General features: G+C 37.0%; 2 protein-coding genes and 1 long non-coding RNA gene across 3 annotated transcripts in view; all 3 read right to left on the minus strand.

The window, feature by feature from the left end:
- Positions 1 to 1,636: 1,636 nt before the first annotated feature.
- Positions 1,637 to 52,528, minus strand: grin2cb (glutamate receptor, ionotropic, N-methyl D-aspartate 2Cb). The gene is made up of 13 exons (XM_039665096.2): positions 51,445 to 52,528; positions 42,136 to 42,574; positions 35,323 to 35,918; positions 31,539 to 31,653; positions 25,172 to 25,383; positions 20,129 to 20,297; positions 17,722 to 17,875; positions 17,246 to 17,371; positions 15,771 to 16,000; positions 8,471 to 8,631; positions 7,865 to 8,052; positions 6,190 to 6,422; positions 1,637 to 5,866 (listed from the first exon to the last, which is right to left on the minus strand). The coding sequence occupies exons 2-13, from the start codon at positions 42,556 to 42,558 to the stop codon at positions 4,487 to 4,489; spliced, it is 3,987 nt and encodes a 1,328-aa protein (XP_039521030.2). The 5' UTR covers positions 42,559 to 42,574; positions 51,445 to 52,528; the 3' UTR covers positions 1,637 to 4,486.
- On the minus strand, positions 11,487 to 14,777 carry LOC120495142 (uncharacterized). Its single transcript, XR_005625989.2, has 4 exons — positions 14,547 to 14,777; positions 14,029 to 14,116; positions 13,789 to 13,883; positions 11,487 to 12,599 (listed from the first exon to the last, which is right to left on the minus strand). It is a non-coding gene; the product is annotated as an uncharacterized LOC120495142 (long non-coding RNA).
- A 9,807-nt stretch (positions 52,529 to 62,335) lies between the features above and the next one.
- The window catches only part of rab40b (RAB40B, member RAS oncogene family), a 16,018-nt gene continuing 6,264 nt past the window's right edge, over positions 62,336 to 72,089 (minus strand). The window contains exons 2-6 of the mRNA XM_039665097.2: positions 68,856 to 68,916; positions 68,133 to 68,193; positions 66,516 to 66,593; positions 65,859 to 66,081; positions 62,336 to 63,393 (exon numbers count right to left, since the gene is read on the minus strand). Of these exons, the coding sequence (XP_039521031.1) occupies positions 63,122 to 63,393; positions 65,859 to 66,081; positions 66,516 to 66,593; positions 68,133 to 68,193; positions 68,856 to 68,916 (695 nt within the window). The 3' untranslated portion in view covers positions 62,336 to 63,121. The remainder of the gene's footprint in view (positions 63,394 to 65,858; positions 66,082 to 66,515; positions 66,594 to 68,132; positions 68,194 to 68,855; positions 68,917 to 72,089) is intronic.

Consider the following 72,089-nt stretch of genomic DNA (forward strand, 5'->3'; position numbering starts at 1 on the left):
CGTCATAATTTTGAACATAATGTTTTTGTTTTGCTCTTTTTATTTAGCTGAATACTAAGGCTATATAGGCCTATATTACATTTCTTAGAACAAACACAAATGGCTTGAGTAATCTACTACTTTTTTACATGCATATTTAAAATGATATCTAAAATATTTAGATGTGTATAGGCCTACTTATAATTTAATTGAAGTGTATAATTTAATTATAAATCTGTAATTTAAATTGGGTCGGCATAATTTGTTACGAGTAGGCTAATAAAAAAAAATGTTCTTGTTAGTAACGTAACCTCGGTTCTCTCTAGAAGAGGGAATGAGTACTGCTTAATATCTTATGCTAGGGGAAAACCTCTTTTCCACGAGATATCGAAGCCAAAAATGATTCTTAATTTTGAAGGAATGTAGTTGCGGGAGCATGCAGACATAGGCAAGTCAGCTCGCGTGACTATTGGCTGTCCTGCGGCAACTGCAGCAGCCTATCGAGAGAGGCCCTTGGTGACGTCAGATGCAATGGGGGCGCTTTGCACGCACTACATCACTTTCCACCAAAGCGTTATAAATTTAACTCGATGGGCTGATATAATCTGGTTTTTCATCATCGAAACGAACCAGAGCATGTTGCATCCAATAATTGTAAAATGTATAAAGTTTAGAGGGAAAATGAAAAAAATGTCAGACTTTGCTGTTCATCCATATGTTCAATTCCATGTCTGGAGGCCAACACACAAGTAGGTTACATCCATTTCTTTCATCCTATGTTGCTTCATTTTCTGCTGCCCATACAACTGATGATCTATTGCTTGTATATGGCCCAAGTCAAGCCGTTCCTGGCACAAGGTGAAATTGTTGATCTCAAACACATTGTAACTCCATTTAAAGATAAAATCTCTGGCTATTGCAGAGTGGTTGCAAACAGTAGAACTGAAATATCTATTTACAGTTTTCACCGCTATCAACATTCTCATTTTAAACCATCCTTCTGTTGTGCAGGCCATATACTGTAGTTAAATGGGTCAATCTAAAGCTGAAACTTTTCTATTTTTCTGCGACATTAGATTACCTCCAAGTTTCTGTCATTTATGATCTGCCACAGCCTGTCTAATTATGGAGAGACAAAGAGGACCACTCTCCAATGACAAGAACATCCCTTTATTATCACAGAGCTGTCATTTGAAACAATGCTTTTAAATAATTAGACAGTGGCACGTGCCTTTGGTTCGACGGAGCCGTCTCAAATGGGATGGTTAACCAAAACTAATAACCCCTCAACCGCTCCCATGAGCAGGCTCGGTTGGGGTGAAAAGGCAGCGAATCAGTTCATTTAGAAATGAACGTTTGTGACCCGCTGTCGTATCACAGCATCCCTTTGAGTAGATGAGAGCTAGAACAGATGATAAGTACAAAGGTTGGGAACTATCAATTCACACAGCACAGACTTCCTTTAATTAAAACAGTGAGCACTAGGTCTCTCTCTCATGACAGTCAGAAGACAAAATCGTTGTAGAACTTAACCCAATGGACAGATGTAAACTTTTACAAAACAACAAAATATTCAGCAACCAGTTAAAAAAAAAACCCTATTGATTATACCATTGGAACCCATTTCCAAGTAGTGATTAAAATTAAAAACAATGTATTTTTTGGGGAATAATTGTCTTTAATGTGCACCGTTTAGTTACAGCTCTTTAATTATAGATTTGATAGATTAGGACAGACCCTGGATTCCTGATATCTCTGCTACTCTTCGATGAGATAAAACACACTGAACAGCATAGTACACATAATACTCATATAGGTTAATTAACATTGTGCTAGCAACTTGATAAAAATCACCTCATTTGATTTGGATAAGCTCAGTGCAGACAATGTACTTGTGATTGTGTGGTAACCTACATTAACTTACATCATTCATGTTGTAACCACATTCAATACCATACCGACAGAACCAACAGAACACAGAGTATAAAAAGAATACATTTCCAGTTGTTGTTTGCGGGCAGCGAGTCATTCTCGTTTATTAGCCTGATCGGTTGTTAATTGATGGAATTTCAGTCTGCCAGCCTCGCTGTGGTGTCTTTCTCCATCGCCTTTCCCCTCTCCTGCCAGGCTGTGAAGCCCTTGGCTCAAGGTGACCAGCAGCATCTGGGACAATTTTCAGCCCTGAAATGATGCTTCAGAGAAATGCAATGATATGAAGTGACAATGGACATGTGAGTAATTGTTGCATTGTGAGCGTGTCTGTAAATGCGTGCATTTCCTTTCCTCCTTACAGCCATTATGGAAAGAAAGAGAAAAGGAATGGACTGTGACAATAAAGAATTTACAGTAAATAACACAAAGTAGGTTTGCAAGAAAATACTATTTCATTCTGTCTACTTTGAAATTTCATGTTTGATCCAATGTTTCTTTGTAATTATTTGAGTGAAAAAGTTTTTTCTAAAAGCGCAAAAATACAGCTCTTTTCACCACTTGAGTGGAAATACAAGAAATTGCATGCAAATCTTTAAAACGATCAGACCGATTCAAATGAACCTGTGAATTATTAATATTCCCGAAAACACACGTCTGCCTCGTCATTCCATTGCATCTTTCTCAAAGCTGGATGAGACTATAGGGCCCCCTTGACTTTTAAATGCATTTCATTTTTCACCACAGCTACCTGTGGCGTTGATATATTGCTGCTTATTTCTTCCAGAGGACGATCCCCAGTCTCCCTGGATGTTTTTATATGCATGTATTGAATCATTTATCAACTCGCAAGATCATTCAATAATACGCTTTTCAGGAACACAGAGAAATAAGACTTTGCTGGGATGATGATGATGATGATGATGATGGTTTTAGCCTGCTTCTCCTCAGTCCTCGTGCTTGGTTTTTTATGAAAACAAAATGTGGGTCGTTCTGCAGCAGGCCTCTTTTTTTGATGTCAGTCACTGAACTGAGTGAAACATTATGAAAAAAGTACAATTATCCTGTGGTACATAAATCTATCTGTGCATGCTGGCGGTATTGGAGATTAAATCACTGCTGCAGTGCTATGAACTGTAATATGGCAATAACAAAGAAAAGCTTGTGATGAAAAAATGTAAAGTTTCTCGATGTTTAGATTCTAAAAATGCTCCTCACTCACTGCTGCAAAAGAGGGCTCCTTATCGGGAGATAACAAAAGCCTTACAGCATAATTACCCCAGCCTAGGTCACCTTGGGCTTCTCGAGAACAACGTGCGATGGAGACAGCCGAAATAATGAAATCCTAGAGTAAAGGACACTTTTTGGTAACACGTCCTCCTGTATAATCACTTCACAGAGTTCCTTTAATGAGACACTCATGACAACCTCAAATGAGCGTCATAAGCTCATAAACATTCAGATATTGCAGCTTAAATCCCAACTGAAGGAAGTGTGGCTTCTCATTTCCTAGTTTCTCTTCTTTTCCATTCGTTGCACCATCTTTCTCTTGCTTTTTCACACTCTGGAGCATCACAAGTTTATTTTGAGGCACAGACAGATTTCCTCGTGGGTATGTGAGGTTCAGTATGCAGGTCAAACAGACTCGGTAGCAGTCGTCCAATGGCAACAGCAAAACTCTATGCCAAACCTGATCTTATGGGTGTCAGCAGACTTATTTTTTTTTGTGGACATTATTAAGGTAATGCTTCTTTCTGTTGCGTTACAACTGCAAACAGCCAATCCCTGTTAAAACCGGTCTAAAATATGCTGTGGCTCTGCATATAAAAGGCAGTGTTCAAAGAGTTCTATCCGTCAGCCATCTAAAGAAGACAGCAGTTACAAAGGACTAACTGATGGTCCTTTGTAATTTATTAAAGTGTGAAGATCCTTGATGATGCTAATATTAGAGTACCATTCAATTTGCTCTTCTTCAAAAGCCCGCTCACAGCAGAGTGAGAAAGAGAGGAGATTGGACATTGAACGAGAGACAGAAAGGGAATGTAAGAGCCTGAAAATCCACTTAAATAGCCCTGCTGTTTAAAATAAAAAATATTGGACAATATGTCTTAAGTGTTTACAAAATTCAGTATCATAGAGAATTACAGTGTATAATACCAAATGTACTTCAAAACGAACACTTCGTATAGTTTAGTGTCTCAGTTTGACTTCTCTACTACAATCTTTGAAGAAAAATATCTTTCGTCCAGTCCAATACACATAGCAATATATTGCATTTTATGGACTACAGAGATAAGAACGGCTAATCATTTACAGTTCTACATATCATTAGATTCATTCATTCATAGTGTAGAATGGCATTTGACGGTTTCCCTATGTACTTCCCCCAATTATTACATTATTTTACTTTAATAAATAAATTAAAATAAAATATGAAATTAATTTTTTAATAAATTAACAATTAAAAAAATGAGTATCGTGGTTTGTGTTTCTGCTCGTGTTAAAGGCAAAGTAATTTTATTGGTCAGTAGTTGCTTGTGGGCCAAATAGTTCATAATTGGCACATTGAAGGACAAGTTCACACCTCTGATTCCAAACTGGAAATTCTGCCCCATGTCATGGGCACAATAGGGCTGCTATGAACCACCCTGCTGCCTGGAACAGGCACTAGATGGTCATCCTGTAGGTGTGTGGGTACCCTATACCCTCCATATACACTGTCACTAGGATGTCCCATACAGGGGAAGATGTTGCATAATTCAGCTGGTCCATATGACAGGGGACTCTGGTAGACTGGCAGCTCTGGATAGGAGTAGGGTCTATGCACCAAACTTGACGCTCTCCTGACAGCTGCCACATTGTGGAAAATCGCCTCCTTGTAGGTGGGAAGCCTCGTGGACTGGCTGTGTCTCAGCTTCTGACTTTTCCTGGTGTTTCGCCGGAAGGCGTGAAGATAGGTGTGATCCATCGGTTGGGCGTAACACATGGTGTTCCTCACCCGTCCGTGTACGTCCACACAAGGGAACAGGTCGGGTATAGCTCCTCGTGAGGAGGCTGCTGCAGTGGATCTGTCATTCTGGAACCGGACTCTGTCGGGGCCCCAAGTGGCTTTCAGGAACGACGGTCTGCGATGAAGCTTCCTTTTCCCTATCAACGGTATGTCATCGAACGCAGGCTCAAAGTACGTTTTGACACAGGAATTACAAGCTGTGTCCGCTGCTACAAAAGGATTTTCGCCGAAGGAAGAGGACAGGTGGTTTTCAGCAAAACTGTTTGCATCGCTATGACATGTTGATTGGTCTTTATAATCGTGAAGCCCCCTCAGATCCATGGACTCCACAATGAGATTTTGGGGTCTCTTTTTCCTCCTGACGGCATCTGACAAATCATTGTGACAAGACTTGTGGTGTTCGGTGTACATGTCTCTATATGGAACAAAGGAAGAACCAGGATGGGCCAGGTCGGAGGGAGGATCATGCATCGCTAGATGAGGTGTGCTTAGACTGGATACAGGAAGCATACCGTCGTAGAGACCCCTGGTCCTGGCGGGAAGTGTGTAGCGAAGAGGAGTGGGCCGGGTTAGAACTCTATGGTTTACCATCGGTGGTGGGCTAGTGGTTTTGGTGTGTTGCATGAAAGGTGGAGTTATGGAACGCTGCATGTGAGGTATGTGGTTCTCTGTGACATTAGAGATATATGAGAAGTGACCTGGGACTTTTTCAGTTGTTGTCACCAGTGGGATACGTGCTGGGAGGCTGCCGCCGTGTCTGCTCCAGTTCTCAATGGTCTTGGTGGCGTTATCCAATGAGTTCTCCACTTTGGCTGAGGAGACAATGTCCTTGGCTGTCTGCAGCATTTTCAGCATGTTGGCCTGGGCGTAATTGGCTGTGAGATCTGGATTCTGAATGCTGATAGATCTGCCAAAGTCTTCAACGCCATTAAAGCAGCTGTATATGCCCTGAAATGAAAAGTGAATAGTGACTGTGTATTCCTAATGTTATTTTGTGGGCGTTTCACTGGACTAATTTGTGTCACGGCAGTATTTTTCTCCATTATAATGATTAATGTACCAGATTGTGTTTTTGTAAGAGACAAAGATCAGTTCATTGTTTCATGTCAAAGTTTAATGTGCCTCCTTATGGTGAATCATTTGATTGATTGAATTTACCCAAATATCCCTTTTTAGTAAACAAGTAGCCTGTGCATTATGTAAAATCGTATTATGCCTAGCCTAGTCTGATTCTAAAAATGACTTAATGTAAATTTACAAGGCATTCTTACCCTGCTGATAGCCAGTAGAAAGTCTAAGTGATCAGACTTGTGGACAGAGTGCCTCAGTTTCCAGTAAAGTAGATGTTCCCAAGCAAAGACCAGCAGGCTGAGGCCCATGGCCACGAGCAACATGTAGAAAACACCTGCCATGTTGTCTATGTCTAGTTTAGAGCTCATGACCTCGTTTTTCTCATTCTGACATATTCCAGACAGCCATACTGTTTCCAGTCTCTGTGTGTCCCCTGCATGAAAGGAAACAGGGTCAGGAACAATGCCAGAAACAGCGGCAGTCAAAGACTACTCAACTATGACAGAAACAACCGGATACAAAAAATAAATAAACAAATAAGAATGTGCTCTGCTCCAAAACCTAGTAAACTTCCTACCTAGACAATATTTTAAGGCAAAATTTGTGCGCTCCTGAAATGAAGGCTTTTCGAAAAGTAGGTACTTAGTTTGGGCAATATTGCATGTATTCTTCAGGGTTAAGCAAACATTGTGTCAAGCATGAAAAAATGAAGAAAAAAAAACGATAAATAAAATGTAGGCAGCAAAATAGCTCACTAGTTTTAGAACATAGTCGGTGTCTACTGTCAGTGGAGGTTTTCTTAAAGGGATACTTCAGGATTTAGCATTGTATTAGTAGAAAACCTGTAGTATTTTCAAATTACCGTGCTTTCCATCCTCATATCCCCCTGAGACGAGATTTATGTATTTTTTTGTCTGGAAAAAATACTCAGATGACGCAAAAATCGTCATTGTTTTCATGTTTTCAACCCATCCATAGAGGGTGGGATCTCACTCACAGAATGTACCCATAGTGTCAGCCATCTTTTTTTGGAAGCTAAGCTAGCAGGCTCTTGTTCTGTGGATAAACTTTCGTGTACATGTCCGGCCACCGAGATCGTGCAAAATGTCCTGGATTCAGCTTTCTCTTTCTGCAGTCGCCATTCATTGTTTACATGCACACCTTTTGTTTCAATCTAACTGAATTCATTCTGATTGGTGAATCTGAAAGTAGCTTGTTTACATGAACGCTAAACAATAGATCGGTTGATGTGCGTTTTAACATTGCTAAGAAAATTCCCACTCCTCCGTGAGAGATATGAGACCGGTGCGTCTCACAGGTGTCGCTCATCGGTAATCACACCACCGGCCCCGCGCCGTCCTCCCGCGGGCCTTGCCTCGTCCTGCTCGCCACTATAAACATAATCATAGGCGACTGTAGAACGCAAAAGCCGAATCCAGGATATTTTGGGCAATCTCGAAATCCCGGGCAGACTCATCACAGAGACTCGCTTGTAGCCTAGACTTGTTTAACTACTGCGCTCTGTTACTGCTAGGCGTGGCCTCCTAGTGCAGAAAAGCAAGTGCATTCTGGGAGTTGTTGTCTTATATCCATATAAGCCAAAAATACATTTTCTGGCTTTTCTCAGTCTAGAAAGCTCAAAATTCAAAAATAATTTCACATATCTTCAACATAAATGACCCATTTTAAATATACATTCATCTTTCCAGAGGTAAAGTATCCCTTTAAGTCTGTAGTTTGCGCTGACATTTCATAACCTCTCAATTCTTAGCACATCAAGTTTTTTTTTTAACAGTATAGCTTAGGAATGTTATAGCTTTCATGCTGGGGCAGAGGATATTAAGTGTTGACCAGTTTCCCCCAAGTGCAATTTACCATCTCCCAGGAACTGGAGGAGAGCCAGGTCTATGGGGCGCTTCCACCGGGAGTCCTTCTGCAGAGCAATGCCGTAGCCTGTGGTAGCAAACACCTTCCCACTACCAATGGTGACCAGCTTGCAGCCCTCGTCCTTGCCAGCCATATAATTAAGAACTGCTGCATCATATATGAAGGCATCCAACTTCCTACACAGAGGACAGAAATGAGCCCAAGGCAAATGGCTTAGTAATTACACGTAATTATGTCAAGTAAATAATTAGCTCTTGTTAATTTATACTGCCCTTTTCTTAGATAAATGGTGGACGATACATTATTTATGGTTCCCACCAGTGTTTCACTGACCCTTAGATCTAACAAAATTGCTTTTAAATGATCTATATTATGAGTCGACCAATGGAGTAAATCTCAGTACAGATTATTAACAAAAGATTTCAATTACCGAAAAGTTGCGTGTTTTTGGAAATGTACTTTGGTAGTACTATGATATTCTTTGAAGCATCTTGAAAATACCATGTAAATGGTACCACAATAGTGCTGTTTTGTTAGCATTCAGAGTTCTTCCATATAACGACACACACATAAAATGTTATTGCTGAAACTCACCCTGTCTTAAGGCTGTTGAGAGCTTCTTCCACACCCTTCTGGTTGTATTTTACCATGTGGGTGTGCATGTCAGGGTAATTGCTTCGAATGTTCCTCTCTGTGCTGCCATTTGGGACTGTCCCGAACCGAAAAGGAGGATAATGTTCCTGGGGTTTTTGAAACTAAACCAAAAAAGGAAGAAATGACATTTCAATTGTTTAGTTGAGGCAGGTTGCGTCTTAAACTTAATAGTGTAGATCAACACAGATTACATGGACTTTACACAGAATCTTGTAACCTTGGAAAAGTATATCGAAGTACTGCTTTTTTATTTATATTCTCCTTTCTGATTCTTGCATTTGGACAGTTGGAAAGAGTTGACTCATTTTACACAATGCACATAGGGGATCACACATAGTGACCATATTAGACAAAGGGTGACTTCAACTGGGAGTCTGCAACCCCAGGTCCGATTCATGTTTGATTTGATTATAAAAAATGTTTTGTTAAAATTAAAACAGTCAAATGATAAGCACCCTCAAAGGGAGGCAAGAACACCGTCAGTTGATACTGTAATAATAACAACATATTGGCGAAACATATTTGGCTAACGCTCAAGAGCGTATTTGTGTTTGTTGACTTGTTTGTTGATCTCTTGAAGACAATGGCCAATAAGGTTTCATTTAGAATCCATTCATCGCTTAAAATGACAGCGATTTTGTTCAGTGCTGAGTTTGTTCAGTGCTTGATTATAACAGAACGTTGTGAGATTGCGATGAAACCTTTTTAGTGATTATAAACGAAGCGCTCTTTCGAGGTATATTTTTCATGCGGCTAAGAGGACCGAGGGCCAATTACATACTGCAAAATTAAGGAAGTGTAAAATCTACTAGTTTTTCAAAAGATTTAAAGTACCGATTTTGAAGAGTGCGCATGTGCGAACGTGCTCTACTATGTAAGAAAAAGCCAAATATTGAGTATGGTAATAAACCAAAATAACAGAAATATTAGAAATAGTCCTCACACTGTAAAAAGTAATAAGTTGACTTTACTAGGAAAAGCTGTGGAAACTGATTGCCTCAAAATTTTCAAGCAAATTAGGTCATCATTTTTGACTTGATACTACTCTCTACTTCTTTGTAGAGTTAACTTGTGTATTTGTAGAGGTTACCATAAAACTTGAGTACAGGTAACTTAATAATCTCAAGTTAAGGCAACTTACAGAGATTTGTAAACAGAACTTACACAAAATAGTTAATTTAACATGTCTGCTTGTTCTATTTACTAGAGGAATGTGTGGAAACTGATTGCCTTAAATTTCTCAAGCAAATTGTACTCAAAATTCTGAGTTGAGAATACAAAGAAAGACAACACATTTGGCAAACCACTAGAATGTTTATTTTTTCAATAACAATAATGTTAAAACATTACTGGCCCACCAACAACATTTTAGAAATAAAGCACATAATGCACTCAAGAAAAAAAACAAAGTCATAAAGACAATAAAAACAATGTTTCTTTGTTTTTAACATCTTTACAAAGTGGTTGAAAGCAGAGCATGCAAGTCACACAGTTTGGTACAAAATTCCTTTCCTACTACAGTTCTCTTTAAAATTCTCTTCTTATAAAACTATTCCAAAACCAAACAAGTAACATCCTGTTAAATAAGGATATTTTTTTATTTTTTATGATTTTTACATTTTTCTTTTCAACAATTGGATAACAGTGAAGTATCTCTAAAACAGTACTGAACAATTTTCTTTAGAGTTCTCTTAAATGAACACTCCACCATTGTATTTCATATTAAAGGGATAGTTCACTTTGAAATAATTTTTGATATGTTTTAGCTTACCTCAAGGGCCTCCAAGATGTAGGTGTCTTTGTTTCCGCAGTATTTTCAATTTGATATTTTTAGGTCAAACCGTTCTTGTCTGTCAGTCACATAATGCAGGTCTATGGTCACCACCTCAAAGAGCAGCAGAGAGAAGTCCAAATTAAACATGATTTAATGACTCGTTAATGTAAGTACACATTGATGGCCTAAGACACGAAACAAGCAGTTTGTGTGAAAAAACGAACAGTATTTATATCGTTTTTACCTCTTGTTAACAGCCATGTCCAGCTGATCTGGATCAGATGTCCAACTGAACCGTAGTGAACCATGTCCAACGTTCTGCAAGAAGTGATCTTGCGCGCGTCTATGTCACTCATTGTTTACACAGAGATTTCGGAAGTTTTACTTTTCACTAAACATATTTAGATATATCGAAATCATTTTCTACTGCGATTTCCCATATATCTAAATATGTTTAGATCTTCACAGTGAAAGGTAAAACTTCCCAAATCTCTGTGTAAACAATGAGTGACGTAGATGCGCGCGAGATCAGTTCCAGCGGAACGTTGGACATGGTTCAGTTCAGTTCAGTTGGACATCTGATCCAGATCAATTGAACATGGCTGTTAACAAGAGGTAAAACGATATAAATACTGTTCGTTTTCGCACAAAAACCGCTCGTTTCGTGACTTAGGCCATCAATGTGTACTTACATTTACAAGTCATTAAATCATGTTTAATTTTGACTTCTCTGTGCATGCTTTTTGTTGTGGACCCCCTAAACATCCATTGTATGACTGACAGACAAGAACGGTTTGACCGAAAAATGTAAAACATTTAAATACTGTGGAAACAAAGACACCTACATCTTGGATGCCCTTGAGGTAAGCTAAAACATATCAAAAATTAATTTCAAAGTGAACTATCCCTTTAAACTATGTTATTTCCTTAACAAAGACGAGTTGATAGATACCTCTCAATCGCTCTGGCGCGACGCGACACATTGATAGCACTTAGCTTAGCACAGTTTATTCATTAGGATCCAAAAAGAGATGAAGTTAGAAGCGACCAAACACCTCCACGTTTTCCCTATTTAAATACAGTTACACGTTGGTAAGTAGTTACATGACCGAGAATGGTGTATGATTACACCAGTGTAAAATGGATAACTATAATGTATGGCGGAAAAGCACTTGAGCACTTTGACTTGGCGCAGTAATATCATCACTCCTAAAAAATCCTCTCATCATCAGTAGTGATGATATTACTGTACCAAGTCGAAGCGCTCTCAAGTGCTATTCCGCCATACATTGTAGTTCTCCACTTTACACGCTTAGAAAAGCGGCATGTTTTATTTTGTCACCATACTTGGTCGTGTAACTACTTGTGTAGCTGTATTTAAATAGGGAAAATGTGGAGGTGGTTGGTTGCTTCTCTGCTTGGATCCTAATGAATGAACTGGGCTAGTTAAGGGCTATCAAAGTGTCACTGCACATCAGAGAAATTTATGGCGCTTTTCCACTGCATAGTACGGTACAGTACGGTTCGCTTCAGGTCGCTTTAAATGGTACCTGGTCTGTTGAGGTTCCAAGCGTACCGTACCGGTACTAAAATGTGACGTGAAACACTGCAGATCACTGATTGGTCAGACAGAATCGTCACTACCAGCGTCACTACTAGCGTCATTGGATTTGTGACACGAGACACTTTTTTAGCAGTATTTTTGTTTTGCTGCCATCAGCCTCATTTTAAACACATTTTTCCGTCTAGCAGTTAAAAACAACCACATACCGAGAATCAGGAACACCATCCCCTCGATAGTCTCCATTGTTCCTGTGTTGTGGGTTTGAAAATGTGGCGCTTTTAAGATGATGTCATGGCAGTAGAGGCGCGCGCAAATAACGATCAGTCCCACACACTTTGAAGGGGTACTACTGCAGTGGAAACGCAAAGCGAGCCGAACTGTTCCGCGCCGAGTCGAAGCGTACTGAGCCGAACCGTACCGTACTATGCAGTGGAAAAGCGCCATAAGTGTACGGCGCACTGAAACGAGAGAGGTATGCATCAACTTGTCTTAGTTAAGGGAATAACATAGTTTAATATAAAAAAAAAATGGTGGAGTGTTCCTTTAAAGACAGCTTCATTGCTTGTGGAAGATTTTCAAGATCATCCACAACCACTGTACCTTCCAGAATGATTGCCGTTGTTGTGGCATCAAGATGCAGGGAGTAGGGTATGGCAGCGGTTGCAGACGACTCGGGAATCAATTTCAGAATACATTTCAATGTTGGACACATCTTCATTGTCATCACAGTCCTAAAAATGGGAATAACATACAACAAAAATTAGGTAATAGAACAAGACATATTTTAACGGAACACTCCACTATTTTTTCATATTAAACTATGTTACTCTCTTTACTAAGACGAGTTGATACATACCTCTGTCGTCTCAGTGCGTGCACTCAATGGCTCTGGCATGCGGAGACACTTTAACACTTAGCTTAGCCCAGTTTATTCATTAGGATCCAAACAGAAAAGCGACCAAACATCTTCACATTTTCTCTATTCAAATGCGGTTACACAGCCAAGTATGCTGACACAAAATAAAATATGGCGGTGTTTGGTCACTTCTAACTTCATGTCAATTTTCATCCTAATGAATGAACTGGGCTAAGCTAAGTGCTAACAATGCGTCTCCATGCACCAGAGCGATTGAGTGCAGGCTGAGACGAGAGAGGTATTCATCAACTCGTCTTTGTTAAGGGAATAACATAGTTTAATATGGAACAAAATGGTGGAGTGTTACATTAAAGGGATAGTCCACTCAAAAATTAAAATCTTGTCATAATTTACTCACCCTCAAGTTGTTATAAACCTGTATGAGTTTTTTTTCATCTGCTGAACTGAAAAGAAGATATTTTGATGAATGTTGGTAACCAGACTGTTGAGAGTAGCCATTGACTTCCATAGTGGGGAAAAAAACTATGGAAGTCAATGGCTAATCTCAACTGTTTGATTACCGAACTTCTTCAAAATATATTATTTTGTGTTCAATATAAGAAAGAAACTCAAACAGGTTTGGAATAACATAAGGGTGAGTAAATAACAACATCATTTCATTTGGGGTGATCTATCCCTTTAAGAGCACATAGTCAATAAAATATGAAACTAAATTAATAACCCTTTGTGTCTTAATGTAAAGGCCTTTTCAAAGAGGGCACAGCAGTGAATCCAGGGGGGAAAACATTCATCAAACCACTGCATGAAAAGACAAATAAAACTGATGGCCGGTTATATAAATTAAAACTATTATAAAATGTATTTTCTAACTGTCTTTTTTCTTCTAAACTCTTAATTTATCTTTCACTTTCTTTTCTCCAACCCTTACTTTGTTTCACTGTCCTGACTGTTTTTCATGCCTTTATAACTCTTCTTGCCAGATATCAACTGTTTGAAGAACAGTTCTGTTAAACAAGAACCACATCAGAGATGAAAATACTTACAAAAGATGTCTTGTAAAAATCATTGTGGTCCTCTCCGAGAACTAGTGGTAGGCCATGATGAAGAACGCTGTTCGTTCCGCATTGATATTGGATTTCTGCAAAGTTATAAAAATGTATATTGAATTAGCACTCGATACTAGCAAAACGTCAGAGCAAAAAAAAAAAAAAAAAAAAAAAAACCGGCAAAAGCAACATATGTTTTGCAATCGAGACATAATTGTGATATGTCGATGAGCTTACGTCATTTTGAACCTTATGCAGAATCTTAAGTTTGTAGCCAATGTCTCCAGATTTAGCCTTGAATTTATTGATGAAACGTTGAGTGAATCTGTCACAAAATAAAGACAAAATAAGGTAATAACAGCTTGTTCGTTACACTTCTTAATTAATGCATCGTGTTATTAATTTTCATGTGAACGACACGTGAGCATTGAACTTTCTAGAAAGAAGAAAAGTTACGTTAGCTGCTATTTAGGCCGCACAGCCAGGGTTTTTACATATTATTAGATAAACCCCAAACTTATAAACGATAAACACAGCATACAAACTATAACTAATATAAAACACGTGTTCAGTAAAAATCGTTTTTTTAATCTAGTAACTTATGCCGCTTGTCTCAACTGGTCTCATTCGACATCAAACTAACGTTACTTCAGTGTGTCTTTTCCTCTTACTGCACAATGAGCAAAATAAATTCTGTTTTCAAGCTATACAATGACATTAAAGTTGATAAATAGTTGTTCAAGAGGCTAGCATACCTAGTTTTGCTGCCGAATCCATTCCCGAACACGAGCCGAGCTGAAGTCCCTCGTCGATTTCGTCTCGTCTTCCTCAAGTTCAACCGTCCAATTGCGCAAATGCGCATGCGCGAGATGAAAAAAAAAAACCGAGTTGTTTCGTCTCATGCTGAAACTTAATAACCAAAGTAAATATATAAAGCTTTGTTACTAAAAATATAAAGGACTGTGAAGTAGCAGCCGATGGGCTTGCTTTTTATCTTCCCAGTTATTTTAAAGCGTGCAGGGAAAAAAGATTCAGAACCTAACTATATATTAACCTATTAACTATATTTAGCTATTTTTTTAAACTAATTGGTATTTACTTAAAATGTTGTTAATTTCACTATTATTATTATTATTACTATCCAAATTCTGTGCTCCAGAAATTTGCAACAGTGTGAAAATGCCTTTAGTACAATACACTTACCAATCTTAAGTACAATGTACTAGATTTGTTTAGTTTGACTATTGCATCCACCTAAAAGTTCACAGTACACAGTGTAATCAAGTTAAATCAACTAAGTTTCTAAAGTAAGTTAAATTCACTAGTTTTTCTTAAGTAGAATCAGCAATTACTTTTTACAGTGCAGATGACATGTGTGTAATTTATATATTTATATATATTGGATCTCAAACAGTTTCATTAAAAGTAGTTATTACTCCACCACGTGCGAAACCAACGTGGTTGAACGATACTTTGCGACAATGGGTTTCGGGAAACACTTGTGACTCTAGTTGATTTCTCCAACGATGCATCGTACTATGGTAGTGAAGCAGCGAACTACAGGCTCAGCCCTGCTTAGCTTTAGTGGACAACCAGTCTTGGGCTACAGGGTGATATGGCTGCTGGATGTGTGTAATCATGAGAAGTGTTTAATACATGATTGTCAGTGAAATCAAAATTTTGTTGTAATGTTTTTCTTCATTCATTGACAGAAAAAATGTAAAAAATAAATAAAATAAAATAAAAAGCCTCTCCCCTGAAAAGAATAGTTGGCAGATCGTCACAGTATGATTTCAGGTTTTATTTTAAAATCTTTTTGAATGTTTAATATTCCAAATATACATATTGGGTGTGACAAGGCCTTTCATATCTCATTTTGTTTCTGCCATATATGCTCTTACACAAAGAAAAACACATCAAAAGGTATCCAAAAACAGCACTGTTGTCAATCAGCACATTTACAATTACATACAACATACCTTTTTGTCACTAAGTCCAGACACTGTGTCAATGTACTGCTCTTGGATCATGAAGGCAGCTAAATTGGCTGTGTAGCTGGCGAGGAAGATGACAGCAAAGAAAGCCCAAACCAGGACCATAATTTTGCTGGTTGTGCCTTTGGGGTTTTCAATAGGAACAGAGTTGTTGAAGACGATTCCCCATAGGAGCCAGACAGACTTTCCAATGGTGAAGGTTGGACCCCCAGGGGCTATAAAAGAGACCCATTTATAGCATGTATAAAATAAATAATCATTTAATTTTAATAATTTATTTAATTGTGTGATTATATTTATATTGTATAAATATAATAATGTTTGGGAAAAGTAATTTAAACAAAAGATACTTGTGCTGTTCTGTTAAACTTTCTATTCACCAAATAATTCTAAATAAATAAATAAAAATATCCATTTCGAAAAAAAATAAAAGAATTGCCAACACTAAAAACACGGGAACACTTTACAATAAGGTTCATTAGTTAGTTAACACGAACTAAGAATGAACAATACTTCAGCATTTATTAATGTTAGTTAATATTAATTTCAACATTTACTAATACATTATTAAAATCAAAGGTTGTATTTGTTAACATTAGCTAATGCACTGTGAACTAACATAAACAAACCATGAACAGCTTTATTTTTATTAACTACCATTAACAAAGATTAATAAACACTGTAACAAATGTATTGCTCATTGTTAGTTTGTGTTCGTTAATACATTAACTGATGCTAACTAATGAACCTTGTTGTAAAGTCTAATCAATAACACTACTAATAAGAAATGTTTTACACCAGATCAGCATATTAGAATGATTTCTGAAGGATCTGAAGGATCATGTGACACTGAAGACTGGAGCAGAAAATTCAGCTTTGCCTTTACAGGAATAAAGTACATTTTAAAAATATAATAAAATAGAAAAGTAATTTAAAAGTAATTTTTTAAAATATTTCACAATAGTGTTATTTTTACTGTAATTTTGATCAAATAAATGCAGGCAAGGGGGCATAAGAGACTTCATATATATATATATATATATATATATATATATATATATATATATATATATATATTAATTACTTAATTATTTCTATAAAACACATATATGCACATCATATATAACAGATGTTCTTTTGGCCATTTTGATTGAATTAGTCATAGATCAGTCTACATGGGCAAAGAAATTCTTTTCTAGTACCACCTTGACATTAGTTCTTAATGTGGTTCTTGTATCTCACACACAGCCACAGAAAAGCCAAGCAATCAATCAAAGTCAAATTAGCAAAGCGACAAACGTTAATTAAACCTCAGAAAAAATGACCTTTTACACTAGGAGACAAGTACACACCCTGTCAGCTCGGTTTATGTGGATTGATTAGGCTGCTTCCACAACTATTCTTCCTCTCCTAGCTTTGTGCCTGATTGAGAAAAGACTGTTTGAAAAACCAAGGCTGACCTTTGGCACTGACAAGGCTCCGGTTATACCCAACAGGGCTGAAGTACTCAAAGACGAACACGGTGACTGCCACAACAGTCAGGCACATTACGAACATCATAACCCACACGGCTGGACTGTAAGGCTCTGCAAGACAGAGAGAAAGACCAAAAATACAAAACTCAGCTGCTTATCTGATTAAGATCTTGCACATAACGCTGTTTTGTTTGTGATGCTGTGCAATTAGAAAAAATAAAGAACAAATTAAGCAGAGTCAAAATGCCTTTGTTTGTGTTCAGAGCTGGCGATTCAGTAGAAAATGTTTATTCTATCAAGGATTTATTCTAGATTTAATCCAACAAAGGCATAACATTTGAATCTAATCACATTCTAATCAAAATGCCACGGGTATGAAATATTTAACACCGCCTTTAAGCGTCTCTCATAAACCGTGTGAGTGTGTCCTTGAAGATGGATGGATAATGAAGACTCCTCACCCAGGAAGGCAGAAGGTGAGACTGTTCCATTGCTTCTGGCCACCATAACACTAATCCCGGTCTCCACAAATGGCACTGAAAAGTCAACAATCTCTGACCGCTCCTCATTGATGGTAAGAGAGCCAATTGCCATATCTGCACGCTTGTAGAAGACCTTGAACAAGGGGAAAGTGAGTGACTTTAGAGCAGTCATCAGAAACATAGCAAAACAATGGACCAACCCGTGCAATTTCAGGGTGGACATTTCAAATTGATGTTCTACACTCAATGAAGAACTTACTTCTATGCCATTAAGGAAGTCATTTTTATACAATATGCATTTGTAGCATGAATACAATCGTGACATACTGGCATGTTGGCATTGTCTTGTAACCTACACCTTTGCCAATTACAATTATAACCGCTCTACCTTGGCCTTGTGGGATAGCAAAGTGTCCATTGGATATGCACTTCATAATTTCAGTGTAAAGAGTATTTTTCACATCCTGCTTATTTATACTTACTTGCTTTTTGCATACTATCTCAGAAGTACACATATGTGGACATGGAGAATATCTTAGTACAACATTAAAGTCAAGTAAACGCAATGTACTGTTAGTCACAATATAATAATATAATATACTATAATATAATACAAAGGTTGGTCACACATTAAATTAGGATCAAATTCTCTATTAACTGACTTTTTCCTCAATAAACTCCTACTGCTTATTAGTAGTTAGTAAGGCAGTAGTTGTTAAGTTTAGGTATTGGCTAGGGTTAAGGGATGTAGAAAATGGTAATGCAGAATAAGGCATTAATATGTGCTTTATAAGTACTAATAAATCGCCATATGTTTAATCTAATATCCTAGTTATATGCATGTAAATAAGCAACTAGTTAATAGTGAGAATTGGACCCTAAATATAGTTACCAGTGGGTTAATACCCACTATAAACCTGACATAGTTTGAAAGCTTTTGTTATTATTAGCCTCTGGTTTCCAATTTCTTTAAAGGGTTAGTTCACCCAAAAATGAAAATTCTGTCAGTATTTACTCACCCTCATGTTGTTCCAACCCCATAAGACCTTCGTTCATCTTCGGAACACAAATTAAGATATTTAAGATATTAAGATCGCTCCTGCATACAGTCCATAGGCTTCTTGAGGGACTGGCTCTTGCTGTCCCCGAAAAGTCATTAAAAAAACAACAAAAATAACGACTTTATTTCAACTATTCACTTCCTTCTCCATGAGCCTGTAAGTCAGTTAACGTAGTTTGATTGCGTAGAGCTACGTCACACGTAGGCTCACTATTGGCCGACGCTGGTCATGTGTGTGTGATGCGTGTGACGTACAATAACAGAAGCTTACGCTATTAAACTAGTAACCTGACTCGCGCAGAGGGAGAAATAAACGAATAGTTGAAATAAAGTCGTTATTTTTGTTGTTGTTTTTTTGCGCACAAAGTGTTCTCGTCGTTTGATAAACTTAAGATTGAGCCCCTGTAGTCACTTGGACTATTTTAACGATGTCTTTAATGACTTTTCGAGGACAGCAAGAGCCAGTCCCTCAAGAAGCCTACGGACTGTATGCAGGAGCGATCTTATCTTAAATATCTTAATTTGTGTTCCGAAGATGAACGAAGGTCTTACGGGGTTGGAACAACATGAGGGTGAGTAAATACTGACAGAATTTTCATTTTTGGGTGAACTAACCCTTTAAGGAAGGGAAATGGACATGAACCACTAAGTCTCAATACACAACTTTGCAAATCGCTAACATCGCAAATCATTGTTGAGAGATTTGTTTTATACGTCACCTGCATTCAGGCTCATGAATAAAATTCCTTACATCACACTCATGTCAGCCCGTAATTTCTGTCTTGCTATTGTATAATAATAATTTCTCTCATGTAAGAAACTATTTCTCTCGCAGTGTGAAAAGCATTAAGCCTTGTATGTGGAGCGTGGGTTTGCTATCTTTAAACTCATCAACGTTTAAGCAGATGCAGGTGATGAAAACCGATGAAGTGATCAGCAGCTGTAGAAGACACTAAACCACCGGATTAAGTGACACTACACAGCAGGAGGTCACAGGATGGAATGTGTCGAGATCGCTTTTAAAGCCAGTTATGTTCCATGAATGCTCTTAATAACTTTAGCTGCAAAATTTGGTGGTTTAAGGAGATCTGTTAAATACTGAAAGAAAACAGGGTGTGAGTAATGTTTAGAAAAAACGTTTTGACACTGTCATAGGAAGCTGATTTATTTCTTGTATCACGCTGTAAGCTGTTTTATTTTTATATTCTCAGATGTTAATTTAGCTCATTTCCCATGTGCACTGAACTGTTGACATGTTTGAAGTGTGAGTGCGTTTATGTGAGAAAGAGAGAGAGATAGAGAGAGAGAAGATGTGCCATTTCATACCTCTCCAATCATCCCATTCCAGACGCCACGGACCATCTTGCCATGTTTTCCATTGGTGACCAGATAAAGGTCATATGAAAACTTGATTGTTCGTGAGAGCTTCTTTAGGATGTCTATGCAGAAGCCTTTGCAGCAGAGTTTGGTGTAAGGCTCAGTGTGACCGGTTATACTGCACAAAAAAAATATAAAAAATCATGATAATTATATATTAAACATTTAGAACAATTTTTCATCTTTCTTTAAAAACAAGTAATAGTTCACCCCAAAAAGAAACATTATTCCAAGCAACTTGTGTGCTACATTGCAAGCATTCATAAGCCAAAAGATAGCTTAATGTGTGAATTTGTGTCAAAAATTGTGGTCATATAGACCACTTTTATGTTATTATTAGGGTGCTTTTGTGTCCTATTTGAAGCTTGAATGCTTTTAGTCTATGTTTGCATGGAAAACAGACATCAAAATATCTGCAGAAGAAGATCATATAGGTTTAAATAATGATAGACTTTATTTTGGGTTAACTAAATGTCCCCATTTAGGAAGGAACCATTTAAAAAGGTTATGATTCATATATTCCCATTGAACATTTGGTGGAGAGGATCAAAGCGCATGGTTCTAGGGCAAAACATATGGTGTGACACACATCTGAAAGAAAGATTACCGACAGAAAGACTAATTAATCATATAGCTGGAATAATATAGACATGGGTATGGAGAGAGGAAATGGTATGTGTTGCCATAAAAGATTATGAAGAAGACTTCATATGCAGAGGTAAAATGAAATCAACAGTAGTGGCCAAAACTGATTGTAATGTTTAGTTTTGGGTTTTTTTCTAAACCCAAACCCATCTAAAAAAGTAAGTGCCACCTTAGATTTTAGGTTTAGTCAACTCAAATTTCCAAGTTGTAACTTCACATTTCAAGTTGCCCAAACTTAAAATTTAAAGGCAGTACAAACACTTTACTTTTTTCAGCTGAAACAACATTTTTGCTTGTGTTCATAATTTCTTTGAATGACAGCTCGGTTAAAAATCATGTCCGAACAATTTGGCATGTTTTAATTATCACAAAAAAAAAAAAAATTATAATTAAAACATTACACCAAGCACAAAATTGTTACCAAATTCTTTATATTATTTGAATGAAATTTTTCCTAGGCCAGACATCACTTTTGGCCACTAATGTACAGTATAGTACATCTGAGGGCTTTTCCTTCTTATTGACCTGAAAACAACAATAAATAGCCTACATAATAATGTTTACTCTTATCAATAATAACCACATATAAGTAGAAAAATACAGGCTCAAAAAGCAAATAAACACTGCTTTCTTCAACAAACTGCTGCGATTTAAAAACCCATAGCCCAGAATCTATAGAAACGTAATGCTTGGTTGTAAGCATTCACAATAAAATGTTTGGAAAAAAAGCAATGGCCTCCATTAACTGTTAGATGCTGGAGGCACTGAGCAGAGAAACTCTGAGAGCAATAATGATACATCACCTCTAACCTCCCCCAGACCTCCTGCGTAATGAGCTGTACGGGGAGTGGACTTGGGGCGGAGGGCTGGCAATGCTGGGTGTGTGGCACTGGCAGCAACCATAACAAAGAAAGACAAATGAAGTGTTTGGAAAGATGAGAGTCTCCTCTGCAAGTGATCTGGACATAACATAAACAAGTCTGTCTCTTTTCTAGCCTGTCTCACCACCTGCAAACGGCGCTGGCAGTTTAGGTTAAGTGGGCTGTGAATTAAGGATGAGATGTTTAATAAGTCAAACAAACATACACACACACATACACAAAGCACAAGGGCCAGAGGGACAAAGTGCATCAGTTTCCTGGTATAATGGACACAGACACACTTGCATCCTAGGGAGTGTCAATCAATTATTTCTCCTTTAAACAAAAGATATGGATCTTTGTTATCACTGCATACAGTCAGTTATTGTGAAACAGCTGTTTGAGAGATGTACAGTGGCTTGACCTATCTATTGTAGAAATGTGTGCAGCACATCGATTTGGTTGTGGTAGACTAATGCATTTCATATCCAAACACAGTGCCAAAATAGTGCCACAGTCTGCTGACCTTGATATACATGGCATCATAAATGCCAGTAACCGCTGGTGCTGCTGAACTTTAAAAAGAGAATACCATATAGGGGAGACCTAGATCACACTACACTACCAAGTTTGGGTTCTGTAATTTTTTGTAATTTTTTTGGTAGAAGTCTCCTATGCTCATATGAGTCTGGTAACTCATATGTTGGTTACCACTTACCAGACAGTCTACTTCCATACTATTTTTTTGGCTACCGTCAACTGTCTAGTAACCAACATTCTTCAAAATATCTTCGTTTGTGTTCAACAAAAGAAATATTAGCTTCAGTGTCTGGGACAGCTGGGGGGTGAGTAAATGATGACAAACATTTTTAATTTTGTGTGAACTATCCATTTAAAGGCGCAATATGTAAGAATTTTCAGTTGTCAGTTTCCAACAATAACAAAGGAGGAGGTTGATGACGCAGTGATGAGCTGAATGATGGGACTTGCTGTCAAGCTGATGGATCTAATGTTTATGGATGAGTGCAAACATTCATGTTTTTTAACATTACAGCGGTATGAAGCAGGTCGCGATTGTTAAACAGACCGACATCCCTCGGATATAAAGGAATAAGGACATTTAATTCTATCGAACTTCCCGCAAGTGCTAACTCACTAAAGTCAGTTAACTTGTGAGGTAACACAGCGCTGCTTCACTTGGTCTAATGTTACACTATCTAACTAAACAGCATTTAAATGTGTGTTGAAAGTTACAAGGTTATTCTACGTGTTAGTTTGTTTGCTATACGAAACTAGCAGTGAGCTAGATAAACATTAGAATAACATACTGACCATTTTCGAACATTTCATCATGTTGAGCTAATGTTATATAACATTGATTTGTTTTATGTACATTTTGCTCACCTGTCAAGAGACTTGAGAAGCTCTGTCAAGTCCAAGTTAGTCGCGGACGAGGAGCTCTCGGCATCTCAAAAACTGATATTGATCCTCATTTTAGTTCTTGTTTGTCCCTAAGTCTGTTTGCCATGGTCTATGTTTGAAAGAAACAAGCTTTAACGCTAAACTTTACGCACTACACAGTTGTCCATGTCTGTTGCCATGGTTACGTCATGGCTATGGCAGTATGAACGGAAACCAAGGATAGCGCGGATATTGCGTCATTGACGGGCGACATTTTTAAAATGTGAATTTCTCTGAAATAAAAAAAAATCTTTGGAGACTTTTGGGATATTGTAAGTACACAACTGCAGGAACTATATCACATTGTGTAAGGGATTTGTGGATATTTTATTACAAAAATTATTACATATTGTACCTTTAAGGAGGGAATTATCATATTATTTAACGGTTTGAAACCAATATACAAAGCCAGTGCTAGAGAAAATGTGTGTTTGCGTAAGTGAACTTTTCACTCAAAACCTTTCTTTGTGACAACAAACCCCATTCTTGATATCCTAACTTTAAATCCCGAATAATAGTTTTCCCGTTTGTATAAATGACTGATTTGCATATGTAAAACAAATTGGTAGAAAAGAATTGGGAATCATTGTATAATAAATCCATAAATTCACTCAAACATAAAAAAATGCCAATTGTTACCTCAGGTCCAATTAAAAGCAGTTGTCATACTTTTCAGAACTTTCTGAACATTGATGCCAATTAGCATGAAGGTCTGTGATGAGCCCAGAGCAGAACGCCACCATTACAGTTATTGATCATTGTTTCTCCTTCAGCCATCACACGCTTCCCATGGGGTGATTACTCTGCTTTATGATTTATTTACACTCTCTCCCCTCAGCATGAAGCCATAATGAGCCTGTCATCTCTCTCTCTCTCTGGGCATGACACACTCCAGTCCTCACTCCGCAAGTGTTACCTCCAGAGCTGCACAATTCATGGAATCTGCTTTCATTTACCTGGAGGAACCAACTTTTGGAATTACACCATTTTATTGTTCATGTCTAAGAATTCCATCCATAGAGGAAAGCAAATTACAGTGATCAAGGAGTCACAGATTTTAAATAGCAAGTTTATGCCTAGGGCAAGGACTGTTGAGGGATTAATTGCTGGAATGAGCAAAACAATTCCTAATAATAGGTCTTCAGTCCAATGAGCTTCTGTTTAAATCATTAAGCCCTCTGGTAAATCAAGATAAGAATTGGTGGGATTCAATGAGAGCACTAAAACTTAATAGCTGAGTTTGGGAGCCTCCAAGGTGCTTAAGTTGGTTCTCATTTCCATTTTAAGATAGACTACTTTTTGTCATTTTGTGGGTGAACTATCCCTTAAAAATAAATAATACTTCAGTAAGGTTCAGTAATTAGCTGCATTTTAAACTCTCTACAAGCTTGCAGATGCAACATCCCAATAAAGTGTGTAATAGGCTTGCTGGACTGTAACAAGTTGCATATGCTAAGTGACTCTCGTGGCACATTGCTAAATGGGGATGTTTGCCAGTTTTGTGTAGGCGTTATTAGACTTATTTTTAATTAGCAGTCTGGGTTTTGTTTTTCAGCTCTGCTATCTAATATCAGAAAAAATGGCTAATATTATACAAAACAGTAGGCAGAATGTTGTGATTATAGTCTTAATATTAAATGTTAGACGTTTCCACCTAAAATTTAGTAAAACTCTTTCTCGGTTTCAAATGTTCTTGTTTGTGTAATGACTCATTCAATAAAGTGAAAAGGTTGCTGCTGCTTATTTTATAATTATTAATGGGTACCTATTATCCCTGTACTAGGTACAATCCATCCAGTGAACACTCTTTATTGCTCCCCTTAATAAGAGACAATTCATTCTAAAGATCAATGTAATCAAATAGTACATTTGCAATGTGCAGCAGAGAGAGCATAATGTAATGTGGAGACTGGGTTCTTTATGAAATTTTCTAGATATTGGTCTCATAAACAACCCCATTTGATGAATACCTTCATAAACAACAGCCACAGATGTTGACCTTTTGAAGTCACATTCACAGGTGTACCTTTCAGTCCGGTTGGACTGCCGACGACACGGCACAGTGTTGCGCACACAAGTGCCTGTGGCAGGATCAACACTCTCCACGACGACGAAAGGCCTCTCCTCCAGGGTGGCCACGGTCAGGTGGCGGTTGTCAGATACGGGCTCCAGGAAGCTCCCATAACGGGGCCATACAGGGTAACGCATTTGCAGAATCCCTCCCTCATAGTTTCCTACCTGAGGGTTTCAGAAGAGGTTTAAATGTGGATTAAACCTTACGAATGGCAAACAAACCAAAGGTTAAAACAAATATAGCTGTTTTATGAAGCTATCCCTCACATAAATCCTTTTGCATTTTTAGATTTTCAGTATCCATAAAACCTGACATAAAAGGTTAAAAAAAATCATATTTGATGCATTTTCGGTATGATATAGGATAATAAAGAGCTCATACTTGAGGAGTCAAGTCAAATACACTCTAAAAAATGCTGGGTTGTTTTAACCCAAGTTTGGGTAAAATATGGACAAACCCAGCCATTGGGTTAAAAATGTAATTGAAAAATGTAACCCAATGGCTGGGTTTGTCCATATTTTACCCAAAATTGGGTTAAAACAACCCAGCATTTTTTAAAAGTGTATATTTATATAGCGCTTTTCACAATATTGTATCAAAGCTGCTTCACAGAATAAATCAAGGAGAGAGAAAAAAACACCTACATTTTATTCAGAGGCCCAAACTGAACAAAAATATTGCATTTGCTGATATTCATATGGCCAAAATGTAAGAACAATTGTTAATCTTCAAATATAACTAACAATATAAAATATATTCTTATGGTTATTTCACAGCGAAAAGACACACGTGCCACAACCTGAAGGTAGACACTTTTAGAATCATAAAATGATGATGGAATGAGACAATGTTTGTAATTTCTGGTTTAATTTTATCCATGGGGGTTCCATCACCTTGTATCATTGTCTTTGGATAGGTAAAACCACACAAGCAAACGTTCGACAGATGTGATAAAGGAAAATGTTCCAAAGTGCAATTCATGGTGTCTTCCTCATGGGTATGTTGTATTTATCATTCGCTGTTCAATACAATGCATTATTCCTTTGTCACATCATCAGCATGATGCATAATCAAATAAATACCCCACAGCTCTCTTATGTTATTCTCTTTTATTGCTCTTATTTTTTTTTTGGGGGGGGGGGGTGGGTGGACGGGGGGGGGGGGGGGGTTCCACTCAACTTAAAATGAATTTGTAATAATGGTTAGAATTTATACTACTCCAGTAATGAAGGTGTTGCACAAAGCCGTAAATCTCCCAGGGCTCAGAGGCTCATGGGGAATCTTTACAGAGCTGTTTGTAGACTGTGGAAAAGCCCTATTATCCAGAGAGAGCTCAACCCACTGGTCCAGCTCAGCTTAAAAGAGACTATGGAGAGTCTAACTCAGGGCTGCCTCTACTAAAATTTTCCAAGAATCAATGCGTCACACCCAAATACCAAGGGAGGAGATGTACGAACCTGCTGTCCGTCTCTGTGACCCTGTTTTAAAGTTACATGAGAGAAGAACATACACTCCTCTATCTAAAAAGCTGCAGTCATTACCTGGGGTTATTACCTGACTGCTTCTTGAATGTGTGACCCCTGTCCCCTCCTGGAACAGATTTTGAGCAAGCAGCCATTTTATTTGCAGCATATTTTTTAAAGAAAAATGTAAACGAGCTAAAGAAGGATGCACTGTTGCATATCCTTTTAAGGCAAAAGACAGGAAAGCTCAAGAAAGTGTTGCCACTAATTGTGCAGCAGCTGTTTGACAGCCTTTCCCAAATGCAGCCGAGGCTTTTCAGCTTGGGAATTGTAATCCATGTTTGGTTATGGTATTAGCTGTGAGGGGAAGTGAGCGTGATAAGCCTCGGCAACAGGGATTTATAGAAGAATCATTCATAAACTTCAGCAGAACAAATAGATTCAATCTCTAGACTCCAGGTGTGGATAACATGACAGCCTGGTGTGGCACATCACATCTGATCATTAGCAATGACGACAAGAGAACATTTTATTTGCACATTAAACCAGGGCTGTGTCGTGGAAATTGTTCTATTGTTCCAAGCCCAGAAGTTATTTCTGTCTATACCTGTTTTAGTGAGCACTTTCAGACCAGCAACTGAAATAGGCTGTGTAGTGAAAGTGAGAGGTATAGTAATTCAGCAGACTAAAATGGCTGTAATAACAGGGTATTCTATTCTCGTTCTGAGGCACAAACCAGATTTCGGTCGGAGTAGATATCTGTTATTTGGAATAGCCTCTTTCGTTTTACAGCTGCCTAGCATGGATTGTTTAACTGAGATTAACCACTGCCCAAACCACTGATCTATATACAGATATGTGGTCTAAAACTTAACCAAGTCATCATGATTCAGGCACTTAAACTACAACAGCATTTTGTCTATTGCAGTTCACAACTGAAAATGGGTTGGAGGTCTGTTCTGAACGGGTTGTGGATAGCAGGGAAAAAAACAAACATTAAATGCGCTTATAAAATGCAACTAACCATATAATTGTGGATAGTTAAGACAGTAAAATGACCTCATTACCTTTAAATACGACCAAAACACCATTAAATACTTCCCATATACTTAGTTCTGTTAAGTGTTTGGCATGATGATGGATATGAGAATGTTGATATGTTTGGTTTTGGCGGAATAGATCTTCTACTCTGATGCTGTTGCTGTTGGTTATTGGGATTTGCTACTAGTGTTGTAGTACTCGAGACCGGTCTTGGTCTCGAGACCACTTTTTGATGGTCTCGTCTCTGACTCGACCGCTTTTGGTCTCGGTCTTGTCTCGGACATTGAGGACTCAGGATTTTTTTTTTTCAAGACCATAACTGCGAAAATATCACTAATTTGCCAGTATGTTGACTAATATTTTGTTAACATCCTTACTTTTATTGTATGTAAAACATACTGATTCAAATCCAAGCAATAACGTGACGCATTGGTCATTGCTAATTATGTATTTTTGTTACCGCTGCTTGTCACCCATGTATTCATGTTCACGTATTGTTAGTAAAAGGCGGAGAAAAGTGTTTTTTCATTCTGTACTAAATGATGGAAGTCACCCAGGAGTATTGAATACAAATTTGGATCTTTCAGATCAATCTGAGAAGATTTCAGATTAATCTCTTTTAAAAATGTTTCACATTTTAGTGTCATGTAGTGTGGGGTGCTGGTCTTAGTCTTGACTCGCTCTCGCCCTCCCTCGGTCTTGGTCTTGTCTTGGTCTCGGCCCCTAAAAGTCTTGGTCTTGTATCGGTCTCGATCAGTGTTTGGTAAGTTACTCTAAAAAGGTAATTAATTACTAGTTACTAATTACCTCTTCAACAGTATAATTAGATTACTGTACTAATTACTCTCTCTAAAAAGTATTTAATTACTTTTAATTACTAATTACTTTCAAAATCCCATATCAATCTCAACCAGCTGAATAATACAAGGATAGACATGAATCTGTTTTAATTCTTTCAAATAAATTATATAAAATTGCTTGAATTATCCAGTGGAGAAGGTTACATTATAAAAATATACTTTTTAACATCAGACAATACATTTTGATGTTAAAACCACTATTGTTTTATGTCTGATCTCATGACATTTCACACCTTTTTCATTCATATTTTACAATAATTCATACGAATTTGAGTGCGGTCCTACGATTTAAACACCTCATAAAATGCATACGAATCGCTGTGAGATCGGATTGATCTATACACAGTATTTACCTCAATTACATCAGAAGTAACTGTAATTAAATTACAGATAAATGAAGAGTAATCCCTTACTTTACATTTTCAAGGGAAAAGTAATTAAATTACAGTAACTGATTACTTAGTAATTAGTGCTAAATGCGTGCTGCAACTGCCAGACAAAATGCTGACCAGTATTTGAAGTTTGAGAAGTGAGCTCATTGGCTACTGATACAGCAGGAAGCTGTGACCTATAGAGATGATGTGACTGCAAGCAGATTAAGTTAAGGACAGAACTTTGTATTTGTAGACAGAGTGTTCTATCGAAGTCTGTATTTGACAGAAGCTAAACAAATTAGACAGATTTCTCAGAGGATACCTTTGTTTTTGTAAACGTTTTCACTTTTGTGTTTTAAGTTTCATACTGTTTCAGGTCGCCACTTTATGTCCAATGCAAAATATCTGGATCCTGAAGCATTTCCTTCCAAATCTCACAATAGCACAGATGCACAAGCATGTTTTTTTCAAAAGCAGTGTTTTTCCAGGAGGGATCTGTGTCATTTGGGTTTTGTCTGTCTTGGAGATACTATCATGGTACCAGCAGAGACAACAGCCTCTGTGCTGTCAGTACGCCTGTACTTTAAAAAAGAGAAGCAATGCTTCATCTCGCTAATGACTTCAGCACACAACATGAGCAGGGTGTGCACAGCATGGGAAAGTGAGGTGGTGCAGAGAGTGTCAATGGGAGCGTGAGAGGGGCTACAGAGCGAGGTGGCCAGATATAGATAAACTGTTATGTCACACGGAGGGGGGTCAGGTGAGCCATGAAGGCCAGAGGCGATGGTTTAAACTAAAGACTGAATTTAAAAGAAAAATCGATCAAAATTTTCAAAAATAACTCAAGCTCTTTACGGCTCCTTGACACGTAAATCTACTTGTCATGTACTTGTACGAATTATTCCCACTAATTGTGCAGTTTATTTGCATACACTGTCAACATTGTGTTTGTGCTTTATTTACTAAAGGAATTATGCAAATCAGCAAACGCACCTGCAAAAAAAAACATTATTTGCATGTCAAGCTAAATAGAGCAGACTTGCAAAAGCTAGCATACAATGTTGGAACTGCACAGGTTCGGACACATTCAGCTGTTTAAGTGCACAAGTGCACGTCGACAGTGTGGCTGAATAAATGCCAAATTATAATGGTTTTCTCCATCATTTGATGAATTACTGCTGTCATGATCAATTAAAAATGTACTCAAACATCTCTTTTAAATGAAATTCCCACACATGACTGTTAACAGCACAATGCTAGTTCTGCCTGGCAAAAAGAAAAGATTTTTGTGAGTAAGGCACAATGTATGAGCCTAATTTACATAGAAAGAAGGCTTGTTTGAGCTAAAAAGAGCGAGTTAATTAAATTAAATATTTATTTTTAATTGCAGCACATTTAGCATTCTGCATTGTTGAAATAACACAAACAAGTGGCAAACAAATTTAGTCAATCCAGTCCCTGAAATTCATACAGTTTACACCCTACTTTTAAAACAAGTTTAGAAAAAGTTATTTCAATTTTCGTCATTTACTAGCCATCAACAGGACTGAGAATCTGAGCACGTTTTTTTTTTTTTTTTTTTTTTTTTTTTCCTATTCCGGGTTTAGATGACAACACGCATCCTCTAATATCCGTATCCTCTAATCCACCGAGAAGAGGGCGTGATGACCGGATGCAAATTTGGATGTCATTTTGATCTCTGTTTATTCCTCTAATCTCTTTTTGTAGTCAGGTGGTGTTCACACATTGCCAGGCGGCCTACACATGTCCCTATCACAGAGGCCAAAGTGCTTGAGGGCTGGCCATGTGAGGAAGAAAGGGCTGTTTCAGAAAGCCAAGTGTAATTGCATCATGACCTGGTGTGGACGGTATAAATGTTCAGCGTTGGAGGAGCCTATGAGGCAGGATTTTCAGATTCTTTATGTATTCATTTAAAAATCTGTAATTAATAAAAGCTAAAAAGGCAAAGATATTGAAATCAGTGAAATAGCTGCCAATATCTTATAATAATAATGTAAGTATTATCATGTATAAAATTCTAACTATATCTTCTGTGATATTCTGCTAGTTTATGTACCTGTAACAGGGAATACACAATATCAAATATTATTTATATTTACAGTACTGTTCAAAGTTTTGGGTTCAGTAAGATTTTTTGTTTTTGAAAGAAGTATTTTAATATGCTCACTAAGGCTGCATTTATTTAAAAAGTACAGAAATGATTATAACATGTTATCTTGGTGTTCAATAAACATTTCTTCTTATTCAGTGTTGAAAACATTATGCATCCCCAAAAACCAGTGCATTCTCTGGCATCTTGGCATCTGCCACCCAGTGTCATACAATGTAGTCACTCGAAATGATTTTATTATTATTTAATAAGTCTTTGTATTATCTGTAGTGTTGTTACTCTAATGGGTGTTTCCGAAATACACAGATATGACTTCCAAACACTTACTTCTAAAAGGAATAGATAAAACAATTAAGGAAACTGTATCTCCAGATCGGTGTATGTTCTATATTCCAGCTTTATGTGGTGAAGATTATTAGTGTTATTGTTCCGTATAATCATAAGACTAACCTTGTCCCAGTGTCTCTCTCGATCCAAAGCAATGATCACCATGGAAGGATTAGTGAGATAGCCATCAGCATTGAAGGAGAGGTCCTTGTGCTCCCATGACACATTTCGCATATGCCTGTAGAACAAATTAGTAGCTTTAAATTAGTCAACCGAAAAGAAAGTCGATTTGAATTTTAAGTGATTGTATAATTGCTTGGATTTTTATCAATCTCTTAAATGAGACAGAAGACTATTAGTCAGAAAGGAGGACATTTCAAATACAAGCCTATAATATTTTTTCCCCACCGTCAAATGAATATAAATCAGAGTACAGACACTAATACATTTACAGTATTCATTCTCTCTCTTTTAATCCTCTTTGTCTCATAGACCTGAACATTTTTATTAAACGAATTGTTCACTTATAGAACAAGCTACTGGTGGAGTAGAACATGAGGCAGGATTTAACACTGCCATTCAATTTTAATGATAAAAAGTGCAGTAGCTTTTACCATCATTCAGACATCATTTCAGTAATGGCTAAAATCATGACATGACTATACAACTATAAACAACAAAATCCTCAGAGGAACCCAAATACACCACTCTATATCTATCTTATCCCTTCTCTAATATTTATGGCTACTTTGCAAACAACAAAGCTTATAATTCAATCACAGTTATGTAAAAGAATGCATTATATTGAACAAATATGCCCATATTCATGATTTAAAATCATATATTTTTATAGCAACAATTTTAAATCATATTACCATTTATGTACCCTCGTCATTTCAAATTACTCTTTAAAAAAATAAAAATAAAAAAAAACCTTCACACAGATATTTTTTATACAATGGCAGTGCAAATTCCACCTGACTGAAAATATGAAAAATGACAAAAAACAAACATAAAAGTAGTCTACACAAAATTTTAAATTATTCACCAATAATTTTCCTTTCCTGTGAGATATTAATTTGACAACTGCTGTGATTTGATCTTCGAGTCACTTAGTTGAACTCCGATTTGTGAATGAATCAGTCAGTTTTGTGAACAATTCAATGAAAACAATTCATTCACTGATCCAGTTCTCAAGTTCAACTCACTGTACACAACATGCAACAGTGGTTCTTGAGTTAACTTACTTTTACTGCCCATTTTTTGTTGTCGTTTTTTGTTGTATATTGAAAAGAACCATGTGATGAAGATGATATAACATGATGGTAAGCAAATATGTAATTTTCATTCCTTCCTAATTTAATGGGGTTTTTTTTCTTCCCCAAGAGAATACATTCCTTTTTTTCCGCCTGATGAATCCTTTGATACTGCTCAACTAGTCACACGTCTGAAAAGCCAGTTCTTTCGAGATTTATAAACTGTCTTCCGACAGACGTTTCTTTTTATGCCATGAGAAACGGGCAGACACATGAACAGCACCGAAGCCTGGGAACATTCCGGATGGAGAACCCAGTCACTCATGTGTCTCTGATACGCTTGATCACAGAAAGCTTGGAGAGGCAATTGGAACACTATTTAATGAGGATGGTGACTCCCAGGTGAATGGCAGATTTAACAAGGAAATCTGGAGAATCTCCCAGTCTCATTACAAGGGAGAAAGACCACAAGAAATGTGCAAAAATGCAATGTTTTGTCTGGAAAGCTGTTTATGATGAAATCTCCAGCGGCCACAACTAAGCTGTGCAAATTCAAATTGTCAGGACTTTGCATATTTGTAAATTTGCCATCCACACTTTCCTGTTCAATTTGATGTGATCAACATTTTGACAAAAAAATAGGGCAATGCTGGCTAAGAAAGGACTAAATACATGACAGCTTCATAAAACATTACTGGCAGTCAGAGTACTCCAGTCCAGATATTCCAAAGAGATGTCTATGATATAGTTTTTCTCTTTCTTTTAAGACATGATATTGATGAAGATCAATAAATCACAATAATGAGAGATAATATTATAACATTAAAAAAAAGGTCCTAGAAAGAATACACTTTCATCATGACTGTTTCTTAACACAATTAAGTACAACGTGCCCTTTGTAATAATGTCAAATAAAACGTTTTACTTTAAAGTACATTTTAAATCATAATATTTTAATACGTTTTTAACGTTTTTTTCTCATGCTTTAAAGAAGTGCACGTGTAGATGTGTGGTCTAACATACTAAAACACATTGATAATAATTTGAACAGTAGTTTGTTATTCGATATTACATTTAAGGTTAATACTTTATTAACTAGTTAAACTTATCTTCATTATTAGAAATATAATTACAAGTATACTTAAATACATTTATATATTTAAATATATTTAAACTTTAAATGACATTAACATTTATTTTAGTTTATCATAAATGCATGTCAGTTACTGCTCGGAAGAACAGTTTAGACATATTTCAAAAGAAGTGATTATGAAGTTACATATAAATATATGCTACCTAAGTGGGTCAAAAAGCACTCTAAAGTTCAGCTAACTGCATTTAATATAAATTTACACAACAATACATTTTCATTTGATTCCAAAATAACAATCAATTGAGACTCTGAAAACTTTACATTCTGTTCACACTCAATTTTCTTTTAAAGGGGTCATCGGATGCCCAGTTGGTGCGATTCTTTCAACGCGTTCTCATCCCAAAGCGCCATATAGGACGCTTTTGCAAAAGCGTAAATATCCAACGCACATGGCACCCTTTAACGTCTAATGAGACGCTTCGGTTAATGGTTAAGTTTAGATATGGTGTAGGGTAAGGGTTAGACCACTAGGGGGCGCCTTCTGCCCAAATATATCTGCGTCTCATTTCACGTTAAAGGGTGCCATGTGCGTTGGATATTTACGCTTTTGCAAAAGCGTCCTATATGGCGCTTTGGGATGAGACTGGGCTCATTCTTTAGGGTGTTCATGTAAAGTTTGTAATATACTTAGGTTAAAATTCCTCAATTGTTGTGTAAAACAACAGCCTTTTTACCTCTTCAAAAGCATCTTTGTTCAGTGACCTATTTCGGTGCATGTCTCTTTAAATGATAATGAGCAACTCCTCACCCCACCCCTCTCTTCCATAGGGGGTGTCGAATGGCAGAAATATGCTAATACAGAACAGTCCGTTAGTTTCTATCATCATCACCGGCGGCCATCTTGTCACAGGCAAGCTGATGTAAGATGAGTGATCAGCATGAACACTCTTATCTCGTTGAAATCTTGACGGATTTACAAATGGTTTGGTTTCTTACAAACGTTATTAACGTAGCTATAATTCTGGATGATTATTCATTTATACACTTATTATTCATAAGTCCGCAGTGTCATAACTACATCTCTGACGTTTATAACAAACCAAACCGTTGAAAGTTGGTAGAAAATTGAGCAAGTTATGGTTATTTAGAAAGTACATGCACCATTAAAACACAATGTTACGAGTGAGCGAGCTGCCGGTGTTAAGATGGCTGCCAGGTGTAGACGTCGACCTCCATTGGCCAGCAGCGTGAACGAGATATCTAGCCTTTATTTTGGATATTGAGAGTGTTTAGACTTTTTGAGGATTAAAAAAAGGAGTGGATGGATTTTTTTCATGGTGGTTGTGTCCACACACTGCAAATACTCATTTATATGCAAACACCATATACAAGTGAATTTTGCATCCGATGACCCCTTTAAAGTATACTAATTCTGTACTATGTTCTCTTTTTTTCACAAGGGAGACATGGGTTTTAAATCCTTTTTTTTTTTTTTTTCAATCTAAAGGTGCTTTTCAAAAATACCTTTACTAATCTTGGCAGTCTGAAAAAGTCTTACCTGAAGAGAGAATTGTTGGCATTCAATTTGGCAGGACTATTGCAGTCACTATGACCCTCAGGAATAAATCCTCTGTGCTTGTGGAAACTGTACACCCCTTTTACAATGACTGCCACTCCTTCCCGAACCCTCTGGCGCAGTGTTTTCCTCCAGCGGTCTGTGATAATACTGATGACGCCCACTGGGAAACTGTCAGGGGGGGATATTTCAGGGTTCCCCACAGCCAGACTGGGGATGACCCAGATGTATCCAGGCCCCATAAGCCCCACATCAGAGGCCATCCTGAACAAGTACTGTGCCTCCTCGTGGGAACAGTACACTAGATATACCTGCGAGTCCACCTGCTGTAGTAGTCTACGTGTGCGGATGTCATTGGCCCCCACGGACATCTCGAAGCTCAGCACATCTTGCAACTCCCACAGGAAGTAGCTGGTGTCCGTGAAGGAGCGAATGTAGTCCACGAAGGTCTCGTAGCCGGGATATAAACTGGTGATCACCACAAAGTTACCCCAGTTGTACTCCTCCATCACTTTGAACATTGCATTTATTTGCTGCTCGATAGAAGATCCCATCTGGAGAAAGGTAGAGCCTTCAGCCTGCAGAATCAAGACAGAAATAAAGGAACTACAATCATTTGTGTGGGTACCATACAATGATTACTTAAGGGCACTAAGATGTTTTAAGAGATATATGCAATCATTCCAGGGATGGACCAACCAAAATAACCAAACCTGAAGACATGTAACAATTAAAGGGATAGTTCACCCAAAAATGAAAATTCTTTCAGTATTTACTCACCCTCATGTTGTTCCAACCCTGTACGACCTTCATTCATCTTCGGAACATGAATTAAGATATTTTAACGAAATCTGAGAGCTGGATCACTCCTCCATACTTGTCCATAGGCTTCTTGAGGGATTGAAACTTGCCGGCCTTGAAAAGTTATTAAAGACATTGTTAAAATAGTCCAAGTGACTAGAGTGGCTCAATCTTAACTTTATCAAGCGACAAGAACACTTTTTATGTGCAAAAACAAACATAAATAACGACTTTATTTCAACTATTCATTTCCTCCTCTTTGGGCCTCTTTGAGTCAGTTAAAGTTGTGTAATTGGATAGAGCTACATCACATGTAGGCTCACTATTGGCTGACGCTGCTCATGTGTGTGATGCGTGTGACATACAACACATACGCTGTTAAACTAGTAACCTGACTCGAGGCAGAGAGAGAAGGAAATGAATAGTTAAAAATAAATTCTCGTCATTTGATAAACTTAAGATTGAGCCACTGTAGTGACGATAGCCACTATTTTAACGATGTCTTTAATAACTTTTCGAGCCCAGCAAGTTTCAATCCCTCAAGAAGCCTATGGACTAGAATGGAGGAGTGATCCAGCTCTCAGATTTCATCAAAAACATCTTAATTCATATTCCGAAGATGAACGAATGTCTTACGGGGTTGGAACAACATGGGGGGTGAGTAATTACAGACAGAATTTTCATTTTTGGGTGAACTATCCCTATCATGCTAATAACTGAGGTAAAATTGTAAAACTGTACAGTCATTGACCCTCAACACTTGCACGCCACAAGGAAGCGCATTGAGCCCTGTGCTGTATTCCTTGTTAACACATGATTGTGTGGCCGTTCACTGCTCCAATACCATTTTTACATTTAGTCATTTAGCTGATGCTTTTATCCAAAGCGACTTACAATTGCTATATATGTCAGAGTTTGCACGCCTCTGGAGCAACTAGAGGTTAAGTGTCTTGCTCAGGGACACATTGGTGTCTCAAAGTGGATTCGAACCAAGGTCTCTCACACCAAAGACATGTGTCTTATCTACTGCGTCATCACCACCCCAACATACCATTATTACGTTTGCTGACAATACCACCATTTTGGGTCTGATCACCAAGGATGACAAGGCAGAGAAGAGGGGAGGCTTTTGGGACAATGGTGCCAGAACAACAACCTGTCTCTCAATGTCAGTAAAACTAAGATGCTGGTGATCTACTTTAGGAAGCATAATAAGGTACACACCCATTTATTTCAGAGGGTACAAAGCAGAGAGAGTCAACAGCATTAGATTCTTAAGGGTCACCCTCACTAAACTCACATGGACTGAGTACACAGCATCCATCATTAAAAAGGCTCATCAATGCCTTTATTTCCTTGGGCGTCTGAAAAAAGCTTTTTTCACTTTTCTGTCCTTACAGGGTGCATTGCATCCAGGTATGGCATGGCAGCTGCTCCACAGAGGAACGGAAAACCTAAAAAGGGTTGTTAAAAAGACTCAGTTGAGGACATGCCTCTAGAAGACAAGCGCATCATGAACACTAGTCATCTGCCACAGGCACTTTTCTATTTTCTGGCCTCTGGCAAACTATTCGAACATGCACTACAAGATTCAGGAATAGTTTCTACCCCAATGCCATAACACTGTTCAACATGCACTGATGTTTAACACTTATGTTAGTGTTAGGTACACTTCATAATGTCAAAATGTCCCTTTTCTCACTTTATTGACTTAAGTCATTTCTTGTCGTACTTATGTAGTCACTGCAAAAATCTTTTTACAAAGCAATTATTTTGTCATTTCTCTATACTGTATGCATATTTTTTTTGTTCATGGCAGTGAGGTTTATTGTATTTTGTCTAGTCTGTAGCTTTCGAGAATGTTTTTTTCATTGTACTTGGTAACTTGCACACATGACAATAAATTACTTTGACTTTGCTAAAAAATTGTAATTGAAACATTTTGGCAGTGTTATGGAAGAATTAAAATAGAAACTTGCCTTTAGCTCTTGTCTACTGACCTGCCATAAGCTCAGCAGTTTCAGCAGTAGGTTTTCAAACAAGTGTCTTTCTATTCACATTATACTGCTTTCAGCTTTTAATACATCCTCTCTCAAATATATATGGTTGGAAAGTTTGATTCATTACTGTGATTAATTTTAAACTAACTCATTTAATAAGGAATCAGACTTTTCAAAATAGAGAGGACGTTTTAAAGTCATTCAGTCAGTTAAAAAAGAAACGATTCACAATTTCAAGTCTCTGCAAGAGCTGTTGAGGTAGACAAACATGGTTGTGATTTATAAATTAAATATTATATATAATATATGTTATAAATTTTATAAGGTATTTTTTAAATCTCTCAATGCAGTTAGCATCTTTTTGTTAGTTTTTTGTAGTGTAACTAAGTACTATTTTAAAAAGCTAGCTTAACTACTTTAAATTATGAGCGATTTAAAAAATGGCGAGACATGCTACACCAACACTGCATTCTGAATATGAAACTGAAGATTGGAATAATGGCTTACTTAATGTTTTTTTTTTCTTGGTGAGTAAAAGAGACTATTTTCAAAAAGATTAAAAAAATCCTACTCTAAACTTTTTAAACTGTAGAGTATGTATGTTTTAAGTTGACCAATGAATGAGCTTCTGATGGGAACCATAACTCACGCTGCACAATAATAGTTCTGCATTTCAGTTGTACAGGTTGCACACATGAGATCCATAGTAACTCAATCATGGGACTTTCTCATACCATTGAAATAACATGTATCACTGAGCAACATTAACCTTGAACACGTTCCAAAGTATGAGATACGAGAATTGGATTTACAACGCAAAGACAATTCACTAGACTATTGATCCTATCTGTACCACAGCCACGCGTAGGGACTTGATTTATTGCCTGACTTTCAACCATTATTCCTCTTTCTGTAATCCTATTGAATAGATTTACACTTGACACCAAATACTCGTTAATCCATGCAGCTGATATAATGCCGGTGTGATGTGCTGTTTGAAAAAACAAATTGCAATATTATATTTGCATGTAAAAACGTGTGAATAATAACACTTAGCGTTAATATCAAGCCACAGTTGTGCATGTAAAAAATCCATTCGTTTTAATTACACTTGCACTTAGTTAACTTCAAACAAGCAAGCGTCCTAATGCCCTACACTGCCAACCGCATTTCCTTCCACCGCACAGCATGAGATGACTCAAAGGTACCGGAGGAGGTGGTGTCCAATTAAGTTCCAAAGTGAGAAAAATGGGTGTGGAGGTCTGGGAGTGTCAGGAGCCGAGAGACATTTTCCCAAGACTCCTCTCTGACTAAGAGCTTTCCCCTTCCCTGACAGACTGATCCGGTGTCCTTCAAATAACTTCTGTGGTTAAAGTAGGCTACCTCTTGGAGAGAGAGAGGTCAGGTGCTCTGGGACTCACCGGTCCTTCTTCTCCGCCAGTTTTTCTTTCTTTAAGAAGTTATACAATCACCCAGACTCAGCTCTCCTGCGATTAGCATTCAAGAGCCTCAGCAAGACCAGTTGGAAGTTATGCCAAAGCAGTCAAAATATGCTTTATGTCTGAAAAAACTTTTGAACAGTTTGCTGTTTGCACTGAAACTGTATTTTGGACCTTGAACCGTTTGGTCCGTTTGGACCAAAATCCGTTTATATAGCATGACCAAATTTGAACAAAGTAGAACAGGATGTTGCATATCTCTGCCTCCGCCCACCGCAAGCCTATACAACAGGAATTTTATAATCACATCAAATTTATGATAATGATATGCACACATTTCTCAAAGGATTGTTCATAGCTTTATGCAAAAATGATTCTTTGTGGCAAAATTCATATTTCATATGTTGAACCCTTACTATGAAGTCCATTCCTGAAGTCGGTGTTCTGTCCGAAATATTAAAACTTTATTACATGAATGAGAATTGGAAATTATAAATATGAAGGATGCTTGGGATTCTTTCCAGGTTTTCCGTCAGTGCTCTTTAATAAAAATAGGAACATGGTCATTGGGCTGTTCAAAAGATTTGGCAAATTATTCAGGTTCTTCATATTTCATATTTCATGCTCTATGGTTAAACCTAAATGGTCCTGAAAAATGATTCCCTACAAGGCTGCTTCATTTTAATCCAGTTCTTACTAAATTATCTGGCGTTGGAGACAAACGCATATTTTTGGCTTTCTGTTCCACTTTAAACATCTTATCAATCTTATTTTTCTGCAATCCGTGCAAGTCTGAAAGGCATTTGAAAATGACAGCTGGGCAGGAAGGAGTCATCCACTCTATAGCTGGTATTGAAGATACTCATCTGTCCCATTAAATCAAGGGCTATTGTGTTTCTCATTTAAAGATATACATCTTTTGCCAGTCTGAATGCGTAATGATTGTTTTACTGTCTTAAAAGTTTACTTTTTTCTTTTGCGGATTTCATATATCAGATGCTGCAAAATCTACATTGCATGCACTAAGAGAGAAAAAGCATCACAACTGCACACGCCTTTAGTAATGTTTGATGGATTGGTAAGGCCAAAAAATGGACATTTTGCCATCATTTACCTTCATGTTGTTTCAAACTTGCATGAGTTGTGGTGATGAACGTTTTCAAAAGTTAAATCCAAAGAATCTATGTGACCTTGAAGACTGCATTATGTTTTTTTCATTTCATTTGTACTTCATTCAAACAAAGTTTAAGCTGCCACGAGACACAAAATGCATTCACTACACACGCTGTATGTAAAATTACAGTCATGAAAGTCTTATACGCAGTTGCCTTAAACATGGGCATTGAATAACTGTAATTTCATATCATTTTTTGATGTTTTTCAGAAGTTTCCGCACCTCAGTAAACAGTGGAAAATGGGACACAACTGTTGGGTGATGGTTATACATCATAACACATATTGATTTTCACACCTCACACAATTAGTTTTCCACGCATCTGTTCAATAGAATATCCGTACAGAGGGATAGCTGGAAAATACACACACAGACCACATGCACATGCTAACGTTTGTCAACCTCACAGCAGTTATTTTAAACTCGCTGTGTCTAATAAGAGCTGTGAGAACAGCGTCCCTGAAATTACTTCACAGATACCCCTGATTAAATCTTGATTTGATATTCGAAATAAATGTTCAATGTTTTTCTTTCAAGCTGAGTTTTTCTGTACTCCGAGAAAAGCACAGGGGATTGTCGTAATTCTAATAAATTTACTGTTTACTAAATTTACTGTCATGAATGAAGGCTGATGTTATTGAAACTTAAGTGGTATGCTGGCCACACATTGAACTTAATTCATGAAACATAATCAAAATGTTCTTTTGTATGCATGATTACTGCATTTTCATTACGATTTTCTTTGTAACAAACACATTTAGGTGTAAATCATTACATTTTTTAGGGTGAATTGGTGTAATTCAGTTCAATGTTACAATTTAAATTTCTTTTGGTGCATAAACTGTCGGAATGAAACAACAAATGATTCCGTTTTACAAATGATTCACATAGAAATGTATTTGTCACAAAGACAATTATTTGTAATCACTTTCTGATGAAAGTTGTTGCATTCATTTCAATGTGAAAATGTATACAAAAAACTTTACACAGACATTACTTGTAAAATTTAATTTGGGCCGAAAAGGTTTCTGTGAAGTAATTTTGCATCACATTAAATTTAATGCGACCATTTTGAAGTTTTATGTTTAAAAAGCTTAATGAATAATTTGTACTGGTATTTGTTCTGCTTGTGTTTCGTAAATGTGACCCAATGTATACACTTTTTTGTAGTTGGTTAAATAAAAATGGGGAAAAAACTTAATTAAAATGTAATTTGAAGGTTATCCACATGTTCTTTATCTAGTTGCAAGGACAATCCTTTCATAGTAACTTAAATATTGATTGGATTGTGATCTCATGTAATTGCCATTTCAAATTAAACCTTCTTCCATAGCTGACAGATCCCTAAGATCTGCGCGCCGCCACCTTTTCAAACACTTACTTTATGTGGGATGACAACTGCAGAACCTCCACTGATGCCAACTATGGGAATGGACGTCTGAGAGGAGATAAAGTCTAAGATTTGTGCCACGGCTTCTGAGTCCACGTCATCTTCAAACACCACTCCGTGGAGGCTCTCCGCTGCCATAGTCTGACAGAGACGTGTGAGTAATGCCCTGGGGTTAGTGTCGTTCACAAGCACGGTGATGGGGTTCACTTCCAGGGGCATGTCTAGGAAGTTTTCTGGACTCAGACGGCCCTTGATCTCACTGTGGTGGGCCATACCACTGAAAACCACAGCCACGTTGACCGAAGGAGGGCCAAAGAATGGACGTCCCCGACAGGGAGGCACTACATTGAGTAACAGATGAAAGAAGAAGAGGAGTTGAAGAGAGGGACCCCAGCACCCTTGAGGAGTGGCCATTTCAGCCTCCTAGAGCCTGAGAGACAGACAGAGATAAAGAAAGAGAGCAAAGCACTTAGCATTTCAGATTCAGAATTGTTACTTGTTAGCCAGTTTATAAAATGTCAGATTGTGTTCTCTCTAAGTGCGTATGTTGAATCAAGGTGTACATTTACATTTTTTAATAAGGGGAGACAGCAGTGATTATTCAGCAATATTGATTTCTGTGCGTTCACCGTGAGATGAAAATAGGACACTGTTGTAAAGTGCATTGTATTTGTGTGACAAATACAAAGCACTGCATCAGAAATCTATATTATGCTCACAAAAATAATATCTTACAAGTGCCATCCACTCAAAATCCAAACTTAATAATTATACAAACAAATTTTTTTTGTTTTTTAAAAAGGAACTGTATGTATAAACACAGTACCTACACTTAAAGGGTTAGTTCGCCCAAAAATGAAAACTATCCCATAATTCACTCACCCTCAAGCCATCCTAGAGTAGGTGTAAAATTACTTTCTTCTTTCAGCCAAACACAATAAGAGTTATATTAAGAAACATCTTGGCTCTTCCACGCTTTATAATGAGAGTAAATAGTAACTAAGATTTTGAAGCCCAAAAATCCATCCATCATAAAAGTAATCCATTCGGCTCCAGGGGGTTAATAAAGGCCTTCTGAATCGAAGTGATGCGGTTTATAAGTAAAATATCCATAATTAAAACTGTATAAACTGTAATCACTAGCTTCCGGTAATGTCCGTCCGAGTTCTTCAAAATCTTGGTTACAATGCACTTCTATTATATAAATATGGAAGAGCCAGGATTTTATTTTAGATATAACTCAGATTATGTTTGGTTGAAAGCAGAAAGTCATATAACCTAGGATGTCTTGAGGGTGAGAAAATTATGGAATAATTTTCATTTTTAGGTGAACTAACCCTTCCAATTATGAGAACAGTCTTGATTAAATCCTTGTGTTTTGACAAGTTAATTTCTAACGGAATCAACATAACATTTCATTTTAATTAATTTATACTGAAGACAAATGACAGGCACGCAATCGGAAATTGCTTCCTCGTGAAGCATAAATAAACACCAATTGTGCTTCAATGTATAGTAATCCTGTGTTTAAAAAGCACTCACGTGGTCTGAATGTCTATTTCTGTCACTCATAATCTCGGATTGCATGTGTTCTGGTCACGGTGTGTGCATGCGCCTTTGTGAAACAACAGGCCATTAGCGGGCTACGTGGGAGGTTTACAATATATCCAGCAGGGAATCACATCTAAACTCAGCTCTCAACACTTCACAGGGGCAGGTCCCTGATCTCCCAACCCGCAGATGGTGTGGGTCATTGAAAAAACCTGACGAAGGCTTGTTTAACGATTTCAATTCACACCACTGCAAGTTTGTGAACCACTGATATCTTTACAGTGCGCAGGTCTATAGCATATATTGTTTTTCTTAATCTTAAGTGACCGTATAGAATTTAAAGTCTACTGTAGTAATTCAAGGACAGGCCCATTGGAGCGAGTCGGTGCGACCTCGGGTCAAGTGCATTATTGGTAACCATGGTGATAGAGCATGATAGCGATCTCAGTGACTCTCCAGTTTCTGGGTCGTAGCTACTTGGAAATGAACCAGCAACCTTTGGGCTGCCAGTGCTGAACTTTAACCATTAGGTTTCCGCTACACTTCAGTGTGTTACAGTCCACACAAATTAAACAGGCTTGTAGGAAAGAGCAAGGACTTTGTTTTCAACAGCAAACTAAACCAGAATCTGATGAGATGCACTTGAATTAGAATCTTAAAGGTTAGGCCCATCCATCCATGCCAACATCTTACGAATGTGACACTGCAGCCCATTAAACTATCAGAGCTAGCTGTTGGACCATGGACTGTAATTACTATGCATGAAAAATGCACAACTCACACTGTGATAGCTATCATGTTCCTTAAAATGCTCCCATGAATACATCTGGCTGCTAATAAACCTAATTGCTACGTTATAAGAATGCGTGAGGATTCGCTTCTCCGCTTTTATGATTTGTACTGCATTGTTTTTCTATCGACTTTATTAGTAGTGCTCCTCACCAATTGTGGGACTTTCTGCACAAGTGAAAGACAGATGGTTAAGTAAGAAAATAGATATGCATGAAACCAAACACTAGACTTGCCATGAGAAACCACAGACACTAAGAAAGAGTTAAAGCCGTCATGGTCTCCGTCCTCTCTCTTTCTTTCCCTCTCAGTCTGCTTTGAAAAAAAAAATCCTCATTAAAAAGACACTGTTCAAACTCCACTTAATACTGGCAAAGCATCAATGAGCATATTTGTATGCTTGTCGTAACTCAATGAAATCCTCACACTTACCCAAGCAGCGGAGTTAACATAGCAACAGCTGTACGAGTTTCTAGGGAACACGATAGAGGAGTAAGGTAAAAAAAAAAAAAGAAAGGAAGAGTGTTTTTTATTTAAAAAATATACATAGGGTGTTTCTTCAACTAGGCACTTCAGGTCTTGTGGAGTTTGGTAAAACACATGAAGAGTTCAGATGCAAAAGCCTCTAAGTGCCATTTGAAATTTTCTTCTTTAATGATGATTTTTATCAAGCTTGTATATTTAAGTTCAGTGATTTCACTTAAATGGCAATGATAATTACCTATTAACTGTTATTTAAGTGAAATTACTGAACTTAAATATACAAGTTTGATAAAAATCATCATTAAAGAAGAAAATTTCAAATGGCATTTAGAGGCTTTTGCATCTGAACTCTTCACATTTTGTCACTATGGTAAATGCTAAAAATGTCAATTCCCATTGTGTTAAATAGCAATAGCATTCTATGGTGTGAAAAACAAATTGAAACATTTAGACAAAACATATTATGTATCCTAAATAAAATATATTTTCACAGTTAATTGGACAAAATTACAACTTGACTTGAATTAGTTCTGTCCACAATTACCTTGGATTTACTTTGTTTCCTTATTTCATGTAGGGCTATTACAGTATAGTTAAGTTATTAAAGGGTTAGTTCACCCAAAAATGAAAATTAAGTCATTAATTACTCAACCCCCTTGTTGTTCCAACCCTGTAAGACCTTCATTCATCTTCGGAACACAAATGAAGATATTTTTGATTAAATTTCAGAGGTGGATCACTGCTACATAGGCTCCTAAGGGATTGAAACTTGACGGCCCAGAAAGTCATTGAAGAAAATGTTTAAATATTCCATGTGACAACAGTGGCTCAACTATAAGTTTATTAAGCGACGAGAATACTTTTTGTGCGGAAATGAAACAAAAATAATGACTTTATTCGACTATTCCTTTTCTTCCTTCTGGGCCTGAGACGAGAGTTCAAGAGATTTCCACAACGCATGCGCGAGAATTGCGTTCTTATTCTACTACTTCTTGCGCAATTCTTGCGCACATTTTGTTATTTCCGCACTTTTTTATTATATATATGACCTTAATATTAGAAAGAAAAAAGTTGAATACTGCAAGTTTTAATAACAATCAACCTCTGGGACATAAGTGCCAATAGATGAAGAAACACCCCTATATTGGATGTCTTCAGAGTAAGTGTGTTCGTTGGCCTGCTGCACATGACACTGTGTAACAGCAGTGAGACACCTGCAGCCTTGCTTTGATGACAGCAAATGAAACACACACACACACACACACACCGTTAGGCTACTGCACGGTAATATATTCACTCTCCTCTTTTGAATCTGTTAGATCTGCTGTTGGAGTGATCTTCTCATGTCCTTTTCAAGTCTTCAGATCTCTTTTAAAATGGCCACTTTGATATGTGTTTGACCATAGATCCCATGGACAATCACATCACACAGAGCATGTTCTTATTTCAAACAAATCAACAAAAGAAAGAAAATGAAAGAGTTCATCACTGTCAGACAACAACAACAAATAAAATACAACCAAAAAACAAAAACAACAACAGCTGTCATCCATTCTATTTTATGCCATCATTGGACTGGATTGGTGTCCTATAGTAACTACCCATTTGAGTGAGTATATATATATATATATATATGCACTCACCTAAAGGATTATTAGGTACACCTGTTCAATTTCTCATTAATGCAATTATCTAATCAACCAATCACATGGCAGTTGATTCAATACATTTAGGTGTGTGGTCCTGGTCAAGACAATCTCCTGAACCCCAAACTGAATGTCAGAATGAGGAAAAAAGGTGATTTAAAGGGATAGTTCACTTTGAAATTAATTTTGATATGTTTTAGTTTACCTCAAAGGCATCCAAGATGTAGATGTCTTTGTTTCCACAGTATTTTCAATTTTGATATTTAAGCAATTTTGAGCGTGGCATGGTTGTTGGTGCCAGACGGGCCGGTTTGAGTATTTCACAATCTGCTCAGTTACTGGGATTTTCACGCACAACCATTTCTAGGGTTTACACAGAATGATGTGAAAAGGGAAAATCATCCAGTATGCGGCAGTCCTGTGGGCGAAAATGCCTTGTTGAAGCTAGAGGTCAGAGGAGAATGGGCCGACTGATTCAAGCTGATAGAAGAGCAACTTTGACTGAAATAACCACTCGTTACAACTGAGGTATGCAGCAAAGCATTTGTGATGCCACAACACGCACAACCTTGAGGCAGATGGACTACAACAGTAGAAGACCCAATCGGGTACCACTCATCTCCACTACAAATAGGAAAAAGAGGCTACAATTTGCAAGAGCTCACCAAAATTGGACAGTTGAAGACTGAAAAAATGTTGCCTGGTCTGATGAGTCTCGATTTCTGTTGAGACATTCAGATGGGAGAGTCAGAATTTGTCGTAAACAGAATGAGAACATGGATCCATCATGCCTTGTTACCACTGTGCAGGCTGGTGGTGGTGGTGTAATGGTGTAGGGGATGTTTTCTTGGCACACTTTCGGCACCTTAGTGCCAATTGGGCATCGTTTAAATGCCACGGCCTATCTGAGCATTGTTTCTGACTATGTCCATCCCTTTATGGCCACCATGTACCCATCCTCTGATGGCTACTTCAGCAGGATAATGCACCATTTCACAAAGCTCTAATCATTTCAAATTGGTTTCTTGAACATGACAATGAGTTCACTGTACTAAAATGGCCCCCACAGTCACCAGACCTCAACCCAATAGAGCATCTTTGGGATGTGGTGGAACGGGAGCTTCATGCCCTGGATGTGCATCCCACAAATCTCCATCAACTGCAAGATGCTATCCTATCAATATGGGGCAACATTTCTAAACAATGCTTTCAGCACCTTGTTGAATCAATGCCACGTAGAATTAAGGCAGTTCTGAAGGCGAAAGGGGGTCAAACACAGTATTACTATAGTGTTCCTAATAATCCTTTAGGTGAGTGTATATATAATATTATTTTGTTATGAAATAATATAACGACAGAAAGTATATTTCTTATGATAGTGAATAATGATTGTGCAGGTCTGTGATAAATGAATGCACAGGGGTGTCTGTGTTACTTTAAGGCACTTCACTGGATTCCCAGCATTACACATAAACACATCTCATCGCAAAATTTAATCTGCACCTTCCATGTAGATAATCGCAGATAGAAATATTTTCAAAGTAAAACACCAGCTGTGGGTGCCAGCTGGCCACGCGGCGTCTGATGAGTGAAGCTGATTAAAGCACAATGGCTTTTAATACATTTTACCTCTACAACTACAACCTTTACATCCACCATTCAGTTTAGACCATAAACCAAACTGTAATATAAATGGTATTCAAATGAACAGAAATGTTAAACAACCTCCACTACAAGAATGGGCATATTTGAAAGAAATATTAAAAAGCATCAAAACTATTTTGTTTGGACAGAAAAGTATAAATAATAACAGTTACAGTACTGTTTCCTCACTGCAAAACACCTGAATAAAAAAAGCATTTGAAAATGAATGAAAAATTGAATTGAATTGAAAATTCAAATGAATGAAAAAAACTAAAACTGCTCTCATGTGGTAAAATACAAAAAATAAAGGTTTATGTCCCATCCGGCACAACTGCAAATGGTTGTAAAGTGGGCATAACTCCAACTACAAACTAGACATTTTGCTGAAATAATTACATTTGTGGTTAATCTGACATCTGCAACCATCAAAAATCACAGTCAAAGAGCCATAAAACATACACAGACCGTCATACACTGCAGCCAGATGGTGTGTTATATTAGCACCGCATTAACATCTTGTGCGTTTCTGTCGATGTATGTTTCTCCGAGGTAAAATTCCACCCCAAACAAGAGTGTTAGTAAGTTTACAACTGAATTACATGTGGAGTTACACTATTGCTGCTATTTCTAGCAACGATCCCTAACACATTCTCACCTGGGTGATGTTAACTCACACAAAGCTAATTCGTAATCTCAACATTGCTTATGCTGTAATGTGGGACACAAGCTACCTGCTATTGTCTTCAATTACACTGGAGAAGAGTGGGATCATGGTAATTTTTCGTTTTAAGCTGCGGCCACAGATGTTATGACCGATTCCCTCCTGTCCAGATGTTACCGTCTGCTTTAACCACTGTCTGAGCAACCGCTAAGATCAACACGTACACACACAAACATTATTATGAGGTACGTTTTTAGGAAGCAGCAAAGTTTTGCCTCACAAGCCTCCAATTTGTATAAAGCTCATACACCATTACTTGTTTACAGTGAAGTGTATAGCAACTGTACAGATCACATGCTTATTTAGTATTCCACACAATGCCACCCCATGCTGTATACATTTTTAACAGCTATCCAAGGTGAGAGAGCTCAAAATGTCAAGGTCGGAGCAAACATTAGTGTTTCCCAAATCTGCATGCATCACATATCAGCTGACTTTTCCAAACCTCTGTGATCTCACCTGTTCAGCCATAATCATACAGGTTTCAGTGAGTCAGATTCTGACATTGAAATACAGATGGTTGTATCACCATTGCCAGCATTTGTAACCTGTGTGGCGGCGCAGACAGAATCGGATGTTAATGGGGATGTATTAGTCACACTCCAAACAGTTGTGATTGGACATTAACGGATGTGCTTTTCAGCAACAATCACTGGTAAAGTCTTATGAATGCTAAGAGGGGCCGAAGTGTCTGTAATAAATAAATCACAATAAGATGTCAGACCTTTCGAGTAGGCTCTCGTTTTCTCTTGAGACAAAACCACACACACACACACACCAACAGATGATACTTGAGTGATAAATGACTCAGAATGTTTATGAATGTACACACTTTAACTCTATCTCTCACTTTCTATCACTTAAATTGAAATGTATGAATAAATAAATACGCACATACTGTACATATGTCAGCGGTAAGCCTCATTTTGTCACTGTCATACACACACTTTACAGGACGTCACATTCCATTTGTGAGGAAAATAAATCATAAGAAAAACATCAAGACAGCCAGAAAATCAATTTCCCTTCTTTGACCTTGGCCAATCTCCTGTCTCCAATATGTATATTTGGTAACACATTAGAATACTGTTTCGTTCTTAATGAATAACTATACAGGAACAAATGAGTAACGCAATATTAGCATTCTAGAAACACCTGTTAACTAACAAAGAAACTCTGATTAATGAAATTGTAAGTAATGGCGCTCAGTTGAATGAGGTAGTTAACTATTATCTGATCAATAACTACTCTTTTTTTTCATGCCTCCCAGAAGACTACTAAGAACTACTATATACAGGTTCATAATTATCATGAATAATGCATAATATATAAATAATTCTAAAGTAAAGATAATGATAACCCACTACAGAAGCAATGATTAAGGTTGGGGCTTTTTTAAAGTATTGGTTAGTAATTAATTCTGATAGATTTGGTAACACTTGAGTCATTACTAGTGAGTTACATTGATCTTTACTTTAGAATTACTATTCCAAATAATTAGTCATTCCTGTAGAAGGATGTAACAACATTTGAGTCATTACTACATTAGAATGCTATTCCAAATGAAGGATGCTGTAACACTTGAGCCATGACTCATTGCTATTCAAAAACGTACAAAAAAAGTTTCTAATGACTCCAATCATCCATAGGGAGCTTTTCACTTTGGAATACTGAATAATCCAGATAGCAATTCCTTTAAAAGGATGTAGTAACATTTGAGTCATTACTAGTGGGTTAAAATTATTTTGCATTATTATGCATTATTCACATTAATAATGAATTTGTCTTTAGTAGTTCTTCAAAGTTATCTGGGAGGTATGAAAAAGTAATAGTTATTGATTAGTTAATAGTGAAATACCTCATTCAACTAAGCACTATTACTTACTAATTCATTAATCAGAGTTTCTTGTTAGTTAATAGCAATTACTAGAATGTTATTATTGCATTCGTTCCTGTGTAGTTATTCATTAATGATGGAACAGTGTTACTGAGTTTAAAAAAAAAGCCTTTGCTATAATTTTACTACAAATGTAAAGAGTTTAAGATTAAAAACAGGTGTTTTTCATACCCAACTTGTCATGAATGACCCAGTTTCCCTCTTTCCCCCATTTTAACTGTGTGAAAATAAGTCCAACGTCACTGACACAGACTGCAAGCTGATATATGCACGCCTCTGACATTCCCAATTGCCAGCGCAGGTATGTGTGTCAGAAAGCATTCAGGTCTCCAGAACCTCATTCACTCTCCCGGTTACGTTTTCGAGGACTGTTTCTGCACTCCGCGAGCGAGCAGCCACAAGAAAGAGCGGCGCTCCACCTGTTAACTATGGCAGATTCAGCCCCACAGGCATTCCCCCTGCTACGCACACAAGACCCAGAGACGGAAAGCCGCTCTTCGTGCACAAAGGTCGAGCGAAGCTGTGCACTAGCTGTCAACAGTGGACTGAATAAAAGGGAGTTTCCTTACCTGTGCCGTCTGGATGCATCCGAGCCCGACCCCAAGCTGTACATTCTTCAGATGTGCGTCTCCGCCTCCTCTTGTTTCCTCTTCTCGCCTTTGCTTCCTCTCACCTCCTTTTGGCCTTTTCTTTCCTTCGCACTGTCTCTCTCTCCTTCTCTCAACACTTGTGTGAGTCTACTTGTGTGGCAGCTGAAGACCCTGCTGTGGTGATGGCATTTCTCTCCCTCTCCCTTCCTGGCAAAGAGGGTCAAACTGAAGATGGTGTCAGTGACACGGTGAGGAAAGAGATGGAGAGAATTAGCGAGAAATAGAGAGACAAGTGTCCAAAAAAAGAGCAGAAACAGCTGTTGGCAGCTTCGCCGGCTCGTGACGCCGATGAGAGACAGCTGGAGAGTTGCAGTTGTGATCTCTGTCTGAGGAAAGGTGTGAGAGCAGGTGGGGAGCGCGTGGCGGTGACTCCCTGCGCTCAAGGATTGGCGTGCCAATGCGAGAGGTGGTGTCTTACTCTATAAATCTTGAATAAATCTCACGTGGATCTTGTTTACCTATGCCCAAAGTTGTGATATGCCTGTAGCATGTGAACTGGAAGTAGTTTAAAAGTGTGTCAGTCAAAAAAAAGAGAGTTTTTGGCATGGACTAACCCTTCATCCTCAATCAAACCGCTCATCCATAGCCTCTGTCCGCTCCATTGCGACCAACCTAGTTCTCCAACCTTGGGGAATAATCATGATGAAATGAGAAGGATGCTGGGAAGAGAGCTCAGCTGATTAAAATAGATTGGAATGAAAGATTGGAGCTGTGTATGTGACCTTTTCCGTCTCTGGAGTTGTAGTCCACGAAGATGCTTCTTAGTTTGTCAAAATGTGTTGCTTATCTTCAGAATCTTTTATATCCGCAGGTGCCGCTTTTGGTTTTAGTCCGGTTTCCAAAAAGTTTGCAGCTCTTGTAGTGCTAGCTGAGAAAAGCATGAAAGCATTCCAGAATCAATACAAATTCACGAATGATGTTTGTCCAGTTTGTAGAGCAGATGTGCTGAGCGTCTCATCTGTTTGATGTGATCTGCCTTCTGCTCTCCAGACCACAGAACAAGCTTCTGATACCTAATCATGATGCTGTACAGATTTATCCTGCCTCCCCCCTCCTCATTCGCTCATGCTTTTATTCTCTCTCTCTCTCTCCCTCTCTCTCTCCATGAGTCCCTTTTCACCATGTCTGTTCTTTTACTTCCCTATCCTGTTTGTTCCCTCTACATCTATTACTCCTGCTTCTGTCTGTCTTTCCCACCGTCTTTGCCATTATCCTCCTGCGCAATCTAAATGCTTTTTCATTTCAAGCTTTCCTGCTTTCCTGTCGCTCAGAGATGAGTAGGTCCAACAGGCAAGTTTCCTGTTGATTCTCTCTCTCTGTCTCTGACACTTACAGTTGTCCCTCCACATCCTTCAACCTTGTCTGTCCTTCAGATCTTGATTACCGTGAATGCAGTTTTTTGTCAGACAGCTATTGCCAAATCTATTCACGTTCTCAACACAAATGTTTGTTTTACCATATCATTTGTTTTAATACTAAGCAAATTACATGTTCTATCCCCTAATCCTAAACCTAGCTTTACATAAACTTTCTAGATTTTTATGAAGACATTATTTATTTGTTTATCAAGCTGTTTTTGGCATGGGGACAATGTGAATTTTATATTAACAATTTCCCCGCCTGTATTTGAAAAAAAAAAAGAAGTTGCCAGCCAGCACCAGCATTTGTGATAATTTTCACATAAATTTCATAGACCCCAAAATATTTTGTTCTAAATATCTGTGAACATAAAATATATCAAAAGAATGAACAGACCCCCTTATTTAAAAAAGAAAATGTTTATTTATTTATAGCTTTTATGCATTTTCTTTCTCGACAGTTGAATATGGGTACGTTTTATTTAAAAAAAAAAAAATTTTTTGTTAAAGACTATGCCTGGATCAGATTCAGAACGATAATCAAAACATAGATGGAGTAGATCAAGTCCATAAACACCTGGGTCGACATTTCATTCTGTAATGTTAGGCGGTTTTGATTTACATGCTGTTTAGCGTTAATTTCGTGTTATTTTACATATGCATATGCTTACATATGCAACTGCTAATTTTTGCTTCTTTTTTCCTGTGTTTTGAGATTCTGTACTCTTAAAAGATGTGTAATAGCACCCCTACCATATAAGGGTGAAAACACGGATAGCCAGAAAATTCCACCAATGGCAGGGAAAGAGTTAAACTATAAGATTATTCATAAATACACTACCATTCAAAAGTTTATCATCCATACGATTTTTTTTTTTGTTATTTATTTAATTAAAAATTTTATTCAGCAAGGATGCATTGAATTCAACAAAAAATACAGTAAAAATATTATATTGTTACAAAAATGTCTATTTTATACATGCTGTTCTTTTTAACTTTTATTAAAGCTGCAGTCCGCAGTTTTTCCTCTTTGTCGCCATCTCTGTTAGAAATCTGCAATTGGAGTCATTCGCAGAATTGTCAACTTTACGTGAGTTGTAATTCGACACCCTCGACACGACACAGCACGGATGAGTCGAATGCTCATCACTATTATGCGTGCTTTCGAACACCCGCCCAACTCTACCTCTGATTGGCTTACAATGACATTTTACTCTACCTCAGCCAATCGTCAGCATTTATGCGCTTGACTCGTGCTCTGCCTACTAACCAAGGAAGAACAGTAAAAAAAAGTATTTGCCTCTCGCTCAGAGATCTGCTCAAACATCTTCATCAGTTACAGTAATGCGCCGCATTTTTGGCTACGGTAATGACGTTATTAAGATGAGAATAGTAATCAATTAGATTACTCGTTACTGGAAAGAGTAATGCCGTTAGAATAACACCGTTATTCCCATCACTGTCTGTGCAGTGTTTAACTCTCTATACTAACATGAAGCTGTGAATTTAATTATTTCAAATTCATTTAGCTGACGCTTTTATCCAAAGCGACTTACAATTGCTATTTATGTCAGAGGTCAAGGGGTTTAGTGTCTTGCTCAGGGACACATTAGTGTCTCACAGTGGATTCGAACCCGGTCTTATCCACTGCGCCATCACCACCCCATATAGCCCCTTGTTTTTGATAAATATCAGAATGATAATCATACAGAATGATGTTTTTTGAAAATATTAAAAGTGTTCTGTGATGGGTAAATTTAGGGGTATATGGTTAAGATGAGGGTATACAGTTTGTACAGTCTAAAATAATTATGTATGTGGACATTTTATAAATCATTATGTCTATGAATGTCCCCATAAAACATGGAAATGTGTGTGTGTGTGTGTGTGTGGATGTGGATTACAGTGTTTCTTTAGCAGACACTTTTACAAAAGACCTATAGACGAATAGATGAATAAAACATTAGCGATTCACCCTAAGGAGAAAAGAACAGAGATGAAAGTGAGAAATAGTTAAATAAACCTTTTTCATTCTTTCTTAAGAGCTAGTATATTAAAAAGATTCAATCTATTGGTCACGGAAGAGATATATTTTTAGAAATTTAACTGCAAGGGACTTACTGCTTGGGTAGGTATCAAGGAAAGATCACATGCCAAAAAAATGTGTGAACATAATGTCAAAACGGATCATTTTAAACTTTAAATTGGTTGAAAGATGAAAGCAAAAAGTTAATTTTAAGATTTGTTTTGATTTAATTCAATTAGTTAAAAAATAGTTTTGCTCACCTGACACTGCAAATTAAACTTTCCACCAGTCAGGAGACAGAACGATTCCACATTTCTCATCTCTACTGTAATCAATTATCCAGGATAAAACCATACTAGTTTTTCCCATTTATGAGAGCCTTGAATGGCAGAACCCTGGTGTTTCAGTTGAAGTAGACTACTTCTAAAATATATTATCATATATCATCATTCTCAACCTTGGGCGTCATCTAACTGACACTTTTGACTATGCGTGTAAATCCGACGCACATGGCAACCTTTAGCGTCCGTTAGATGACGCTCATCCTAGGGCGTCATCTAACTGACACTTTTGACCATGTGTCTAAATTCGACGCACATGGCAACCTTTAGCGTCAATTTAGATGACGTGGGTAGGTTTAGGTCTGGGGTTGGGTTAGGGTTAGACCACAAGGAGTCACATCTCATATTGACGCTAAAGGGTGCCATGTGCGTCGGATGTTGACGCATGGTCAAAAGTGTCAGTTAGATGATGCCTTGGGATGAGAACGGGCTGATATTATAAAACAGTGCTATAAACTACACACAGCCTCTCATTCTTTGATTGCTGACATATTTCAAACATGAAACTAAAAATATACCACTTTAAAAAGATGCTGTCATGTAACACAAATGTGTTTTTTCACCACTAGAATGTGTTTATTTCCCCATCCCTTTTTGTCCCAGCTTTAAAGATCTCCTGTCTCCTCTCATTTTCCATCTGCTCAAAAGGAACTCTCTAAAATTGTCTAAATCACTTTGTGCACATGGCAGCTTTTAAGAAACTATAAATACCGTGGTGCTATTTTAGACCAGGCCAGGTGATGAGGCATACTGACAGGAGGAGAAACCAGAATGACTCTTTAGATATGCTCCGGCTGAACTGAGCTAACTTTTTGTGCAATTGACACATTGGAATTTGCAAGTCGCTTACAATGCATGATGAACTGTCTTTGAGGCAAGTAAATGGATTTAAACACATACTTGACAAAAAAACAAAAAAAAACGAGTGAACATTTTAGTTAGTACCTGATGCATAATGTTTTCTGACGATGTATGACAGCGGTAGTTCTTTTGGATGCCTGGGAATAAAAAGGAATAAAATAGGATTTTTTTAATAGTTTAAGAAATTAATTTATATTGTGACAAATTTACCATAAAGTCACAATCTGAGTAATGAAATTGCAATCCCGAGAAAAAAAATTTCAATCACAAGATATAAAGTCCCACTGTGTGATATAAAGTCGCATTGTGAGATATAAATTTGCAATTAATTATGTGAGGCTGAGGGGAGGAATACTCTTTTTTTTCATTACACAGACACATAAAACAAATAACACTCTTCCAAAAATTACCTTTTTACATGCCTTTCCTCAACTAAGCTCTTGATTGTCAATTTCAAGAAGGGAATATAAATTTGCCCTAGTTTGTCAATGTAACATCCAACGAGAGAGACATAGAATGAACGGACGAATGAATGAATAAATGAATGAATGAATGAATGAATGAATGAATGAATGAATGAATGAATGGAAATTAAGTCAATGAGTCATTTAAATAGCGCTTTTATGCACTACTACTGTACACCCAAAGTGCTTTACAATCACATCAGGGGTTCTCTCCTCAACCACAGTGTGCAGAATCATGAGTGTAATGTAAGGTAAGGGACGGCAGGTCACAATTCTAACACAAATCAAATAAAAGAGACAAATAGCATGAAATTGGTATTTAAATAAAATCTCCAAACTTTGTTTTAAAAGGGTTTGAAAAACATCTACTTTTCTTTAATGTGAAACAAGATATTCAGTCCTATTATCATATCTCAAATTTGTAAACTGTTTATCTTTGATGTGCTCCTGTGGCAATAAAGTAAATAATTATATGGATTGTGTATTTATGTGGCAGACTCTGTTGTAAAATGTTGCGCTTGAAAGTTTTTCTTGAATGTCAATATACTTTTGATTATTCACCTATAATGCACCCTGACAGGGTCTAAGAGAAATTAAACAGACGCGAGTTATACTGTCGTGCTGTACTTATCACAATACAGGGCTTCGGTTCAAAGCAATTTAGTCAGCTATATAGTTAAAAAGTAAATTGGTTTCAAAGTCCCTACACTTGAAGAATAACTGCCTGAACTGTAATTGTGGTGAAATGGGTTATTGAGTTGTTTTGTGAAATACAATGGATCATGTGTGTAACAACACACAATCTCTTGTTCAGTCACTAGTAAAAACGTAGGTTTCTCTCTGAGGTGTAAATTGAAATGCAGATGGTTTAAATTCCCCAGGTTCAGCTGGTAGCCATCCCAGATCCTGGGAAGAAAATGTGCGGTCAAGTGTCCCCTTAGGGCTCAGGTGGAGGCTGCCTGTCCATCAGGTGTCTTAGCATCACCAGCTAACGTGCCAAAGGCAGAAAACTGACAAATTTACACTGCATCAGATGGACTGAAAGTGGAAAATAGCAACATTGTGGAAATATATAAATATTGCCTTGCATATAAATAAATCCATTCTTTCGTCTTTCATCTATGAAATGTGACATTTCAGATTTTTTTTCGCTGCGCTGCTGGCTATTTTTAGATAGACTTTAGTAAAAGAAGCAGGAAAATGAGAAGGAAACGTGCATCAGGGTTAAGTTTGTTGTATTACTCCCCCGAGAAGCAACTGGAAAAAAAATCAAAAGAGTATCTGACCGTAACATTGCTTTAAGAGCCTAACATATGACCACATCTTAAAAACAATATTAACAGAAGACAGGTTTTAAGATGGTACACATTTGGATACGATCTCCTCATGATCCTCTCAAATGTTTCAAATCCAGAAAAGTTATTTATAGTAGGCTAGGCCAATGCAACTGTTTAAGTCAAAAGTGTGATTTGACAAAAATGATACACGTAGGACATAAATAGAGCTGATAAACTAGTTCTGGATTGAAATCAGAAAATGTGTTTTTTTATGATGGTGTATCAGTTTAGAAATTATGTTAATGAGATAGTTCACACAAAAATGAAAAAACTTAAGAGTGAGTAAACGATGACAGAATTTTTGGGTGGAGTATCGCTTTAAGATCCGCACCATAAAAGTAAGTAGTCCGTGCAGAGAACTGTATTTGAAGTCTCTTATTTAGTTTTTGAATGAAAAACAGAATAAATGCATGTGCTGTAATACCTTTCATGTTTTTTTTTTTTTTCAAAACAGTGCTATCACTTTTAGACCCAAGGGCGCTTTAACCTTCAGTTTAAATTTCTTAAAAATCTGCAATTAACTTATCTGTGTCAGACAGAACTCTTACATTTGTTATGTGATCTGTCTTTGTTTGCTGAAAATTGCATAATAGCTAGCCTATTTGAAGTAATTTCACTCAAAATCCTCCTTTTACCAAAAAAAACCCCCAAAAAACAAGCAAGATTCAAGATCATGCAAGGTAAAATATATTCTTCTGAGCCACGTAAGCTCATGCACTAGGTTGAGGCTCCCTAAAACCTGGCTTCAATCAAACAACACCAGGAAAACCATTTGATCGTCAGCGCCACCTATAGGCCTATAGGCTTTGACAAGAAAAAAATCATAAAGGACAAAAAAGGACAAAGACCTAAATTTACTATTCTTGATGTGAATGCATATAGATTCATCACTATCCAGAGTCTAGATAGCCATTTACACACACCTCTTCAGACAACAGCACTTCAAACCTCTATTCCCCAGTCCTATCTGATTCTCATCATAAGGAAGAGCTTACTAGATGCACTAACAGACGTGTCTTGTTCATTGCATTTTTTGAAGGACACTCAAGATTTGTAGGGAATTTATTTTTAAATCCACTCTACAAACCTCTGCTTTACACTGTATGAAAAAGAAGAAAAAAAAAGATTTACATGTCAACACAAGTGCTCTTCATTTGAGTACTCAATTCCGATTCAACCAGCTTCTTTAGAGACTAAAGCACATATTTCATGATCATCCTGTCTCAACAAATTTGCACACACTGTATTGCCAATCTGAGATAACATACAAGAGAAAAAACAGCAGTATTGCCTTTGATAAAAGGAAAACCGGCATCTTCAAGTGGTCTGCACAGTAAAGATCCCCAGTGGGATGAAATAACATGTAAGGTTGTTCTGAACTGGAAAAAAGAAGCATGAAAGAAATCTTTTGTCCTTATAAATATTTCATAGTCATGACTGTTCTGCACTCTGTAGGTACACACGCACTACCTGGTGGTCTAGTTTCCAAAAATAGGTCCTTAACGAGGTTTGACAAGTCCATTAAAACACAGCTGAATTAATTGCAAATGAATTATTAACAGCCAACTGTAACAGAGTTGATACTCTGACTTTAACAAAGACAGAGGTTTTCACAGGGACTGGAAGGACAGAGGGATGGACAACTGAATAAGCTTACGTTTGAAGTAGATAATTCTGTGCTGGCCAGATGGCTGTCTGCAAGGTGGGATGAGTTTGACTCCATATGCGCAGCCACACCTGTGGACTATCTGTCTGTTTTTTTGGCTCACCGCACTCTCAGCAAGATATATAGCATCCAAACACCATGGCTTGGGGAGACATGCCTTATCTGACCGTTTGGATAATGTAGCTTGGTGTGAAGGGATATGTAAATGTGTCTAATATAATCACCACAAGTCTAGGTCTAATATTTATCAAAGGAGGCAAATTACGCATTCGACATGAGCAATGCTGGAGCTCTATTTAAAGTAAAGTGAGAGACTCATCATGAATATTTCATTGGAGTGCAAATATTATCTATGAAACAAAACATGTAAGAACACAGCTAATAAAATAATGGCCTGCTCCAGCTTTCATGGCAGTTACGAGATAAGGGGAAATACGTGGATGCATGGAACACTGAAGCTCATGAATAAAAAGTTAACTTAGCATTTGTGTTGTAGCCCTTGCCGATATTTTTTTTAAAAACTATATATTCACAAAAATCAGTTGTAAGTGGATAGCCTGAATGTCTGTAGGGTAAAGCACTATATAGTGTTTTCAAACAGGTTTCCCAATCAATCCTCCTCATATGCCATTGCCATCGTAAAATAGACAGTTCCACCCCAAACTCATATTGGTTGAGCTAATTATGTAAAAAAAAAAATCAACCTACGAATATTAAACATGAAATATAAAGTATATCTTTAAACAATATATTTTATACTCATCTTGTGTTAACTTAGGGGTGGGCAAAAATTTAGATTTTTTCAATAATTCCATAAAATCCCAAAAGTGACTCGATGCAATATTTGAATAAAGTACATAAAAATCACACACACACACAAAGGCATCTCAGATAGGGTTTTACTGTGCAAACTGTCTTACAACTAAACCACAGCACACTGTCAGCACTATACTTGGATGTTGGATGTCTAGTCAACCATCATTAGCCATCCCTAATGTGTGTGAGAGCGATTTCCATAGTGTCCTTGCAACACGTTTATACCACAAACCTACACCTCAGTACATAAATGTAATACATTTTTGAGCTTATTAGCTTATAAGGATGAGGCAGGACACAACTGAAGGCCAAATGACCAGTCCAGAGGGGACTTATGGTTGTTCATGCATGAAATAAATAAATAAAAAAATTCTATAACTCCTAACATAACTCCTGTCTGACAGGTCCACTAATCCAAAGTGTCACTATGAGAGCATATGCATGTGCACATGCTTGTTCTCGACCTTCTATTAGCTGTTCGAGTCAGCCATTTGTCTTTCATTGACAGGGTCATTCACCCTGTGCCTTGAAGAGAGACGTGTCCTTATCATTCCATATCAGAATGATGTTATATCGCTAATACATGTGCAAGCCTGACAGTGTTACCAGATGATACCATATCCACCCCCCTCGGTACTACATCTAATATCATGTGGCAACATTTTGACAAATGGGTAAGAAAAATGGAAGAATATTACATTGCATCTATGTGACGATATTCTTTAAGGTAATAATTCATTTGAAAAATTGGCAACACTGAATGTAAGATAAGCGCAAGGCAAGACTGGAACTGGACAGACATCCACATTTTTACTTAATTGTCGAATATTGCTGGAAGGTTGCATGCAGGATCCAAAGCAGTGGCCAGTTGCATAAACTGCAGATTATACATTTATATTTTCCATTTAATTATTTTGCAGATGCTTTTATCCAAAGTGACTTACAAATGTGGAGAACAGAAGCAATCAAACTACCAATAGGGCAACAATATATAAGAGCTGTGACAAGTTCTTCTGACATCACTACGAAAACCCCCTTTTGGAACCTTTACTTTTAAAAGTGTCAAAAGATTGGTCTAATTTGAAGTTATATAAAAAGATTGGCCTTATATGAATCCGAAAGACGTGAATGGTTACCTCTTGGTTAACTGCTAGTTGGTCAAACTAATTCTTAAGACAGTCTTACAATATAGTGGCTACATGTATATGTAACTGGCTCCAGGTATTCAGCAGGTTTGAAAAGCTGGTCGTTTATACTGTTCTAAGCACATAGATGTGAGAAGTATGCCCTCTGCAGTTCATGTTCAGATGCATTTTTTGGAAACCAAATCCTATTGAAATACATTTAGTGTTCTCTTCACATATTAAGCGAAGATTATCCATAACATTAAAGTAAAAGATGTACCAATAAAGAATATTTTTTTCAAACATTTTTTTTAGTGTAGGCTACAGTGTATACATCATGACTATAACATATCTTTTTATCCTAAATATTTAAATGTGTATATGTTGTTAGTGAGCTTCTTTTTTTTACTAATTAAAAAAAAAAATCTAAACATTTTTATTGATCCTTTTTCTAGTTTTTATCTGATGTTGGCAGGCTCAAAATAAAAATAGTGAGTGCACATCAAAGTTAGGTTATTTTCCAAGTCTAGTACAGGGCCCAGTTTAATTTCATCTATTTGATTGGATCAAATCTTAAAAATGATTGGTTAAAAAAACGAAAAAAGAATTCTAAAATCAAATTAGACTATGTAATCCAGTCTTGGTTTTGATCTGGATCAAACATTCAGTTAGGAATAAGGTCTGCTCTGAATAAGGTCTATCCCTCCACTCTCGTCCACACAAAGAACAGCAAACCCAGTTCAAGACCACCTAAAAGATAACAAACATTGCCCTCTAGTGGACATAATGGTTGATAAAAGACAACATGAACTCTTGATTTTATCACTGATCTTTATTTCAAACCCGATATGACAGCATGTTAGAAATGTCTGTTTGCTTGCAGTTTAAATCTGAAATAGTAGCACTGATTTCAACGTGACAAATTAAGCCACATAAATCTCCCACGTCTTTGGTGTGTTTCCCATACAAACGTATTGTTTAATAACAATATTGGTAACAGATCAAGTGTATCACAATAATTAAGAATTCTAACAATGTAGTATCAAACTAAACAAATTATATACACAATACAAAGAGCTGTGTCGATCTCAACCTTGACTTTTCTCTCTAAGCCCCTGAAAAGTGTCTGAATAAAAGTATTAAAGAAAAATTAAGCTGGTATTACTTATCAGAAAAGTCCATTTTGAAAGTGATCACAAAAGAGGAAAGCTGTCTGTTTCTCCTGCTGGCTTGGTCCAAGTTCAGTAGCAAAAAGAGTCCTCCAGAGGAAAATGCAGTACCATCAATACATTTACAAGACAGAAGAACTTGTACATTTATTTAAACAATGCAGAGCATTATAAAGGCTTGGCAACACTTAAAACAGATCTTCTCTTGCGCTTCTCTCTGGCAATCCCAAGATTAGATATAGCCAGGAGGATGTGTTTCAAACAAACCAACATTGTGAACAAGTTTGGTCAAACACCTAATAAATCAAAGACTTCACGAGCCACAGTTCTCCATCCCGTTCTTGTTTATTGTAAGACTGTGGTGGCTTTGAACACTAGCTCCTTGTTTAAATTGCATTGTGAGTGTGTATTGTAAGTACAGCAACTGCATTGATCTACGATATCTTGCAGCTCGTCCGTGCGCAGTTCTGGGATGGGCTCAGTGGCGGATAGATGATTTTGGATTTTTTGGTTCCGTTCCTCTTTTTAGCGCTGCTGGCTATGACAGAGTAAGAACGTCCATGCATCATCCTGGCGTTGAGGCCGTTGGCCATAGAGAAGGACTTCAGATGGCTCTTTAAGGCAACGGGAAGTGGAAGTTTGTCCACAAGGTGCACTGGAGTGCAGGAAACGATAGAACGACAGCACAGGTCCTGCAGACTCAACACTGGACAAAAGAAAATAACAGGTTTTAGTAAAGCAAAGAACCTTAAAAAAACATCCTCAGTTTAGGTATGGACAAATGCAAGACTACAGGATAAATGTTAGATTTTTTTAAAATAAAATACTGCTCAAATCCAAAATTCAAATGTATATTAGCTAGCTACCTATCATCATATGTTTTAAAGGAATAGTTCACTTTGAAATGATATTTTTAGGTCAAACCGTTCTTGTCTGTCAGTCATATAATGGAGGTCTATCTATGGTCACCACCTCAAAGAGCATGCACAGAGAAGTCTAAATTAAACATGATTTAATGACTCGTAAATGTAAGTACACATTGATGGCCTAAGACACGAAACGAGCGACTTGTGTGAGAAAACGAACAGTATTTATATAGTTTTTACCTCTTGTAACCACAGCCACGTCCAAGTGATCTAAGGGTGCGGGTGCTTCGGTCTGCGCAAGCGCCGGAATTGATCTCTCGCGCATTTGCGAAAAAAAAATCAACGTTGTCTGTTAATATATCGAAATCGTCTTCCATTGCGATTTACTATATATCTAAATATGTTTACATTTTCACAGTGAAAGGTAACGCTTCCGTAACCTCTTTGTTAAACAATGAGTGACGTACACGCGCGAGAGATCACTTCCGGCGCTTGCACAGACCGAAGCGCCTGCGCCCTCAGATCACTTGGATGTGGTTGTGGTTACAAGAGGGTAAAACGATTTAAATACTGTTCGTTTTCTCACACAAACCGCTCGTTTCGTGTCTTGGGCCATCAATGTGTACTTACATTTACGAGTCATTAAATCATGTTTAATTTGGACTTCTCTGTGTATGCTCTTTGAGGTGGTGACCATAGAGCTGTCCTGCATTATATGACTGATAGACAAGAACGGTTTGACCTAAAAATATCAAAATTGAAAATACTGTGGAAACAAAGACACCTACATCTTGGATGCCCTTGAGGTAAGCTAAAACATATCAAAAATTAATTTCAAAGAGAACTATCCCTTTAAAACAGTTTGTTTTGCAAGGATGAAGTCATGCAATGAAAACAAGAAGCGGTTTTATCATATTCCTTGGCCTTTAAATAATCTCCAGTCAAAATAAACTTATGATGCTTTTATCCAGTAAATGTTTTCATACCGCTTGATCTTGCTCCTACAAGCTTTTTTTTAAGCATAAAGCAAAGCTATGATTATTAAGACAAATGTGCTGTGGGGGCGGAATGCCATAACAATTGATATTTGAACACTGGGTGTCTCTGCTGTGACCAGTATTAAGTCTCAAAGTTTTACATACTTCAGGTTTCTAAAGCGTTTATTTGGTCTATACATAATTGCAGCATTGGTCTGAGAAAAAAACAAAACATGTATGGTTGTTGTTTATGTGGTCATTCTAAGAAAAGGCAGTACTAAAAGGTCTGACAGCATTCCTTAATGCATCATCTCATGTCAAAAGCATTTATGGTGAAGCTTGTTTAATTCCCTGAGAACACATTTCCAGCCTCAGCAACATAATGAGTCATAAGGAGATGTTGATGGAAGTGCAGTGAAATAACAACAATGGTATTGTACCATTGACTACTGTAGAGATTTATCTGTCTTTTGTCTATTTTATATGACTTAATTACTTACGTGTCAGTTACATTTACATATAGTTGTAACAGGTATGGACATTTATCTAAGTGACATTTTTACTACAAAAATGATTAATTTTTATTTTTGGCAATAGAAGTATAACATATTAATTTAATTTTAATATTGTGATCTAATATAATAATATAATACAACATAATAATATAATATAATATTTCCTGTATCAGACATCAGAACTCAAGAACTAAGGCGGCAAGATGCTAGCAGACATAAAATTGTTTGTCCTTCACAAATCATCAGATTTCCTCTTTAACACACGGTATTTTTTTTTTGTATTTAATGTTGTATTTCTGTACTAAACCTCCACTAAACATACTGTATATGAATAAATCATTTCACTTAGTTTCTCAACTACTATAATAGTGAAGGATTTGTTTAAATTATTTTTACTTCCTGGTTTATTACACAATATGTGCAAACATGTAAACAATGGTACTCCAATCTTATACTGTAGAGTATTTAACAATGTGTTTTGTGACTAACTTGTAATGTAAAAACATACTGTAATCATGAGAACAATATTGAGAATGCAAACAGTTGGATAGAAATACACAGTATTTCATAGGAATATTGTCTAACTTATACACCTTTAGAGATTCCCCAAAATATAAAAAGTCCGGATGCCTTCTACAGTGGATATAAAAAAAAAAAAAAGTCTTTCCTGTAAAGGAAAATATTACTCTGTTGTAAACTCACTGAAGTTTCTATTTACCCAAGAAACAGTTTGAAAACAATTAAATACATCTGATAATTACAAAGTTATATATATATGTACATGTATGAATCATGACAATAGAGGCTTGTTACCTTTATTGGGTCTCCAAAGTCGCTCCATACCATGCCTCATGAGCACAATTCGGGCCAGCTCAGTGAAGGACTCAGTAATGTTAAAGTTACAGAGAGGGCTGACTTCGAAGAATGTGACACCTAGTCGCTCTGCAAAGGCTTGGGCGTGCTCAGTCGTCACCTGCCGCTTATAGGCCAGGTGAAGCCTGTTTCCCACCAGGATCTTGGGAACACCTGGTGCGTGCTGGGTAAAAATAAAACAGTACATCAATGGTTATAAATGATCTCTTTAGAACATTATTGGTTTCCTGATGCGTTTGATATTTATGTCAAGACAATCGCTTTATTAATAAAGCAATTTTGAAACAACTTGCACAGTCAGTGTACGTAGTGCGCATAATCAGCCCCCTGCTATCGACACAGATTAGTTACAAAGCCTCTGTTATTATCATTTATAATTGCAACAATAATAATCATAACCAAGTTGCATAAAACAGCCCATTTCCTGATTTATGGAGATACACATCTATTTTAGCACCTTCTCAAGATGATTAGCGCTTTAATCAGATCTTCAATTCCAAAACCACTAGTATGAGACCTCATGTCTGTTTATACCCAGATTGCACATCAGGTTTAACATGCTTATTACTCCAAATACTACAGTAGTTCTGATTTTACCTCATCAATCTCTTTAATCCATCTGTCGATGCCATCAAAAGACCACCGGTTTGTAATGTCATATACAAGGATAACACCCTGTGAGAAACAAATTGTGTTAGTTACATAGTTTGATACTTAAATGCATTTTCAATTCAAAATTTGCTTTTGAGTTTGACTTAAATAAACAACACATTCATCCTCATCTCAGATAATAAGGAATCGTTTTTCAAAGTCAATGTGGTACTGGAAGTAGTACTATTTATCATCTCATATTGTATGTGACTGAAATTGCTGGCAAAGAAGTTTATAATGTAATGTCAATAAAAATTGTGTGGCATTGCTCCAAAAGTTGCTGTATCTGTGTTTGCCAGAACAAGGAAATGTCATGTCAACAATACCAGTCCACTTATGGCAAGCCGTTTTAGCTTTTATTCATTTCCAGGATATGAATTCTTGATATCAAGAATTCAATTCTTGATATCAACAATTACATTTTTTGATATCAACAATTGAATTCTTGATATCAAAAAATGTAATTGTTGATATCTGTAATTGTATTTTCACAAGTGAAATTTCACTATAGGCTGCCATTCAAAATAAATTGTTGATATCAAGAATTGATTTTTACTAGAAGAAATATCATTTTTGATATCAATAATTACATTGTTATTAGTAGAAATACGAATTCCTGATATCAATAATTAAATTGTCACTAGTTGAAATGTCTATTCTTGATATCAACAATTCAATTGGTACTAGTAAAAATGATAATTTTTGATATCTGAAAATGTATTTTATTTCAGATAACTAAAATGGCTTTCTTACTAGAAACAATCACATTCATGATATCAGAAATTAACATTGTCACTAGTAAAAATTTAATTATTGATATCAAAAATAAAGGTTTTTACTAGTAATAATTTTATTTCTGATATGTGAAATTGGAATTTCAACTAGTAAGAAATCAATTATTGATATCAACAACTGGTTTTGAATGGCAGCCTATGGTGACATTTCACTAGTGAAAATGTAATTGTTGATATCAATTGTTGATGTCAATCCTGGAAATGAATAAAAGTTAAAACGGCTTGCCAAAGTCCACTCCGATTTACAGCATACCACACTTTCAACAGGAACTGCTGATCTTTGGGTGTGGTGTTTAACAACTGTCTGGGAACACTGGGATTTCAGAGATATTCAACAGCCCATTTCCTAAAGTCTATTTGTCTACATAATTGTACATTTATTTAAATCTTTACAGTTTTAAATGAATAATTATGAATAAAATAATTTAAAAGTATACATTTAAAACAAATACGTTACTCACAAACCCAAAAAATAGTGACTGATTAAATTATTTCCCACTATTTTACGTTTAAAAAATAAAAAAATATTATATATATATATATATATATATATATATATATAAATATATAGAATTATGAATAGAATATTTTTTTCAATTCTATATAAATTATTTCAAATAAAGTAAATAATTATGAATAATTTTAAGTTTTTTATTGAATTTATTTGAATTTATATTAAAATATTGTAAATAATTAAGTTAAATTGTTAAATACAAAAATTGTATTGTTTTTTTGTAAAGTGTTTTTATCATTTTTTTTGCGGTTATACCTGTGCTCCTCTGGAATATGAGCGGAATATGGTGCAGAATCTGCCTTGTCCTGAGGTGTCCCTTCAAAAACAATACAACACAGAGGGTCCGCATCACAAAGAACACATTCATCTTACTTCTGTTCTTCAATACGTCTGTAGCTATTGTCTTTGCCTCTGCCTGGTGACACGAGGAGCTCTCTGTGGTTGGTGCCAGGGCAGCAGACTTTGAGTAGGAGCAGTGAAATGAATCATTCACCATCCAGGGCTGAGCGCAGCACCAAGATGTGCCAGTCATGTTCCAGTGGGTAGGACTGGAGCATCACAAACACTTCGCTCGAAAATGCTTTGTCTGTCAGGGCCAGATTATCAATAATTGATTCCAGATTCTTGCAAAAAGCTCAGTTCTCTTGAAATGTGCCAGAATTTATAAACAACTTCTAGGCATGACTAGTGGGATTGACTTTTTTCACTGGAAGTTTATTGAGGAGTGCTTTAATTAACATAGCCAGACGTTTGGCATGCTCACTTCATATTTTGGAAACCAAAAGGACCTCATTGAGAGTACACAGGCGTGATGGAAACTTTAATCTGTCTTCATGCTCGGTTTGAGTTCAAGAAGATATCAGGAAGAAATCAAGCTGAAACGTATCAGTTTAACATGTATTTCAAGGAGCTGTCAGGTGCTGCAGTCATGGGTTTCCGGTTTAACAGAAAAAGTAATTGTGTTGTAAAGCAACTCACCAAAGCTGGAGCTTGACTCTGCGTCCATCAAGGAGTATGGTAGTTGTCTTGTAGTCAATGCCTACAAGTGAAAAAGAAATAACCAAATTGCTTAAAGGTGAAGTGTGTAATTTATGCAGCACTAGTATCACCAAATGTAGTCGCAAAAGTGACCGTTTTCGAACAGGTTTCCTACACAAACAAACCAATGTACATTTATCTCTTCAGACCCTGAGTCCATTGAAATGGATAACACATGGTATTTGGTTTAAATTTAAAACAGTCTTTTTTAAATAATAAAAGCTTTCCTCACTGATTGGGCCCTAATCAACCAATCACAATGAAGATATGACCCCTCACTTAATCTGATTGAGCTTCAGGCATCACAAAAGACAGGCATGGCTAACTGATTAGGCAGGAGAAGTAACGCCTTGTTTATATACTTCCCCCTGGCTCCGTACTGTACTCATTTTCATGAACTCATGTACTCAGAGTTGTATATGATATGCATGTTTATATATCATGTTTATATTTTTTTAATTGAAGTGAAGTATGTACATTTTATTGTGTATAGCCCAACCAGGGACAGGAGTTTGCTATATTCTTTATATGCAGCGCTTCAGTGACAAGCTTTGTTTTGACACTATGTTTGTTTGCATTGTCTGTCAAACAAAACAAAACAAAAACATGTATAACACTAAATGATGAAACGTGTATATATAGCTCTTAAATATTTTTAATTTCATTAAACATTTTCATTTAATTTTATGAATATTTTTAATGAAACATGGACCTTTATTTTCATTATAAAGACTTATTTTTGCTATTGTAGGGTTGTTTTATAAATGTAATTCAGACAAGCGAATAATAACAGCAAATGGAAAAAAAGCAACAGCTGTAGAGTGGTCCAGTGAGAGTTAGAATATTATGTTGAAATAAAGATTGCATTTATAGTCTTCACCAATATTACAGTTACAATGTCCCTCTTTAGATCATAAATTTGGATGACAGCAACTATGATTAAGTGATGTCTGTTGTTATGAACCTAACACTTGAGGATGTCTGGGCTAGGATTGGAAAGCTTTAGTGTCACCTCCATGGGGGTTCCAGGTTCCACACACATACACACTGGCATTCTGAACGCTCTTTCTCCTTTAGGGAATTTCAGAGCTTATCACACATTCCACTGCGATGAGAAAGAAATCCAACACTGAAAATATACATGCTATCACTAAAGAATGGAATCAAGTGAACCAAACACAATCCCAAGTCTCCCTGTGAACTGTGAGGTCACTCTTAAGGAATTGCAGCATATCAAAATGGTGAGCTGTAACCACCATGTTCTGTATAATAATAAAGATATAAAGTTCTTCATGAAAAATGATGCATTAGTTCTGTTTGGAGTCACAAGGACTACATCTACAATACTTAATAAATGCAAATGCAAATTATTTACGTGATACAACAGGTTATTATTAATATGCTTCAATAATATCTGTCAACTTGATTAGGTCAGAGAAATATTTACTATATTTAAAATATGGGGTTGGTGAGATTTTTAAAGAGTAACTAAACATTAATAATAATAACTTTTTTAGTTAATGATCTGTAAGAATGGATCTTTATTAATACCAGTCATTGATTCGAGTAACTTTTTTGACATTTGTGTATAAAGTGTTTTATTTCTACAATATATGGTGTAAAAACGTCTTACTGCTGCCCTCTTCAGGTTGGACGTTGGCTACTGCACTTGAATTTTCCTATTGGATGTTCCGCACTTCGTGACGTACCCAGGTTTCAGCTCACCATGCGAGCTATGCCCTTGGCAGTATAAAAACCAGCTTGTTTCGTCAAAACCACTGTAGCGAGTCAGGAGTTGGAATTGCGAGTATTGAAAACGATCAGGATAGAGTGTTTTAGCATCTATTTCGTCCCCTCTATCTCCACTGGGGTCAGCCCACTTTTTCAGCATTTTCAAATATTGCCAGTGGGTGGAGTCAGGCTCTGACCAGGGGTTTAGTTACCATTTAAAATACGTCTCGTATAAAGGCTGCATTTATGTGATGAAAAAGCTTTGCTGTGATGGCAAAGCTGAATTTCTGATATTAATTACTCCGGTCTTCAGTGTCCTTCAGAAATCAATCTTAAATGTTGATTTGGTGCTCAAGAAACATTTTCTTATTATTATCAATGTTGAATAGAATACCGTAGATAGTTAAAGCTGCAGTCCAATGTTTTTCTTCTTTTTCGCCATCTCTGTTCGAAATCTGCAGTTGCAGTCATTCGCGGAATTATCAATTTAACGCGAGTTGTAATACGACACGGCATGGCGTGGATGAACACGATGTTTGAGGAGAGTGTGCAGCTGTCAGTCACCGCATTGAATATGGATACTGGCATTCAGAATCACAGATTATTCTTTTTGGAAGTATGACAAACACAATAATTTTCACCAGAAAATGTCATCTGAACAAGTAACATCCACTTTTGTAATGGTTCTTCTGACATTGCAGTAAATCGCGCTGATTCAATCTAAAAATCGCTTATCATATCAGGCAAAACCGTGCAAATTATACTTTGTTCTCAAATTGTTAAAGTCAACAACGTCAGCATTCCGTGACTACATGTAATGTCCTTCCGATATGTATGCTTGTTTTAGCAAGAGGCCAGTTGCAGTCTTTTTTTTTTCTGTAGTCACTCCGAAGTCTTTTGCATTTTACAGCGAGTGAATCTCTAGTTGTCACTGGTGATTGTCGTTTGAACCTTTCTGGATCCGCCATCAAATTGATAAGTTTAATTATATCAAGTGCTGTGAGAAAAGACCATAAATCTCCACCTCCAACATCCTCACACGCAATATAGCCTACTAGCCGAGACTCCTTCTTTATGTGTACAGTTGTGACATGCTCGAATCTCCTGTGGAAATCTACCAGTACCACTGGAATTAAAAACATTATTACAAGCTCACCACTTTGAATCGAGCTAAGAGCAGATAGTTTTGAACACTGTCTGGCACCCCCCAGAAAAAAGCTATACGGACTGCTTTAAAAATGACAGCATTTATTTAAAATATAATGTGTTTGTTAAAGTTTAAGCCACAGTCACTTTTGATCAATTTAATGTGTCCATACTGAATAAAAGCATTTATTTTGTTAAAAATGTAGCAATTTATTTTGTTAAAAATGTAGCAATAAATTCTTAAGATAATTAGATGATTCTTCATACTAAAGTACAAAAATATCATCAAATAAACAT

The sequence above is a fragment of the Pimephales promelas genome, chromosome 17 (assembly GCF_988280905.1).
Source record: "Pimephales promelas chromosome 17, fPimPro1.hap1.1, whole genome shotgun sequence".
NCBI classification, from domain to species: Eukaryota; Metazoa; Chordata; class Actinopteri; order Cypriniformes; family Leuciscidae; genus Pimephales; species Pimephales promelas.

Excerpts from the sequence above, each read along its gene's own strand:
- grin2cb (XM_039665096.2), bottom strand. The coding sequence starts at position 42,558 with ATGGCCACTCCTCAAGGGTGCTGGGGTCCCTCTCTTCAACTCCTCTTC. Across the intron at positions 20,298-25,171 it reads CAGTCCAACCGGACTGAAAG|TATAACCGGTCACACTGAGC; the intron begins GTACACCTGTGA and ends TTTTTTGTGCAG. Across the intron at positions 6,423-7,864 it reads CCTCCAGTTCCTGGGAGATG|GGGACACACAGAGACTGGAA; the intron begins GTAAATTGCACT and ends CCTTTCATGCAG.